Raw genomic sequence first — 65,412 nt, 5'->3', positions numbered from 1 at the left:
ATATTCTTTTGTTTCTCAGGTAAATAAGGCAATGACTATTTTAGCCATAGAAATCCATTATCAAAAGGGGCATTTTTGTCCCATTCAAGTGTTGGCAACTTTTCCCCTATGTGGGAAAGTTATTCACCCACTTAGGAGATGGGTATCACTTTTTTGGGTAAGTGATACCCAGAAAAATAAACTTTCTCTGGTCCCACATAAAGCTGAAAAAAGAGCATGAGATTCTTGATCAATGGGAACCAAAATCCCATTGACCAACTTTCCCCCTCTCCAAATCTAAAAAAAAGAATGCCCCCTTCAGGTCGAATTAGTATGATGTGGCACCTAGCATTAGGTTAACTGGAGATACAAATAAAAACATTGGGTAGGGACAGTCCATGCGAATAAATTGATTGGTACATTGACCTTTTTTTTTAAAAGACAAAACAACTATTAAACTATATTATAATAAAGAAATATCCACAAAGGTATTTACATCCGGTATTCCAGAAGGATAAGTATCAAAAAAACAAGGGTTCTTGAGGACTTTTTTTTTTTTTTTTGCAAGCTGAGAATAGCTGGTACATTAAACTTCCTATTTAGATAACAAAAAGTAGACCGAAAATGCAAAAGAAACTGCTTGGTCTTTAACAAAAGCCATTGGCATGACCAAGACAAAGATGATTTATTCTGTGACGCTTGAATCATTTCTAGAGAGACTGAACATATCAAAATATTAGGAGTCCAATTAGTAGCTTGTTGAGTCGCCCGCGAAATAGCAAACAATTCAACCTCGTCCACAGATGTTAAACTGCTGATCCTCCCTCCATAAGTACCAAAGCAATTTAAATTAATTGGTAAATAGATTACACCAAAACAAAAGGAATGATTTTGACAACTCCCGACATCTGTAAAAATAATGAAATCCATAGAAGTATCAAATTCTTAATTGAAATTTTTTCTGGCAAATGATGCGAGTGATTTGTATCCAACAAAGGATGAAACAGCTTATTGAAAATATTATTAATACACATCAAAATGCACTAGTGAGGTAAATACTGCCAATCCTTAAAACATTTTTCATTTCTAGGCTTCTAGCAAACCAAATGTAATAAAAAGCAATAACATACGAACTCAAAACCTTAGAGATTGCTTTTTAAGCAATCAACCCATATATACATGACATCCATGAGCTATGAAAAATCTTTTGTAGATTAATATTGCATGGGGTAGCAAATAAATTTGCTTGAGCAAAGTCACATTTCAGAAACGGATGATTTACAGATTCTGAAAATTGATTACACAATACACATTGGCGATCTTGGGGCGCCAAAAATAAAAGCTCCTTAACGGGCAAATAGTTATGATCCAATCTCCAGGGGAAAAGTTGGTACCTAGGGGGTATAGGAAGCTTCAAATCCAACGGATGCATTTTTTCTGATCAGTAGGAATATGATTAAGTAGAGCTGTAGAGGTCATTGCAATATGAGAAGGTTCAAAGTATCAATACAGGCTGATACGTCGCTATCGGTGCTTTTTTTGTGTTTTTTTATTTTTTTTAAATCTGGTTCAGAGGGATCGGTTTAAGGCCCGGCTACACTCCGAACCATGGTCTGGCCCTAAACACTCCCGGTAGGGGTGTATCGGGAAGGCCATGATACGATACGTATTGATGACCAATACGTAACGATATTTTGAACCTTGGCCTCATAAGCTACTTTAGCTGAAATTTTTCTTGAAAAATGTGGAAGCCAGATGGCCCAGATGGCCATATCCAATTTAAAGTGTTATATTCAGGAAAAAGTGGACTATTACAGAAATTTGTAATTTGTAATTTTCTTCATGATTTGGAAAGAGGTTAAGTAAAGTCTCATTCAAAGAATCAGAAGAAATTAAATTTGAAATAGGCATGTCCTTAAATGCAAAGAGCACCGGCTGTCCAATCATTCTAAAACCAGCATTGGATTTAATTCAAGGGGGCTATGGATTAAATCCAAAAGCCCACACTCCAACCTCAAATAACGAATTTTGGGGGCTATGGATTTTCAGAAAAAAAAAAGCTGGAATTAGTGATAGAAAAAGGAAAAACATTTTTATTTTTCAGATACTTCAATTTCCAGATTGAGCCCATAATTTATGTTTTTCATCAATAAATCTCCAAGCTTTTTCAAAATAACTAAATTAACTTATTTCAAATCCTTAAAACCTAAAGCCCCATTAATTTTTGGCTGAGTAATTTTATGCCAAGCAAACCAATGAAAAGGATTCTTATTGAATTCTGATTTTCCCCACCAGAAACTTTTTATGTTTTTTTCAATATTTTGGACTATTTTTTTTTTAGGAATTGAATAACACTCATAGAATGAAGAGGTATTGCTTGAAGAACTGATTGAATGAGGACACGTTTCCCAGGTTGACTGATTGCAAAAGCTTTCCATCTATTTAATTTGGATTTAATATTATCCATGACATAAGAAAGGTTGGAATGTTTATTCCTGAACCAGAGGAAGACCTAAATATCTAGTTTGGGGATTCAACATTTTTTTTTTTTTTGTCTTGGGTGAATATTTTTGCTGAAAAAGATACCTGACTTATCAATGTTAGCTAGTTGACCAAAACAATTATGAAACTGACAGAAAATGTTTTCTAAATTATCAAGATCTTCTCTATGAACCCTAAGGAATAATATGATGTCATTAGCAAAGAATAAATGAGATAAAGAAATAGAAGTATTAGAAAGTTGGATACCTTGCAAACTTCCCTCTTGCTCAGCTTTTAACAAAAGACGAGAAAAACCTTCTATTGCTATAATAAACAGATAGGGCGACAAGGGATTTCCTTGCCTCAGTCTGAAGTGACTTTCAAAAGTATCATTGATTAAAACCAATAATGAAATAGAGGAAATACACTCTTGAATAAGTTGACAGAACTCCTCAAAAAAGACCAGAACTTGCAACATTTTTAGCAAAAAAGACTATTCAAACCTATTGTAGGCTTTAGACATTCAAACCTGTGCCCCTTTTATGATGTTTAAGAAAGTGAAACAATTCATGGATGATAATAGAAATATCCAACATCTACCGCCTGGGCATAAAAGCACCTTGGGTTAGAGCAATACATTAATTTAGGACCGTACGAAGCCTATTGGCCAAAATTTTTGCAAGAATTTTATACAATCTACTTTCTTGGGCAGAAGGCAAATGAAAATATGATTTAATTTTTGGAGAAGATGTTTGTTTTCAAAAAGTTCTTGAACAAACAGAACAATTTCCTGGCCCATCATGCCCCAACATTCCTTATAGATTAAGGCTGACATATTATGGTATAGGTGATTTGAGACTTCCTATGCTAAAAATAGCATTTTTAAACTCTTCCTTAGAAGGGATAGCTGATAAAAAAGATTGTCTTCTTTCGTAACAATAGGATTTATAAGTTCAGATAACAAATTTAAGCCCTTGAACCTTGAGAGGTAAACAACTTGGAGAAATATGAGATGAGAACATTTTCTATACCTTTATGGTCTAACACCCAATCCCCTTGATCATTTTTGACACCTTCTATAGAATTTCCTTTTTGCCTAAACCAGGTGCTTTTGTGGAAATAATTGGTAGTTTTATCTTCTAAGCATAGCCATAATTATCTTGATTTTTGTTTTCAAAAACTTTCAACCTAGGTGGAAAGTTCTTTAAATTGCTTGTAAAGATCATTAATCCTGTTATTATCCCTGGGATAAGATTGTTCTACAACAACAATTTGTCTCTCTAAACTCCTTAACTTCTCATTTGGATATATAAAATTAGATTTCCTCCATTTAATTAGATAGGATTTTACACAGTCAATTTTTATAGTTAATCTATAAGCCATATACCCAATAATCTGACGGCTCCAACCATTAGCTATAACTTCCTTGCAAGAACCATTGGACAACCACATTTCATAAAACCTAAAAGGCTTGGGATATTATTGCCTCTTGGGACTTATATAAAAACAAGAGGGTGGGGATCCGAGCCCCAACAAGTTCCTAGAAAGAGAGAAGCATTGGGAAAAATGAGCTATCCAATCAAGAGAAACTAAAACCTTATCTAAAGTTCTACGCAAGCAAGGTCCAAAAGTTCTTTTATTGGACCAAGATAATCCACCCCATATAATACCTATTTCCAAGGGATTCAAAAAATTTGCGATACTACCGAGAAGTGGTGTTGGATGAGAAAGAAGAAGTGTTTGGATCCATGATTTCAACTGAAACTGCTTCATTAAAATCACCTATTAAAACAAAAAAGTAAATTGATTTCCTCCAACCAAGTTTTTAAATTACCCCAAAATTGATTTCGATGAGCTTTAGTTGATGGTCCATACAAAAAGCCAATAAGCCATTAATCTAATAAAGGAGAGGAAGATATTTTAAGAAAGCATACCTCGTACTAAGTACCATATGCAAAGAAACTTGTATACCAAATTTACAAAAAAATTGCTAGTCCTCTAGCATGTGCTTTGTGAGGAATAAATCCCAATTTTAATAAGTTATAGGGAGATGTTCCCAATCATATTGTGAGGGAATCGGGATTTGCTCCTCACACCAACCTCACCGAACATCCCACCGTGCATAGAGAATATCGAGATTTTCGTGCGATTGAGACATAAAGCTAGCCTCGATGATCGGTGTTCCCATTGGAATGGGATCTGCACCTCACACAGGGGCGCCTCACAGGCACATCCACCGTGCATTGAGAACATCTCCCGTGAATAACAACTTATAGGTACGGAAAATGTTACCGATGCATGGTAGGATGTGCAAGTTCCCATTAAACTTCCATCTGCCAAACGCTGACTATTGACTCCTTTCCTCTCACTTCCTTTCACTCCCTTGCCGAGCTTTCAACCTGAATACTGCCGCTAGTTCGAATTGGGATCTGCTCCTTCGAGATCGCTCCTCACTTCAACATCACAGCCACATCTCACCGTGTATTGTGAACATCTCTAAGGAGCATCATGTCAGGTTGGTGTGAGGAGCAGATCCGGACTCCGCTGTTTTATCTTTAAAACAGTAAGCAAGAGGGAGAAAGACAGAGAGAGGCCATGGCCAAAGTATCGAAGAAGGTCGAAAATGGAGAAAAAGCTGAGCAAAATCCAGAAACCCAAGAACGGAAAAGACTTAAAAAGCTTGCATTATCTGAAAAGTTGCTCTCCCAGACTCCTTCTAGAGCCATTTCTTCTCTCAGCCCCTCGAAAACTGTTCTCAAGCACCATGGCAAAGACATACTGAAGAAATCTCAGAGGAAGAACAGATTCCTTTTCTCTTTCCCTGGCCTTCTCGCTCCCATTACAGGCGGAAGAATTGGCGAGCTGAAGGATTTGGGAACTAAGAATCCAATACTCTACCTCGATTTTCCTCAGGTTTGATATTACTTCTCCTGAAACACTACTTTTACTTCTGAATTCTGGGGTTTTTGAAGGGTAGATTTTTTTATATGTTGACCTTGTGAGTTTTAGGGCCAGATGAAGTTGTTTGGTACGATTGTTTACCCAAAGAACAGATATTTGACCTTACAGTTCTCGAAAGGAGGGAAGAATGTCATTTGCGAGGATTATTTTGATAACATGGTTAGTTACTCTTTTTGTTTATTCCTTCATTCATTCTGCTGTTGAATGATTTACATAACATAATCTTCTTACTGTAACCGAGTCTAATTCATTGTTAGGATTATGTTTGATTCTTAAACCTCTCCACAATAAATGAATCCTTTTTTTTGTTAGACAACCAGCTCCTAAGCAGCTCAATAGTCTTGTTAATGACCTCAGCTTCAGTAGAAGCTTTGTGATCAAAAGTCAACCTGTTCCTTTCAGTCCATACTGCCCACAAAATGAATCATAATTCAGTATGAAGAATGTATTGGTCCTCAAACGGCCAACTTAAAATTCCCATGGATTAAGTGTTATCTAAATGGATTAGTAACACTGATAGAAATCACTGCAAGTATATGATTCAAAAAACCTATTATAACCCTAGAATTGGGTAACTGGCAAGACAAGGAAAATGTTTTCACCATTGAGAATTACATAGTTGTCAAGGCATCCAAGTGATTCTAGGTTTTTGAGGACTGATCCAATTCCAAACCTCCTAAAACCAACCCTCTTGAAGACAGCTTCAAAAACTTTCCCACCACTTTGATCCTAAATAGAACCTCCAACCCCCCAATAACCTGCAAACCTACTCCAAATTTGTAAACTCCAAATGTCTTTTGCCCTCTTTCCTCCCAATTCCTGAATATTTTTCTTGCATTATCCATGGCTATTGAGAGCTCGTAAATGGTGATCTAATTGAAGTGTTTGAGGAATTTCTGAAGGGATGAGAGATCCATTGTATGGGCGCCCAAATCTTGCGGAATAAGGTGGGCGAATTTCAAAAAATTCTCTCATTTTCAATTGGAAATCGCATTCCCTATTTAGAAAATTATATTTTCAAGGATCAATCTTGAACCATAAACTGAACCAGATTTGAACCAAAAAGAGTAGGAGAGAGGTATACTTGATACAAAGAAATATTATCTCTCAATGGAGGTGTTTACTTCCAAGAAAGGATCCAAAGACTGCTCCCATTGAAGATGGTGCAGTGCAGGATGGAGCAGAATCAACAGCGTTCTCCAAGAACTTGATCCTTCGTAAGAATAGCTGGATGGCACGTGAGCACTGCTTCCAATCGGTCCTTTCACAAAGGGCTGCTATCAAGATCGAATCTTAATTTCTCCTACAAAGTTGGAGATCAAATTAGAGGTCTGGTGGCGGCAGGAAGGAGGCGGCAAGAAAGAATTTGGTAGAGATTGCAGAAATCTTTCTTCTGTGATTTCAGCTCTGAAGACTAGAGAACTTGATGATGTGTTTTCTGTTGTTTTTTTCTAAAGGCTGCCGCCCCCTCTTTTCTTGTAACCCTAAAGGATCAGCTCCTAATCCAATTAGGAGTTGTTGGTCCAAATCACATTTGAATCAGACATCTCTTTAGGTGATAAGGATAAACCCTTATCTTATTTCTGGATTAGATCAGTCATCTCCTAATCCTATTAGGAGGCTCAAAGATCTAAATCTTATTTAGATCTTGGACTCTCTGAGTGGATAGGGTCAAGGCCCAATCCTATTAACTGATTTAATCTTAGATCCGCCCCTTATTTAAACTGATCAAATAAACCCAATTTGAAATGGGCTTCAGGCCCATTAAGGTTGTGTGCTCACTAAGCCTTCCAAACTACTGCCCAATTGGGCTTTCTTGTATGGCGTTGGACCCAAACATTGATTTACACATCAGCCACATGGGTTCGGCCCAACCTTTGTTACAAGGCCTGGCTGAATACACTGCTATGGACAGTGCACCACCTGAAACCCATTAGATGGGCTCTATGGGCCCAACACTTACCCTAAGTGGTCCCTGGGCCTAGCCACCTTGTAACACCCAGGGACTGTGGGCAGATGCAAGATTAGCCCATCAAGTATTACCCTCAATGGTCTTACACTCAACCTCTCAGCTCGTAATGATCAAACACTGCTCGACAAGAGAGGACCTCTCCCTCGGCTGCAAGGAACAGTGTTGCACTCTCTGCTTATATGGATCCCGGGAATTAAAACCTATTGTAAACATTTTAGAAATTCATCTGAGATATACACTTTTATATCTCATATAAAATATATTTTGCAAGACAAATCTCAACGATTAAAATCGGCGATCGACAGTCTTGGTTTCCATCAGAGAGAGTGCATCCCCGATCATTACCTTTGTCCGACAAAGGGGCTGATCCTGTCACTATGATAACCCACTTAGATGAATTCTCAGACTGTCCCAACATACCCAGGTTTTGACCCCGGCTAAGGATCTCACTGATTGGTACATCAAAGATAGCCCAATCCGACACCTAGTGCAGTATCATAATCGAGTAGTCTAGGGGTCGGGTGTAACTTTCCAGTTTTACCCATTAATCTCTAAGGTCCAGGGCAATACTGGAAATCTGGTCCGGTTCAAAGATTCAATTGATCTTACACTGTATGTGCCTAGGGTCTCACCCTAGCAGCTGAGACAGGCCACCCCAACCGACTTGGTGGCACATTAGTGTCAGCCTTATCAGGATAGGTCTCCCCAGACCGACCCACTGGCTGTGAACATTCTAAACTAATACGAGTCTCATTATGTGTTCAGTTTAAGGGTATTACCTAGAAACATACCAAGGGAACATGAATCAAATATGCACTTTTATTCATTTACAATAAACTCATAATGTACATCATTTTGATTGAAGCTAAGGGCATACAAAACTATCTAACAATTTCATCACAGAGGTAGAATCAATATTGGGATGAATGCAACATTTGTTCCTATGATAACTAAAAAAAGATGAAGCTTTAACCCTAATGATTTTAAGTTGATTAACTTGGTAGGGAGCCTCTACAACTTGGCATGAGCTTCATGCATCGTGTTCAAGACCCCCGGGAGGATGAGACTTACCAGTCCAAAGTCCTCAGAGGTAGTTTCGCATGCGGACTGGGATTCCGTGCCTTATCTAGTTGCCTCTAGAATGACTGGTGCAAGAGTTGACTTCCGAAGGACCCGAGAGTGATAAGACGCATGAGAGGAGGTCGGCGAGCATGTCTCGTAGGTCACCACTTGGACCTTAGTCAGATCGGTAAGTCCTTTGGGGGAGGTTGCTCCTCACGTTTAGGTCCCTTGGATCGGTATTGACGAGGTACCACAGGGCGGCCTTGGACGAGGTGTTGCTAGCCGTTCTCCCGAGGTGCCCGAGCTGTATATGAGGTGCTTGGACTGGTTCTGGGGTGCGCTTCATTGACTTAGTGAGATCCGTAGCTGTTTGTGTAGCGCTGAGGTGTCATGCAGCGGTCCTGTCGTGCCACGTATTGCGATGTCATTGGAGGGCCAAATCACCCTTCATCAATTACCCCCCACTCCTGAGACGAGATTGGTTCAGCGAAGGGAGTATCTCGTTGTGGGTCCTTGGCCCGAAATGACTAGTACGATCAGTTCGTACTTCGTAGCCATCGGTCCAATTTGCTCCCCAAGTCAAAAGAGTTTAAGGGTTGAATGCAGCATTACAGAAGACTTCACTATCTTGATTATCAGGGCACAAGAGCGAACTCATCTTTTCGAGGAGAGGCGGAGCAGGCACTTTGAGGACATCTATTGTACTATGGATGTAACCATCAAGGAGTTCTGCAATTCGGTCGAACACCTCAGGAGCAGAGTTCGTCTTGCCATCCTCAAGAGGGGTTTCAAATTGTGCGACTGCCTCCTCAAGTCGCTCCACTTTCGTAGACTTCAACACAATGTCCCTCAAACCGGTACCATAGCCGCCCTTGGCTGGGCACCTTGTCCAAACGCCTTGACTTTTAGCAACTAGGCGCCTGCCTAGGTGATTAAGTGCCTGCCTATGCGACAAAAATGATAGGGCGGGCGCCTTTTATAATATCATTTATATTGCTGTATCTTATTAATGTATGTGTAAGTACATTTTATTATATGCTATATATATCAATTATATTTTGTTCTAATGTTTTACTATTGAAATTTAAAAGACCAATGGGTTTTGAGAAGAGAAAAAGAAAGAAAGAAAGATAAGAAAAGAAAGGGGAAAGTAACAATAGAATAATAAAATTTTTTTTTCTATTCTCTCTCTAATTAAATAAAACAGAAACTCAATCCTTGTTTTATTTTTTCTATTTTACTTTCCATCTTGAATATTTATCATATAAAGTTAATAACCTTCTTTAGCTGCTAATTAATATGAATCTGCTCTATTAAATACTTATAGTAGTATTATTTTTGAAAATAATGAAATTAATATATGTAAAAGATTTTTATCTTTTAGATGTGATGATTTGCCACATTTTTAGAGGAAATTTAATGTTCTTAATAAAGAGAATTGCTATTTTTCAATTAACATAAATGCTGAATGGTATATAAAACTAGGAAATTAGCTAAGAGACAGTTTTTCATATTATAAAATTTTTATCGCCTAGGCGAATAGGCGCCCCAACGTTGCCCAGAATCGCCTAGATGCCTTGAAAGCTATGGCCGGTCCTCGAAGGAGTAGCCAACAAGGTCGATGTGGAGCCTGAAACCGAGGTGGAGGATGGCTGTGAAGAAGTGTGGAGGACGACTGTGAAGAAATCTGTCAAGTTTGCATGTTTGTTGAGGTGTTGAAAGCAAACTGGTCTTCCTTTTAACCTAAGTACACTTAGGTTGCGGTGCCAAAAAGCAGACCGACCAATTAGGGTAGCGGCAAAGTCAAAATGCTATCGAGCTAGTTAGATGGGGGCCGACCTGCATAGATCAGTTGACGTGTCTTGAGGTTGGCTTGAGGGGGCCTTAAAGTTGAAATCGGTTTAGCTTCGCCTTTTTAATTTTTCTAGCCTAGGTGCTTATAGCGTACATCAACTTTATCTTGGTTGTCGAAGTGGGGTTTGCGCTTTTCGTAGGTCGAGGCTGCACTTGAGCCTTAGATATAGTATCTTCACAATTGTCGATGTTCCATGCATGGGGTACCTGCCTCCCCTCTATGGTTTCGAGCTCGTACCTGCCTGCCCAGTTTGGACCCAACTTTCCCTCGCCGGGCTCAGGTACTATAACTTTCCTGAGTACCAGGTTGCCAACTTGAAATTGGCGTCTCCTAAATCGGGCATTATAGTACCGATCTATCCGCTACTAGTATGTTGCAGTCTGGATGTAGGCCAAGTTGTGAACTTCCTCCACTAAGTCGAGGTTAGTCCGCAACTTGTCCTCGTTGGCCTCTTTGTCGTACATCTTAGATAGTAAGGTCGACACTTCGATCTCGGCTGGGATGACAGCCTCTGTCCCATACGTCAAGTTGAAGGGAGTCTCACTAGTTGTTGTTTTGTTCCTAGTTCGGTAGGCCCACAAAACACTAGGTAGCTCATCCACCCATAGACCCTTAGCTTGAGAGAGTCGAGCTTTGAGGCCTCGCAAGATGATTCTATTGGTCACTTTGGCCTGCCCATTGGCTTGAGGGTGAGCTACGTAGGTGAAATTTTGCTGAATCCCCATCTCGGCGCACCAATTCCGGAACTTGATGTCTTCGAATTGCTTTCCGTTGTTTGAGATCAACAGGTGTGGTAGTCCGAAACGACATATGATATTTCTCCAGAAGAAGTTTTGCATGTTCCGAGCTATGACAGAGACTAGTGGCTCGACCTCTACCCACTTGGTGAAGTAGTCTACTATAATGACCAAGAACCTTTTCTGCTTGATTACCGGCGGAAAGGGACCGAGTATGTTAATCCCCCATTGCGCAAACAACCACGGGTTGGTTAGGTACCTTAGGTTGGCAGCGGGCTGCTAGGGTATGTTGGCATGCTGTTGACACCTATCACATTTCTACACAACTTGGGTGGCATTTGCCTTCATCGTCGGTTGGTAATATCCTTGCTGCAACGCTTTTTGGGCTAGTGCTCTTCCCCCAGGTGTCCTCTGTAGAGACCTCCGTGGATCTCGCATAACACTTGACTCGTTTCAGTTAAGCACAAGTAGCGCAAGTAGGGGAGCGTGAACGACCTGTGATATGATTGCTTGCCTAGGATTACATAGCGAGTTGACTGTTCCTCTACCCTTCAAGTTGCATTACGATCTTTAGGGAGGGTCCCGTGGCCAAATAGTCGACGAGCGGATCTATCTAGCTCGGCTCTGCGGCCATGATGGGAGTGACCTCTTTTGCCACTCTTTTGATGCTTGGTCGTGGCAGGTCCTCGATGTAGAGAATTCTCTTCGTGATGTGTGTTCACCAACCAACTTCGAGAGCCATTGGCCTTGGTGTTCTCGGACCTCAAGATCTGTTGGATGTACCAAGAGTGGAAGTTGGGCAGGAGCTCTCTAACCTCGGCCAGGTAGGCCAACATGGTGGGCACTTGGGCCTCATACTTCCCATTCACTTGGTTGACGATCAACTGCGAGTTGCTGCAAACGACAAGGTGTTTTGTGCCGACCTCCTTTGCCAGGGATAGCCCGGCTATAAGCGCCTCGTACTCGGCTTCGTTGTTCGAGGCTCGAAACGCGAATTAGAGAGCGTACTCTAGTTTCACTTAGCTAGGTTCATAGAGGATCGGCCAAACTCCGCTTTCGCGCTGGTTGGACGAGCCGTCCACATGGAGGATCTAGGGCTCCTCGTCCCAAGCCGGGTTGGGTGCCGCATTGGTTGATGCCTCTGAGGTGGTCGGGCTTGGCAACTTCAGGGGTTGGCGTGCTGAACGTGCACTCGGCGATGAAGTCAGCCAAGACTTGTGCCTTGATCACTAGGCGCAGTTCAAACTGGATGTCGTTGAAGGGATGAGAGATCCATCATATGGATAGCCGAACCCTGCAGGTAGGTAGGGCGAAATTTCAAAAATTTCTCTGTCTCCCATCTGGGAATCACATTCCCTGTTTTAGAAAATATGCATTTTCAATGATCAATCTTGAACCTAAACCGGACTAGATCTGAAACCAAAAGGTAGGAGAGGGATATACCTAATACGGAGTAACAGTAACTCCCAACGAAGGTTTTCACGCCCAAGGAAATCACCAAAGACTGCTCCTACTGAAGATGACACAATGTAGGGTGGAGCAGAATTAGCAGGTGGTTCTTCAGCAAGAACCGAATCCTTCAGCAAGAATTCGATGGAGGGTGAGTGAGCATGACTTCAGATAAGTTTTTCACCAAAAACTGATATCAAGAACCCTTCTTGATCGCTCTTACAGTGGAGAACGAACTGGCAATGGTGGCAGCAGGAGGAGGGCGCAAGAGCAGAATATGGCGCAGTCTTACTGTTGTTGTCTTTTCTCTTTCTGTGATCCGAGATCTGATTGAGTTATGTCTAGAGGTTCGCCGTCCTCCTCCTTTTATAGCCTTAAATAGATCAGCTCCTAATCCTATTAGGAGTTTCCTAATTCAAATCATTATTTGAATCTGGACTCTCTTTAAGAGATAAGGATAAGCCCTTATCTTATTTGCAGATTAGATTAGACCTCCTTGTCTTATTAGGAGCTTCCTGATCCAAATCTCTATTTGGATCTGGACTCTCTAAGTGGATAGGGATAACTCCCTATCCTATCTGCTGATCCAAATCCCAGAACCGCCCCTCTTTAATTAATCTAATTAAACTAGTTCGAATTGGGCTTTAGGCCCATTAGGTCCATGTGCTCAATAACCTTCCAAACTGTTGTCTAGTTTGGTTTTCTTGTATGGCGTGGGACCCAAACATTGATCTACACATCAGCCACATGGGTTCAGCCTAGCCTCTATTACAAGGTCTGGCTGAATTCACTATAATGGACAGTGAACTCCTGAGCCCATCACCATGGGCTCTTAATGGGCCCAACACTTACACTTAGTGGTCCCTGGGCCAAGCCACCTTATAAAAACCTAGGGACTGTGAGCAAATGCAAGATTAGGCCATCAAGTATTATCCTTAATGGTCTTACACTTAACCTCTCAGCCCATAATGATCAAACACTGCCTGACAAGAGAGGACCTCTCCCTCGGCTGCAAGGAACAGTGCTGCACTCTCTACTCACATGGATCCCGGGAATTAAAACCTTTTGCAAACATTTTGAAATCATAATATATATAAATATATATATATATATATATGTGTGTGTGTGTGTGTGTGTGTGTATCCGTATGTAAATATATTTTGCAAAACAAATTTCAACGGTTGAAATCGGTTGTCGGCAGCTTTGGTTTCCATCAGAGAGTGCACCATCAATCATTCACTTTGTCCGACAAAGGGGCTGATCCTGTCACTATGATCACCCACTCAGATGAATTCTCGGACTGTCCCAACATACCCAGGTTTTGACCCCTTCTAAGGATCTCACTGATTTGCATATCAAAGACAGCCCAATCCGACACCTAGTGCAATATCATAATCGAGTCTGGGGTCAGGTGTAACATTCCAGTTTTGCCCATCAATCTCCAAGGTCCAGGGCAATACTGGAATTCTGGTTCGGTTCAGGGTTTCAAGAAAACCCACACTCCATGTACCTCAAGTCTCACCCTGGCAGTTGAGACAAGCCACCCCAACCAACTTGGCGGCACATCAGTGTCAGCCTTAGCAGGATAAATCTCCCCAGATCTATCCAATGGCTGTGAAGATTCTAAACTAACACGAGTCTCATATGTGTTCAGTTTAAGGGTATTACACAGAAACACACCACAATAACATGAATCAAATATGTACTTTATTCATTTACAATAAATGTCATAAGGTACATCATTCTGATTGGAGCTAAGGGCATACACTGTCTAACAGTCATACTCATTGAGCTCGATTGCTCATTTCGTTACCTTCCTGAGACCTCGGGCTTTTGAAGAACTTGCCTCAGAGGTCGATTGGTTAAGACTACAGCGGTTTGGGCCTGAAAGTAAGGGTGTAGCTTCCGGGCTGCCAATACCAAGGCGAAGGCCAGCTTTTCTATACTGGGATATCTGGTCTCGACGGTGTGCTTCCTTACATATTAGATAGGTTGCTGCACTCTGTACACCTCGTTAATTAAGACTGAATTGACTACCTCGTCACTCGCAGAGAGGTAGAGTTTTAGCTCGTCTCCAGGTTCCAACCTGGTTTGCAAGGGTGGCTAACTTAGGTACCTTTTCAGCTTGTGAAATGCGAGCTAACAATCTTCAGTCCATTCAAACTCTTGGTTCTTCTTGATGGCTTTAAAGAACGGAAGGCACCGCCCAGCCGACTTAGACATGAACTGGTTCAGGTGGCTATCCGACCTGCTAGCCTTTGTACTTCGTTTATTGTTCTAGGAGGTCGCATATCTAAGATGGCTTGAATTTTATCTGGATTGGCTTCGATGCCTCGTTGGTTCACTATGTACCTAAGGAACTTTCCCAACGTGACGCCGAAGACGCAATTATTTGGATTGAGCTTTAGATTAAATTTTCTATGTACGTTGAAGACATCAATCAGGTTGGCAATTAGAATTTCATGGGATTGCTCTTTGCGACCATGTCATCTACGCACACCTCTACTTTGTTGCCAAGCGGCGGAAATTTTATTCACAAGGCACTGATAGGTCGCCACAATGTTCTTTAGGCCGAAAGGCATGACCTTGTAACAATAAAGGCCGGTCTCAATCACGAAGGCCGTTTTCTCTTGGTCGGTAGGATCCATCTGGATCTGGTTATAACCGGAGTATGCATCCATGAAGGTTAATAACTCAAACCCCAAGGTTGCATCGGTCTATCCTAGGGAGTGGGAAGCTATCCTTTGGGCAGGCTCTATAGAGGTTGGTATAGTCGATGCACATGCGCCACTTCCCGTTGGCCTTCTTCATGAGAACTGAGTTGGCAATCCAGCTCGGATATTCAACCTGCCTCATGAAGTTTTCTGCGAGGAGCTTCTTGACCTTCTCGTCTATTATTCTCCACCTCTCATGGGCGGACTTGTAGAGGCGACCTCGCGATCAGGGCTGATGAGGCTCGTCTGGGTTGGTTGTTCTGATTCTGCCTCCCTATGGGGGTTCCTTTGATCCTGTTGCTGTTGTTACTAGTTGAGGATGCCGTTACTTGAGGCTCAGAGAATGGGTGAGAACTTAGCTTCTGTGTAGCGTCTTTCCATAGACGGTGTCAATTGATGGTGCGCGATTTGGTGCTCCCTATTGGCAGACAGCTCGAATGTTGGACTAAGTAGGTCACCTGGTCGAGCTGCAAGAAAGTGATGATTAGAGTGTTTGGGTTGCTTTACCTGGGGTGGGCACTTTGATGCTTAAGTTAGTGAAGAGCTTTGAGGGAGCTGAAAGCGAGAGAACTAGCTAGTGAACTGTGAGAGCTAAATCGTGTGTCCCTTTCTTAGAAAATGGGGGCACCTTTACATAGGCGTCGGTTGGCGTGAGCTTCATGCACCGCGTCCGAAACCCCTGGGAGGATGTGACTTACCGGTCTGAAGTCCTTGGAGGTAGTTTCACATGTGGACTAGGCTTCCGTGCCTTATCCAGCCTCTGGAACAATTGGTGCGGGAGCTGACTTCCGGAGGACCCGGGAGTGATAAGACGCACGCAGAGAAGGTCGGCGAGCACGTCTCGTAGGTCGCCACCTGGACCTCAGTTAGATCGGTAAGTCTTTCAGGGGAGGTTGCTCCTCACGCCGAGCTCCCTTGGACTGGTATTGACGAGGTTCTACAGGTTGGCCCTCCCGAGTTTGTTTTTTGAAATATTTTTCAAATCTGATTCCTTACTTGCTTATTACAATAAATGATTAATTTTTATATTGATTTTGTTACGTGTGAGTGTGATGGTGTGAGCCATGGAGTGGATATCGATACCAAGAGGTAAGTGTCTTTTTTAAGTGTTGACTTCATTAATGCTGATTATTTAATGTTGTATAGGTTGTGCTCATATGTCATATTCTTTAATTCTTTTATATTTATATTTTATATTTTTATATTGAATCATTGAATTTGAATGTGTTAAACTGTTCTGTTATTATTATTATTTTTTTTTGTAGTCTAGTCTCCTTTAATTATTTAATGCTGATTTCTTAATTCTGTACTTATTGCATATTTTCCTGATTAACCAATTGGATCATTGCTGATTGCATATTCTTTAATTCTTTTATATTTAATGCTGTTTGCATATTCTATAATTCTTTTATATTTAATGTTGATTTCTTAATTTTCATATTGAATCATTGCTGATTTCATACTTTATCAGTTTATCTCTAATTTTTATTTCTGTAGATTCAAGATTGATCATTGATGATTGCATATTTTCCTGATCGACTTTAGATTGCTGATAAGCTGATTACATTACCTCTAATGAGTAGTGTCTAATAATCTAACTTCTAACCAATTGAGCTAATAATTAAGTAATTGACTTTGTTTTTTGAAAATTTCCTGATTTCTTAGAATTTCTACATGTTTTTTTTTTTCTATTTTTAGTTTTTTTTTAATTTTGTGCACCTTTTTTAAAAATCGATGATAGAATTCAGGTCTGCCTTAGAGTTCAGCCTGACTGAGTTCAGTTATGTAGAAGAAGAAAAGGTGAGAGAGAGAGAGAGAGAGAGAGAGAAAAGAGAGAGAGAGGAGAGAGAGGAGAGAATACTGGTTCGAACTGAAAGAGTCAACTTGACTTCTCCCAGTCGGCTAGTAAGTATTTATATTATTATTAAAACATAACTGAAAAGACCTATGTGCCCTTACTTAAGTTAAGAGCACTTGTTCCAACACAACCTTACAGATCAGCAACATTAATCAAGGTATAAAGACAACAACATTAATCAAGGTATAAGAGCCCTCCACCAGTCTTCATCCCTGTCTTGAGATCCTGAAAAACACACATAAAAGGATAAAAGGTAATGGAGCAATTAAAGTGATTTGGTCAGCTTATTAACAGACATAAGGTTAAAAGGCAATTTAGGAACATACAGAACTGAAGAGAGGGATACAGGATTTAGGTCAACATTACCAACACCACAAATTGAGGATGTGGAACCATTAGCAAGGGTGATAGATTGTGATGTTGAGCAATGAGATAAGGAGGAAAACACACCTGGAGTTCCAGTCATGTGATCGGAGGCTCCAGAGTCAATGATTCAAGGATTGGGGTGTAGATGCCAGACAAGCCATAACTGAGTGAGCAAAAGTCGCCGTGTTCTGCTATGATTGGATAAACCTCTCATATTCATCACGGGGAACACTCACCATCTCCTTCATGGGACCATCTGTGGATGTAGGAGGCATCTGGTCAGATGAATGATTCTCCTGTCTAAAGCCGGAACTTGAGTCATCGGTTGCGGCATGATTGGCCCAGGTTGAGGGAGGACCATGTAGATCATAACAATAGTTGATGGTATGTCCATCCATACCACAATGAGTGCACTTCCTCGGGCCTGAGCTACGTCCTCTACCACGAGCTCCCCCTGAATCTCTGTTCCCAGTACGACCACCACCACGATTATGAGTAGACCCACCATTGCCACTTCGGCCATATGCAGAACCACTACCACCACCATGGCCAGACTGAGCTCCCCGAGCTCCACCTCTAACACCACAGCCTCTCGATGCAGCAAAGGCAGATCTATCTGAGATGTTAGAGTTCTCAGTAGATCCGATAGAAATCCTCCGGAGTCGAACAAATACCTCTTCTAGGGACGGAAGAGCTGATCCCCCTAATATCTGAACTCATACTGGTTCATATTCAGACTTTAGTCCCACAAAAAATCTAGTCACATCAAGCTGCTCTCTCTCTTGTTGCTGAATCTTGACATCAGAAGTGAGAGGATGATAGAGATTCAACTCATTACGTATGTTCCTCATGCTGGCATAGTACTCCTCACGACTTTGATTGCCCTGTTGCAGGTTAAAGTACTCTTGATAAAGCTGATAAACTTTGGTTGTATTGTCCTGCCCCGAATACAATTTCTTCGCATGGTCCACACATATTTGGTAGTATCAAGGAACATGAAGTTCACACTAATCCTGGGTTCCATACTGTTCCACAACCATGTGATGATCTGAGCATCCTTTTGCTCCCGGTCTTCATACTCGTGAGAGTCAGAGGAGGGTTTCTTTTCTTTGATGTGTTTTACCTTCTTCTTTGCCTACAGAAAGACTTCAATGGATTTAGCCCAAGGCACATAATTCTCTCCATTTAATTTAATGGAGGTCATCTGAACATTCAGGTAGTCTGTAGGCACCATCACACTAGGTTTATAATCATTATTGTCTCCCATTATGTTATCACCGATTCTGCACACTTGCTGAATTCTATTATCACTGAGATCTGCACACTACACACCACTAGGTCACACCTATCACACTGATTGCAGCACTTATTGTTGCTGGAATGTGTGCTCTTTACACCACAAACCCTAGATCACACCTGTCACATTGATTTCAGCACTTGTTGTTGCTGAAAAGTGTGCTCACACCACAAACCCTACTCCTACAACTACCTGAAATCTCACCACTATATGATCATATCTGTTCCTTCAAAATGCACAAAGAAACCAGCATAAACCCTAGCATATGGTCTGAAACACACCTCCTATTTAATCCATAACAGATATCATGCACTGAAATCTCTTACCTTATCGCTGAAGTAACACCCATACGAGCAGGAAAGCAGTCCACACACGACAGCTGCTGCACACACAACAGCCACTGCCCACACAGTTCGGCCCTCTATTCTTCCTTTACTAGGAGAGGGCGATCTCAGAAATCACAGCAACCGACCACATATGACCTGACTGGAGGCATAGAGACCTCCAAGGGAAGAGGGCGATCACTCCTTTTCAGCTCTTTCCCTTATCTCCAATCGAACACAAAAAAAAAAAAGGAAAACCCTAGATAGGGTGCACAGAGAATGAACCCTAGGCAAGTAGAAATCTAGGCAGATTCAAGAAGCTCTGATACCATGATAGAATTTAGGTCTGCCTTAGAGTTCGGCTTGACTGAGTTCAGTTATGTAGAAGAAAAGGTGATAGAGAGAGAGAGAGAGAGAGAGAAAGAGAGAAGAGAGAATACTGGTTCAAACTGAAAGAGTCAACTTGACTTCTCCCAGTCGGCCAGTAAGTATTTATATTATTATTAAAACATAACTGAAAAGACCTATGTGCCCTTACTTAAGTTAAGAGCACTTGTTCCAACACAACCTTACAGATCAGCAACATTAATCAAGGTATAAAGACAGAAATACCCCTACGCTAACAATCGCCTTGCGCCTCAGGCGCATTTGGAACCTGTCACTTTTAAAACATTGCTTGATAGAAAGCCATGGTGAACCATCCGGTCCAGGTGCTTTACATTTGTCATTTGTCAATGGAAAAGATAGCCTCCCTAACCTCCTCTTGCTCAAAACTCCTCTCCAACCACTCCTTTAGGTCATTTGACAAACTTGGCCACTCAAGACCCTCAAGCCACACTCTATCGTTTAGGGGTCCCCTAAAAATGGACCTAAAGTGTTATTTGAAAGCCCCGACAATCTCATTTGGTTGTGTTAGTCACACCATTCCACCGCTAACCTTGAGATTTGAGTTTTCCTTTTCCTGCCATTAACTAGAGCATGAAAGAATTTAGTATTCCTGTCTCCCTCCTTAATCCATTTGTGCCTAGACTTTTATCACCAACTGATTTCCTCTTTAAAAAGTCGATCCTCTAGTTGCTTTCTCAGATTCCACCTTACTTCCTTGTCCCCTTCCCCAAAAGTTCCCTGTTCCTCCTTATCTAGATCCTCTATTTGATTAATCAAAGTTTGTTTCCTCTCTTCAATCCTCCCGAAATGCTCATCATTCCAAACCTTAATCTTGGATTTCAGGTATTGAAATTTCCAAAGGAAACTCATTCCTTTTCAATTGACACTTGAGTTTTTCTCCTCCCACCACTCCTTGATCCTTTTCTACAAATCTCAGATGGTATAGCCACATATTCTCAAACCTAAAAAGGGAAGGGCCTCCCTCCCTTAACTCCTTGCAAATGGAAACTGGACAATGATCTGAAGTTACCCTAGGTAGAGTTCTAGATACTAACCCTCCCCAATGCTCCTCCCAATGGTGACAGGGGATCTCCTTGCCTCAACCCTCTTTTAGTTGGAAAGAAATCCCTGACCTCCCCATTTGCCAAGACAAAGTAATTAACAGTTTGAATGTATCCATTTATCCAAAGTTGCTTCCAATTTTACCATGGTGATCTGGAGATTTAGATTATCATCAAGGTTACCCATTACTCCTGTGCTTATGCCAGTGGATTTAGCTGTTTTTAACAAAGATATCCTAAGTGGCACTAAACAGAGTGGGTGGTGCAGCAGGGGGTTCATTTAGGTGGCACCATATAGTTGGACAATTCTTAGTTGAATTGAGTTGGGTAACATAGAGCTAAATCAGCAGCACAAAAACAAATAGATGATGGGAAAAACAGGCATGTGCAAAAATAATTAGCACATTCAATAGTCAATAATGTTCAGAGAGGATCTAAGCACCTCAAACACAGTTACAAGAGATTAATCATGCCTTGTAGTTGAGAGCTTCAGTGAACATAATTGACTACCAAATATATATGGTACTGTCATTTTTATGGTAACAGCTCCAAAAAACACACCAAGTAGGAAGAAGAAAATATGGCTAAGAGAAACATCAGTTGGTAAGGTCTCTGGCTGGTTGTAGCAGAGACATGGGATCAAATCTCACTGTTACCAGGGTTGGGTGGGGGGGTATGGGTATGTAGGATGGGCTACTCCCCGTTATGCAGCATTCAAATCATAGAAACTGGATGTTTTTCTTATTTTGTGATAAAACTTTCTTAAAAAAGTTATCTATTGTTGCTGAGCTGCATCCGGACTGCTCTTAAAATAAGCTAGAACCCATTCTGTATTAGAATCTAGTTTTTCCTTGTTTGGAAAAGATTTCCACTCAGTACCCTTCTGGCATCAGCAGTTGCTTCATGGCTCTGACCTTCTGGGATCAGCGAGCAGGATTCCTCTGTTACCAACATGTGACCAGTTACCTGCTGCAATAATTAGAATAAGAGAAACTAGAAGAAACAGAAAAAAGAAGATAATAGAAATTATAGATAAGAAGAGAAAGAGAAGAAAGGCTTAAGAGTAGGGATGCAAACGGATCAGATTGGATTTGAATCAGGGTATATCCGAATCTGATATGATAACACATATCCAAGATCTGATTGGATCTCACAAGTGGTTATTTGAATCTGAATCTGTTAAGGATGGCAGATATCCGAATATGATCCGATCTGATTCAAATTATGAAGAAAATTAATAATAATAAATTATTAAAAGAAAAAACGTAAATACTTATATAAAGAAAACAAAAATATAAGTATTTACAAAAAATGCAATATAAACATATTTATAAATGAATATATTAATATAGGCATGTCTTTTTATAAGTATATATATAGGTCGGATCGGAATAGATAGGGAGGGGATCCGAATCCGGTCTAATCCGACCTGGAAATCTGACAGAGGTTGACCCGAATCCGACAAAAAATAGGATCAGATCCTGATCCAATCCATTTGCACCCCTACATGAGAGTTTTGGCTAGGCTGTGCCAGTTTAGTACCTATGAGTCCTGCTAGGGCCATAGCCCAGGCCTGAAATATGAGTCCTGCTAAGCCAGACTTCTGAGTATCAAACATTAAATATATATCGTTTATATTATATGATAGTGGGCAAGAGATGTTAATTTGAATGGATTAATCAAAGTTTAGATGTCTGACCAGAAATATTGAATCGAAAATACAATCAATACAAAGGTCACCCAATTGTATGGATGATGCACTAGCTAAACAAGAGGTGGTTAGAAATCAGTTGTTTTGAGCATAATTATAAGTAAAATGCAATAGGAGAGTTTAATGGGATGGCAGATTCATTGGCAAAACTAGGGGTTACTAGGGACCTATTTTATTAGGCAAAACTGTAATGTAATTGTTATGTTTGTATTGGGCTCAAATCTTCTTTATTATATGGGGTCAAATCCACATCTGGTCCTATTATTAATTGGATGCAGGTTCTATGTTCTGAATCTGAAATAATTGGGTTTGATGTTGGATTGGGTTTCAGACTTTTGGAGTTCATTAACTTTTCTACCTCTAATTCCGATCCAGTCATTATACTTAATAGTAATATATGCCCAATGATGCAACAATACTATTGGTAATTTATATTTCTATATTAGTATAATTTTTTAAGTGGACATTTTGTCTTTTCCTTTCCCTATAACCTCCTAGGAAATTCATTATTTATTTCTTTATTTAGACTGACTTCTTGCTTTTCTAGATTGTTTTTTCTGATGCATGGTGGATTGGAAAAAAAGATGAGAATCCAGGGGAGGCCCGGCTTGAATTTCCTAAGGAATTGAACCAGAATGAGGTTAACTTTCCTAAAATTCACTTTATTAACTTTCCATTGAAAGATTGTTGTTCAAATTCTGATATGTTTCTTGGACAACTAATTGGTTTCAGGGACAAGGAGACCATGATTTTAAAGGTGGTGCAGGTGTCATATCTGAAGAAAAACCAGGTGTTAACAAACTTGTAAAGGACTATGAATGCCACTCCCCTAGAGACGTGCCAGAAGATGATGCATCTGAGGGTTCTGATCATTTGCTTGCTGATGATCTGAAAGATATGATGGACATGACACCAGTTCGGCATTCAGCAAGAACAGCTGGGAAAACGTTCAAGTATTAGCCTACTTATTTCATCTGACATACTTGTTAATTTTAGATAGCAACTGGAGGAACTCCCTAACAGTTCAACATCAACTTTATCCTGACAAATCCAAAAACTATCAAAGTCTCTCCCCGAACAGATCAACAACAACCTTAGAATCAGAAACTATTATAATTTATTTCCATCCCTGCTCCAAAGCAAAAAACAGAGATTTAAAGATCACCCACAGCTCCACTTCCAACGGGTCACCAATCATCCCTAGACTTCCTCCTGTGTCCACAACAAGAGATTTATGTATTTTTTCTATCTAGGATTGGACAAGAAAGGAAGTTAAAAAGAAAGTGCATTAATCTAAATGTAAGGCATATGACAACCTCTATCATATACTAGGCATTAAAGAGGGAGAAAGTGGTATTATAAATTGTTGAAAGATCAATTTAGATTATTTTTGTTATTTATTCTCTTATTTTTAATTGTTATTATTAGTCTCATAGTTTTTTTGGTTTTCATATTGCTGTCATAGTGCCATAGTGTTTATTCTTTGATTTGGGTGGCTAGGGGTATTATGGTCATTGTACCTGTATCTTTTAATATAGGGGCAACAACTAGAATTTTTGCTTCTTCTAAATTTCTGTATTCTTCCTTTCTTCTTCGCCATGCTTCTTTTTTACAATTCTTCAGATTTTACCATTCTTTTATTACCTATTGGTTTTTTACAAGTATTAGAGCATACAAGGTAGTTCTACGATGAAGCCCATGCAGCTGCAAGACCAAAAAATTGCATAGAGATTTGAAGAGAGACTGGTGGTGTGTCCGGAAGTGCGTCCTTAAACACCCCGGAACACCAGTTTAAACATTTATAATTTTTACCGTTTCTCAAACAACTAATGTAGTGAATGGGTGAGAACATGTCGTATCCATAGGGGAGCAAGTGAAAAATTAATATATACTTAGATCCGGACAAGAGAATACAATCGAGAATTGCAGAAAATAAGAAAATAGAATCCATTATTGCTGAAATTAAATGTTTCGAATTTAAACATGACAATAAATAAAAATAAAAATTTAATAAAGTATGGGAATCAACAAAGGTAATAAAAGAAATAAATAAAAAAAAATGATCTAGAATCCGGATCCGGTGGCGGTAGCTGCAGATCGGCCAGACAGCTTACAGAAACCCCTCCTGACAAGAACCGGACGTCTGTCCTTTCTACAACCCTCGAACCCCTTGAGACACCTTAGCCTTGAACCAAACGAATTTAGATCTGCAAAACAGAGAAACGAAAAAATAATTAAATCTAAAAGATTGCAGAAATAAACATAACAGAAAAGAAAAGAATGCTTGATCAGATCCAGTGGCGGAGTTGCAAAATGGTTGAACAACTTGCAGGAACCCCTCCTGACAAGATCTGGGCGTCCTCCCATTCTACAACCCTTGAACTCCTTAAGAAACCTTAGCCTTGTAACTGGGTAATTGACCAACCCCTTCTATAAGGCCCCTGGGGTCCTTTTTATAGAGAAGGGTGGACACAACTGGGAATAGAGAGAAAGAGGGGGGCGGCAGTTGGGTTTTAGTTAAAATATGGGTGCCCTAGGGTTTAGAATGAAGGGTTAGGATGGTTCTAGGGTGATCTTAAGGCTGAGAAGAAATGGAGAAGGCAACCAATATTATGTAAGGCTGAGATTTAATGGCTAAAGGCTGAATGGTGAAGATTAGAAGTTAGGTGGCTCATAGGGTTAGAATGCTAGAAAGAGAGTGCCCTAGAATGGATGGTGGAGATTAAAAGGGATGGAAGGTGAGGGTTTAGCAGTTAGGGGTGGCTAGGGTTTGTTTAGAGTGAAAAGAATGGGTTAAAAGGCGCCCTAGGGTTTGCTAAGGCGTGGGGAGCATGCTAATAAAGTAGGAGGGGTTTCAAACTGGGTTTAGTAGCTTAGGAGGTTCCCTCCTGCTTTCAGTTTTTCAGAAAAAACCTCCTCTCTCAGCTGGACTTCACACCAGCTTACCAAAATCTGCATTTCAGCCATGAAAACTTTTCAGTTTTCCCCAAAATTTGCAGAGACCCTTAGAGGCCACAACATTGCATTTAATTGGGAAAATGGCACATCTTGACTATTCTAAGGCCGAAAATACCCCTGAATTGATGCCCTTAAGGCATCAAAATGCATGGTTATCAACTGGTCAATCTAGATTAGCTCACCTTGTTCTAGAAGTTTTTTGGAGTCTCTATTGAGTAATTATTATACAAGAAAGATCCTTGGAGTTTCCTAAAAGTCATGAACAAGATAAAACCTGGAATAACCTTATGGAGATTGAAAGGTCACCTTTTGTGGTGGTGTTTGGGTTTTAGATGATTGCCTATAGTTTGTTTAAGTGGATGGTTATTACAGTGATTTAAAAGGCGTGCCTAGGCACATAGGCAAGGTGCATTTCAGGGTATGCGCCTCACCTAGGTCCTAGGCGTGCCCTTTCAAAAGGCGCACGCCTGGTGTGCCTAGGCATGCGCCTCGTGCGCCTTGTATCTCAGCCCAGGCGTGTGCCTTTTGAAAATTTGACGTTTTTTTGCTTTTTTGAGTGTAGCCGCTCGAGGCAAGCCCAAACAAGTCTGCTCCAATCTGCTCGCTCATTGAATCTCTGAGAACCCCCCAATTTGGTAATGTTGCTCATTCATTCATCCTAATAAAATGTCTTCTTAAAAAGCAATTAAAACTATAAAATCATTATTTTTTGTGTGAAAACAAAAAATTTAAGACCTAACATGGAGTTGTTTGGGCTTGCCTCGAGGGGCGTGGCACAAAGGCGGCTTGTAGAATCAGGAACGTAATATGTTTTACATTACATTAGCAACTTGAAGTAATGCAATTGAGTAAAAAAAGAGATTAGAGGTTTTACATGCTTGAAAATGTTTTATATGTTTGATTTTATTTTTAAATTCTCATTTGAATATGCTTTACATCTTATGTTTATGTATTTTAATTTTAGATAATAAGTTTTTTAAAACGTTTATTTTAAAATTTAAGTTTATATTTTTATTAATATTATGATCAATATTTTTTGAATTTTTTGACATTTTTTGATTCTTGACTTTTTTTTTTTTTTTTTGTATTTTTGTGCCTTGCCTCAAAAAGGCACACGCCTCGCCTTGCGCCTCAGGCGCAAATTGACCCCTGTGCCTTCTTTGCCCCTTGTGCTTTTAAAACACTAGGCTATTCTTAAGAAGTGATCTGGGGACTCTGGAGTTAGTGCCCCATTCTCTCCCTTTTCTTGGAGGCAGCTATGGTGATTTCTACCCTAGGATTGATGTGGTTGAGACCATAGTATATTTAGCAAAGTGACATTGTTTATGTGTTTCTAGGAGGACAAGGTTGATCGTTTGTGGGATTGTGGATCCTATAGGGATGGATTACAAGTTTGGAATGGAGGTAGGGATGACTATAAGTGGTGTTGGGAGAATCCTAATATAAACCATTGTAAAGCTAGGTGGTATGAATTATTTGGAATAATCACTGTTTGTATGCATGTACATAGGAGGGCATGCCAAACTAGTGTAAGGGCATGTGCTATGCATGTGTGCAAGTAGAGGGTAAAGATATATGTTGATCAATAACAGAATCATTTTAGTAAATTTGATTAAAGAAGGTACAAGAGAAAAGGGGAGGGACAAGCTCCCTTAACCCTCCCCACAATGTTTACTCAATCTTATATGAAAGCGAAACTGGGGTATATTATAGGTGCTTTGAAGGAATTAGATCCTACAGGCCTTGTACATGCCAAATGGATCTAGGAGAATTTCATGGTTATGTCTTGGTTGTGTGGATCTATGCTTCCACATTAGCAGAAAACATTTGTGGATGAGAACAGCCAAGGAAATTTGGGATGACCTAGCAGATTCTTGTTCTTAGGCTTTAGATGCTATAGGCTTATAGCATATTGGTTACTTTGGTGAAATTAACAGTTTTAAGTAGAGGGGGAATACTTTGGTAGTATGCTTAAGACACTTTGCTAGGAGATAGATCATCTTGAGGCAGTACAGACTGCAGGGGAAAGTCTTAAAGATGCAGCTACACATCAAAAGATGGTTGAGTGAAATAGGGTTTTGTGATTTTCTAGCTAGTCTCAACCTTGAGTATGGCATTGTGAGGAAGAATATAGTTACACATGAGAGAATTACACTCTAACAAGCCTATTCATCGATCCGTGGAGAGGAAAGTAGGAGAGGTGTGATTCTGAAGCTTTCATTGTATTGATTCTACATCATTAGTGCCAGCTAAGCCCATATCAGTAGGAGACAGGTGGAGTAGTGGTGATAGATTGATAGTGAAAAGGAGGACAAGTAGGGGTTGGTATGTTATTATTGTAAAACGGCCAAACATATCAGGGAAACTTGTTGGAAGCTTCATGCTAATCTAATTGCTTGCTTGTCTAAGAAGCAAGAGGGGAAATGCATATAAGGTAACTCGTCATGAGAACAATAATATACAACCTAGAGAATCTGAAAAAGTCATCAACAAATAACAAGAAATATTTGTGCCCTCCATAGCAAGAATATGGTATGGTCTCTTCACATTTTTTTTATCAATAACAAGATTTATGTTAAAGATTTAAAAGATAGATACGTGATGTACAATATACAGACAGACATTGAGAGGCAAACAGATTTGTCTCTCCCCGACAACCTATAAGTATTACAACATTGCCCAGAACATATTCTCCCTTTCCACTCTTTGCTTGGCTAAACTATCTGCCATAGAGTTAGCAGACCGCTTAACCCATTGAACCTTTACTTCCATATCTTTTCTTAACCATTTGAATTTCTTCTTTGGAGAGTTAAAAATCCACATCCTTTGATCATTGCACCGCAACCAGCTCACCACCAGTTTAAAATCTCCCTCAATTACTAATTTTCTGATGTTCAACAAAGCTGTTCTTTGTATTCCTTCCATTGCAGCCAGCACCTTTGCTCTGAGGGAATCTCCTTCCCCTACTGTTCCTGAGTTAAGTGCTATAACAATACCTTTCTCATCTCTGAATACACCTCCTATTTCTGATGGTCCAGGATTACCCGTACATCTCCCATCAAAGTTGAGTTTTGTGAATCCCCTATCTGGCGGGCACCATAGTGGATTAATTACTGATCTATTGGGTGGTGATTCAGTCACTGCCTTCCAACTCCTAAGAAGATCATCTATAGACACATTAGAGAACTTGTCCATGGATTTTAACCAAACTGCTGTTCTAATCAAGATAGTTTCAAATATAACCTCCTTGAAGCTTTCCTTATTTTGAAACAATCTTGCATTCCTCTCTTCTCAAATAGTCCAAACAAGTGCTGCCCTTGTACATTTCCACATAATCCTACCTCTTTTGTTTGGCCATTCAAAGAATGTTGAGGCAAATAAGCACCCAAATAAAGAGAAACACCATTCCCAAATACAAGTGGTAAAGGAGCAAGAAATTAGCAAGCGATGACAGTTCTCACCATTGGCCTTACACAAGAAACATCTATGAGGGGACAAACGCCACTATGATCTCTTTTTTTGAAGTAAATCACAGGTATTAATCTTTCCATGAACAACTTCCCAACAATAAACACTAACCTTGGGTGGAATAGGCTTGCACCAGACCTCCTTAACTGGGAAAGGATGCGAGGAAGACAAATCAGAAGTAGACAAAGCATGGAAAAAAGAAGCACAAGTAAAGGAACCAGAGGGGGAGCAAGTCCAAATTCGGCCATCAGGTTTGGAAGGGTCCATAAAAACATCTTTTAGAAGTTGTAACAGATTAGAGACACGAGGAGTTTCTGAATCCCTTAAACCCCTATGGAATCCCAGATCCCAACCAATACCATTAACAGAACTAGAAGGAACAAGGAAATTAGAAACTAGTTTGTTCTTGAAGCGGCTGAGAGCAAAAAGAGACGGGAGTTGGTCTTTTAGTGGGGAGGAACCCAGCCACACATGTTCCCAGAATTTTATACGATGTTCACTACACAGATCATACTTGACCAAGGGAAGGAAGGAAGGTAAGATACCATTAATAGCCTTCCAAGGAGATGCATGAGTTTCCCTATTTTGTGGTCCACTGTCCCATCCATCAGCTGAGAGCCCATGTATACTTAAAACCACTCTTGTCCAAAGCTTATTTATCTCTTCAGGTAGTCTCCAAAGCCACTTCCCTAACAAAGCTAGTTTCTTCTTTGTAAACACCCTAAGCTTAGCCCACCTTCCTCCTTAGACTTACTCACCACATCCCACCTAACTCTATGATCCCTTTTACCTTCCTCCAGATCCCATAAAAAATCTCTCATCAACTTCTCGATCTTCTTGCACATTGCACACTGACTAGTGCCTTGAAGATTGAAAAGTAATAGATTGGCAAATTAGCTAGGGTCGACCAGATTAGGGTGATTCTACCTCCCAAAGAAAGATACCCCTTTTTCCAACAACAAGGCTCTTCGAAATCTACCATTCCTTCACCTTGTGGACTATCCTTGGATGGCTCAACCACATATTTTCAAACCTAAAAGGGGTGGGACCTCCACCCTGAATCTCTTCTTAATAAAGAGTAATAGGCCAGTGATCATATGTTACCCTAGGTAAAGCCCTCGATACGACATTGTTCCAATGCTCCTCCAAATCCACATAGAAAATAGGGATGGCAATTTTCCCCATCCCTGACGAGGACCCAACTACCACGACTCGATGGGGTCGGGGTGGGGATTGTTTTGGCAGGGTGGGGACGGGGACAGGGATTAATAGGAATCCCTGGTCGGGGTTGGGGTCGAGGATGGGGATTGAGGTCCCCGCCTTGCCTCATCCCCGATTATATATATTAAATGTTACTTATATATTAAATTATACTATTATATTATTTATATTATATTCTATTATATATATCAAAACATTTTTAAAACATTATTTATAATTAAAATTTTTTATTTATTTTAAGTAAATTTATTTAAAAAAATTTTGTTATCTGAAAACATTTCGGGGATTCGGGTCCCCACAGGGAACCCATTCCCATTGGGGATCGAGGATGGAGAACAATTTTTATCCCCAACGGGGATTGGGGACGGGAATGGGGGTTTATTTCAGAATTGGGGTCGGGGACGGTGAATATGATCCCTGCCCCGAACCCACCCCGTTGCCATTCCTAATAGAAAAGAAATCTATCCAGTCTAGAGCAGCTGGGGTTGGGTTGGAGATTTGACTAAGTGAATTTATGATGGAGAGGTAAATCCTTGAGTTCATGGGAATTAATGAATTCATTGATTTTTTTTTTTTCATTTTGGTACTAATCCTCTGTCTTGGATTGTTGGACTCTTCAGTAAATCTTATAGCATTAAATTCACCCCCAATGCACCATGGTTCCTTCAAAAGTCCTCTAATGTCACTCAATTCTTTCCATAACTCATTTCTCTCCCTATAATCATTGGGTCCATACACATTGGTCAAAACCCATTCAAATCCGTCCTCCTCCTGTTTAAACTTGATTGATATTGTTAACTTTCCCACCAACTCTTCAGCCCCTTCCAGAGTTTCATTATTCCACAAAGTTAAAATACCCCCGAGGCACCCCAAGAGGGGGCTGAGGCCCAACTTATTCCTCTAGCCTTCCATATGCTCTTGGTCCACCTTCTATCGAAATCTTCCACCTTGGATTCTTAAATTATAACTATATCCCTTTTTAGCACCTCCTTAATCACACTGCTCTCTTCCTATCTCTTTCCAATTCTTTTACATTCCAAATTCGAATCACAACCTGTTTCAAATGCCCCTTTCTTTATTAACCTTACCTAGAGCTTCTTTATCCTTCCCCTCTCCCATTAAATTCCTTGTTCCCCTCAATATCCTTTTTTGTCTTTCCACTTCACTTAACTTTCTCTTTCTATCTTTTCCCCCACCTTCTTTACCTCCTAGAAAGGCTTTCAAGTCATTTGGGTCTTTTATTTTGCAGCCTAGTTTCTCAATGAATTCAGCAACAGAATCCTCTACCTCTTTCCTAGCCCCACCAACAAGCTCCTTTCTGGCTGCACCTAGAATAGTTCCTTGCCCCTCCCCATTTTCTTGGAAGCTTGCCATTTCTTTGGCTTTTAAATCCTCAAATAAAGAACTGATTAGCTCCCAAATCTTTTCTCCTTTTTCTTTTTACTATTCCTCTACTCTCATCCCCTCAATCTCCACTACCTTCTTAAAACAACCACTTTCACCACATTCAGTACCAGGGGCTCTAATCTTAATGGAGTGGTTCAACCTTGGAGCACCTGTTTCAGGCAGAGAAGAAGGATTAGTACCACAAATTGAAATTACTAGTGTAAGTACATGCAGTCTACCATCATTGGGATTATGATGAGGACGTCGAAGGAAAGCCATGTGGAGAAATCCCAACCGGAACACCCCTACAATGGTACAGAAATATTTCATCAAAGCAACGGAAGGCTCATGCACTCGCGATGAGCACAAAGAGCTACCCAAAGTATGTGATGGGCATAAAATGCCTTCTGGGACTTGTGATGAACGTAGAGAAGCTTTGGAGATTTGCGATGAACAATGAACGTCATTGTAGACTACTAATGGACACAAGATGACATCACATGCCCACAATTAGCCCAACACGACAGCAGTATCCTGCGATGGGCATAAGAATGACAATTCATTCCATGACAAGCGGTAGAGGAAGTCCAAAACCAACAATACTCGCTTGCGGGTAATCCACGTCACAACAAACTGTGATGAGGCGTCTTGAGGGTGACCGATGAGAGACTCAAACACGTCATCTGAGCCAAGATCTCATCCTGGACACGTGGCCACAAGAGAACCCCCAAGGGATGTAGCCAATACGTACCATGTGAGAATCCTCAGAAGAAAGGAAACTTTATTTCTAGAGGATCTCGCTGGACACGTGGCGGTCCTCCGATTACCGACATAAAGACAAAAAGTTCCCTTTCCTAATAGGAAAGGTCTTCTTTATGATCCTTCTCCCAATAGCTTCGAGATCCTCCCTATAAAAAGGGACAGAGCACAACCCCCAGACATTACCGTCATCATTATCCGAGACTTCCTAGATCTCCTTAGGGACCTTGGCATACCCATAACTTTGACTCGCAACCTTGACCCAAGCCCTACTCCATCTTCGTCTTTCAAGGAGACCATCAACACTGCCTTACCACCGTACTTACAACTGGCATACCTGAAATTGAGGGGGAGAGACGTGGATCTGCCAATAGAACAGTCTTTGAATTCACAATCAATTTAGGGTGAGGGGTGCAGCCTTCCAGATCATCTCATGCGCTGATAGGGGAAGTGGACATGTCCTTAAACAACCTTTGCTCACTTCCAGACCTCTCGTGTTCAGTCCCAAATAGATGATCTGCATTTGGCCTCTGGTTGACAATAGCTATCTCTTCACCAAATTCTGAACACTGCTGTAGCATGGGTCCGGTCACCTCTTCATCCAGAGCCGAGCGGTCCTCCTCTGAAACCATCCTTAACACTATTGTATCCCCATTCTCTTTCTTGTCGGAAACAGCAGGGGTAGGGGTTGGAATAGCTTCACTCTCTTCTTGCCCGAACAATGAACCAGTATCTATATCGTGAATCTCTACCATAGTCACAATTTTTTTTCCTCCAGTGCTGCCAATGGAAGACCCTTCATCTGAAAAGGTATCTTCTGTATCTGAATCATTGCAACTTTTTCTCTTCTGGTGCTGCCAATGGAAGACCCTTTGTCTGAAAAGGTATCCTCAAAGTCATATCCAAGACATAATCCCAATCATAGCTCAAAATGATATGTTCTGAGAGTGGCACTAATATTGGAGTAGAGACTATAGTGCCAACATTCAAAATTGTAGAGAACACTAATGTCAACCCCACTAAGGTGGTCCCCACTGTTCGTATGTCAGCAATAAGTTATGATTAGGATTAGTTCTTTATGGTAAGATTATGACTAGTCTTTTATAAGATTAGGATAAGATTAGGATTAGTCTTTTTTCAGCTTTATCTTATCTTGTTATCTTATCTTACCATGTAAGCAATTCAGTCCTTTTACAAGTATGATACTATGTATATAAATTTAAGAGGGGTGCGGCTGTTTAAACACATCAACCCAACTCTCTTTTATCAAAATCTCTCTCTCTCTCTCTCTTTCTCTCTCTCTCTCTTTCTCCCTCTTCTTTTCTTATTTTTTTCTTCTCCTTTTGAGTGTCTGTTCAATCTTGATCGACTACTTGGTATCAGAGCATTCGATCTAGGGTTTCTCATGTGGAATTAATTCAGCCGACCACATGAGAATTATTTAGGTCTGAGTTTTTTTTTTTTTTTTTCATTCGACTGATTCTTGGAGATTAACAGAAGTCTTCAACAACTATCCAAGGATTGGAAAGTGCTACTTGTAATCAGGAAGAATCAGAGAAGAATTAAGTGATCAAGGTTAGGTCTTTGGTCAAGATTGGAGGTGCCAATCAGATTTTTTGGTTCTCTCATCAAGATTGAAGTTGGCGATCAAGAAGATTTTTCTCCGAGATCAGTTCTGTTTCAGAAGTTTCTCGGGTTGATCAGAATCAAGATCAGTTTTGAGCAAACTAAAGTTGGCGATCAGAATTTCAGCATGTATTTTTTGAATCAAGATCAGTTTTTTTTTTTCTCAGAAATTCCTGGGTAAGGTCTTATTCCTTCTTGAGGGCAGCAACAAGGATAGTTTAATTTGTGAGGTACGGTTATATAGAATTTTTTTTCTTTTTCTCTTCTAGGGTTTTAAGAGAAAACCTTGAAATCCAGGACTGTTCTCTGATCTTTGTTTTCGGAGTTCTGTACCCAGGCCAACTGCTATTAGTTCTCAGATTTAGTAGGCTGATTGATACAGTGATACAGTGAATTGGAATTTTTTTTTCTTTCTTTGAATCTGATTTCTGCTTCTAGACCTACTGTCGTTAGTTTTTTTTTTTTTTCAAACCTAGTAGGATTATTGTTACAGTAAATAGAAGGTGTTTTTTGCTTAACCTCTAACCAAGAATGGAGTTCAAGCACCAAGGGGAGGGTGGTTTTGGGACTGGTTTAGGTGGCATGACTGAAAACACCTTCCAAATTACAATTGTAAAGTTTGATGGTTCAAACTACTTAGAGTGGGCCCGATCAGCCATGATGGCCATTGGGGGAAGAGGAAAACTGAACTATTTGTTGGGAGATGTGAAGGAACCAAATAAGGAGGATCCCACTTATGCTAAGTGGATTCAGGAAAATTATTTGGTGATGACATGGCTGTGCAATTCCATGCAGCCACACATCAGTTGAAATTGCTTGTGGGCAAAAACAGCCAAAGAAATATGGAATGTTGTAAAAGAAACCTACTCTCAGCCCCTTAATGTTGCTAGGGCTTATGAGCTGAAATGTGAGGTTAAAAATCTCAAGCAAGGTGAGAAACAAGTTTCTGTTTATTTTTCAATCTTGAAATCCCTGTGGCATGAAATTGACCACCTTGAATCAATTGAATGGGAAAGTCAGAAGGATGCACAGATTTACAGAAAGTAGATTGAAACTAATAGAGTGTTTGAGTTCCTGGTTGGTCTAAATTCGGAATATGATATTGTGAGGTAGCAACTATTGGCAAGATACAGTGTAACTCCGTCCCAGGCCTATTCATTAGTGCACAACGAAGAGACTAGGAGAAAAGTTATGCTACAGCAACAACCTTTTGAATTAGCTCTGGCAGTAGTTAAGCCCAAATTTGGGAGTGATAAGAAAAGAGACATGAAGAAGGAAGCTAAGAAGGACCTAGTATGTGAGCATTGCAAGAAACCTGAACATACTAAAGAGACCTATTGGAAGTTACATCCACATTTAGTTCCAACAAAACTCAGAAACAAAAAGAGGAATGCAAATATGGTTGTTAACACTGATAGTACAACTTCATCTGGCACAAGAGGTAATCCTCTAGATACTCTAGCTGTTGTCCGAGCTGCTCTAGTTCAGCTGGAAAATGAAGTTGGTAATTCAGCTCCACCTCCTAAAACACCATTAGCACCCCATACTTCAGCTTTTGCTCATTTAGGTAATCGAGCCTCAGCTCACCATGCCTTAGTCATAGGTAATACAGATCATTCATGGATAATAAATTCTGGAGCATCTGACCATATGACTGGTTTGTCGTTATTATTTACTACCTATCACTTATCTTCAGGCAGAGACAAAGTATCCATTGCTGATGGCTCCCTCGTTCCTATTTCTAGCAAGGGAGACATCTAATGCTATTTCCTTATCTTTGGTTTTGCATGTTCCTAAGCTTAGTACTAACTTGCTTTCAGTTAATAGCATTACAAAAAACCAGAATTGTTTAGTAATTTTTTTTTCCGGATCGATGTGTTTTTCAGGATCTGGAGACAAGGAAGGTGATTGGGACTGGCCGTGAGGCAAATTGAGTCTATCTGCTTGGAGGGAGTCCTCATTGGGAAGACAGTGAGACTGAGAGGTCTTGTGTTTCTCAGTCTGTTGATCAGGCTATGCTTTGGCATAATAGGATGGGTCATTTATCTTTTCGGGCTTTGAAGAGTTTGTTTCCTAGTTTGTTTGAATCTATCCAGATGCCTAGTTTGAAATGTGAGAGTTGTGAACTTGCAAAGTTCACCTTCATTAGATGATCTTGATCTTCCCATAGCAGTTCGTAAGAGCAAGCGTCGTTGCACCACATCCACAACTCACAGCATTTCTCAGTTCTTGTCCTACGATCATTTGTCTCCCTCCTATAAGTCTTTTCTCGCATCCATTGCCGATGTTCCCATTCCCAAAACAATACAGGAAGCATTGGAAGTACCAGAATGGAAAGATGCAATAAAAGCAGAAATGAATGCCCTCATCGGAAACAATACTTGGGAGATAGTTGATCAGCCTAAAGGTAAGAAACTGGTTGGATGTAGATGGGTATTCACTATGAAACATAATGCCGATGGTTCTATTGAAAGGTATAAGGCCCGGTTAGTTGCAAAAGGATTTACTCAGACATATGGTATTGACTACTTGGAAACTTTTGCACCAGTAGCAAAGATTACCACAATCAGAGTCTTATTATCTCTTGCAGCCAGCTACTCTTGGCCATTGTATCAGATGGATGTTAAAAATGCCTTCCTCAATGGAGACTTGCAAGAAGAGGTTTACATGTAGTTGCCTCCTGGATTTTATGGTACAGAGACAGGAAAGAAGGTTTTTCGGTTGAATAAAGCCTTGTATGGACTAAAACAGTCCCCTAGAGCTTGGTTTGATAGATTTAGACAAGCCCTTGAAAGGTTCGGATATGTACAGGCCCAGTCAGACCACACCTTGTTTATTAAGAGAGTGGATTCTTCCTTAACCTTGCTTTTTGTATATGTGGATGATATTGTAGTAACAAGAAATGATAATACTAGGATTGAGTCCCTTAAGCAACTTCTTCATCAAGAGTTTGATGTAAAAGATATGGGAGAACTACGATACTTCTTGGGCATTGAGGTAGCCAGATCCAAGCATGGGATTTTTGTTTCTCAAAGAAAGTATGTTCTTGACTTGTTGGAAGAAACAGGAAAGTTGGGTGTTAAGCCTGCTGACACACCCATTGAACAAAATCACAAGATTAGTGTAGAGGGTGGAGAAACCCTTGAAGATAAAGCTATGTTCCAACGATTAGTTGGAAAACTTCTCTATCTTTGTCTGACTCGACCCGACATTAGTTATACAGTCATTGTGGTTAGTCAGTATATGCACTCTCCTAGGACTACTCACCTCCTTACAGTTGAGAGGATACTATCATATTTGAAGAGGTGCCCAGGTAGAGGTATTTTATTCAAGAATAATGATCACATGAAGATAGAAGTTTTCACAGATGCTGATTGGGTTAGGTGTGTTGATGATCAAAGATCTACCTCTGGATATTGTGCTTTTATAGGAGGTAACCTTGTCTCTTGGAGGAGTAAGAAACAAAATGTTGTTTCTCGTTCCAGTGCTGAAGCTGAATATAGGTCCATGGCAAATGGTGTAGCTGAGATCCTATGGTTGAGATCATTATTTGAGGAGTTAGGTATTGTTTATGAGAAAGCCTTGATGTTGTACTGTGATAATCAAGCTATCATCAATATAGCCCATAATCCGGTACAATATGACAAAACTAAGCATATTGAAGTGGATCGGCATTTTATCAGAGAAAGGGTTACATCTCAAGAAGTATGTCTTCCATACATCACCTTCGACATGCAGCTGGCAAACCTTCTCACCAAGGCGGTTTCAAGGAAGAAGTTAGAAGCAGATTTGTGCAAGTTGGGAATGACAAACATCTATTCCCAACTTGAGGGGGAGTGTAGAGAACACTAATGTGGACCCCACTAAGGTGGTCCCCACTGTTTGTATGTCAGCAATAAGTTATGATTAGGATTAGTTCTTTATGATAAGATTAGGACTAGTCTTTTATAAGATTAGGATAAGATTAGGATTAGTCTTTTTTCAGCTTTATCTTATCTTATCTTGTTATCTTATCTTACCATGTAAGCAATTCAGTCCTTTTACAAGTATGATACTAGCATATAAATTTAAGAGGGGGGCGGCTGTTTAAACACATCAACCCAACTCTCTTTTATCAAAATCTCTCTCTCTCTCTCTCTTTTCTCCCTCTTCTTTTCTTATTTTTTTCTTCTCCTTTTGAGTGTCTGTTCAATCTTGAGCGACTACTAAAATAACTCAAAAAATAATGTTAACACTTCTGGTACATTCATATGGATCAAATATGAGTGGTCAAACTTGCAAAAGAATGGCTTGATGGATTACATGAAACAAATTTGGAAGATCTGTATTTTCTCAAATTTTCACACGAGGAATTTTTGAAAATTCAAAAGTGGAGTGAAACTGCATTTGTTTCTTGCTTCAAAATTCTTCTAAAACCATACATTGTGCAATGGTATGGATTTCAGACTTTGAGGCTCCTATGGTCTGTATGACCTGCTTACATCATCTGACAACAATACAACATTATGACATCAGCAGGTTGCTCTGCAATGAATGATGAAGAGAGTGAGATGCTCTGGCTGGATAGCCAAGTTTATCTACAGCACTTGTTGTACATTCTATTAATAAAATTAGTAAATTACTTCTTCATGGAAGTGGCAGTGTTGCACTTCCAAACCATGTTAATCGTAGGTACTATTTCTCCCTTTTTTTCCTGTGCCTCCTGAATCCTCCTTCATGTTCTCTGGTCAGCAGCTAAAGGGCCATACTCAATTCTGGTCCTAGCTATCTGGGTCTTGGGAGTATTTGACCTAACCTCTGACACTTTTTTTTGCATGAAGTGGTTACTTTCCAATTTGAATCCACATCATCATTCTTGTCAACCGGGGTTTTTACTATTGCACCAAGCACTGACCCCTTTCCCTGGTCAGCAGTTGCCAAAAAAATTATAAGTTCCATTTATTGAAATTTATTAGTTCTCTTTTTGTACTTCAAACATTAAAGCATCTAGTTGGTTTCATTTTTTCTTTTTCTGCTGATGCAGTTTTGCAGAAACTTCTTCTGGAGATGGTTCTGCTGGTACTGATTCTGATGAATCCGAAGTGAAGGAAATGAAAGTTCGTGGGGAGCATAATGATGCAGTTAAGAGGCGCTCATTTAGAAATATCCACATTATACATGATTATTTTGTATATTTTTGTGTTAAATCAAAATTCGTTTTTCAGCATTGATGCACATTCAACCAAATAGCCTTTCCAAGAGTTTGTTGGTTCCCTTAAATGATAGCACAGGCTGAAGATTCTAGCTTGGTGGTCCACACCACTGATGAGAATGTGACAACAAAGACAAATTTCTCAGACAAAATTCAAGAGCATTCCTTGTCAGTTAAGAAGTCCAAAGAACATACTCTTAGTAAATCTGGTCCATTACTTCAAACTACTATATCCACCTTGTTTGAGAAAATGGAGGGAAAGGTAAGGCTTTAGAGCACTTCTCAAATTAGTAGAACTCTGAATGTATTTTAGCATGGATTCAATGGTTCTTTTTTTTTTTTTTTTGATCAGTGATGGATTCAATGGTTCTTAACAAAAGATATTCCTTATATTGAAAGTTTTTTTTTTTTTTTATGGTATTTTTTCATCAATAACAAATAGCTTTTCATTAACAGAATTAAGGATTCAGTACATGAAAAGGGAGATAATCTTTCTTAAATCTCCCAACCAAGAAGTCCACCCAACAGGTGGGAAAAACAATTACAATTACAATTGATCCCAGAGAAGAGAAACCCTATTAACCCCTTGTTTAGCTAATCCATCCACAAAAGAATTAGCAAATCTTTTAATCCATGAGAATTTTACATCAATATCCTTTGTTAGCCACTTGAACTTCTTTTCATTGCTGTATTTCTACAGTCCGTTCATTTCTTCCTTCAACCAGCCCACTACCACCTTAGAATCTCCTTCTATAATCAACTTCTGATGCCCAATTCTTTAGCTCTTTGTGCTCCTTCCAAAGCCACTAGTATCTCTACCCGAAGAGAGTCACTTGTTTCAATTGGTCCTGAAAAAAGTGCAATTACATTTCCTTCCTCATTCCTGAAATCTCCCCCAATGCCTGAAGGCTCAGGATTTCCCGCATTGCTACCATCAAAATTCGGTTTGAAAAAAGCCACTAGGAAAAGGAGACCAAATAGGACATCCTCCTTTGCCGTTGCAGAAGTTGCTGTCTCAATCCATTTCCTCTGTAACTCATCCATTGTAAATTCTTCAAACAAGTTCAAAGTCTTCAGACAATGTGTCACCCTTATTTGGTTTACTTCCAGTAAAGTTTCCAGGCTTCTCTCCTCATCTGAGAAGATCCTTGAGTTCATTTCTTCCCATATTGCCCAGCATACAGCAGCCCTTTGCGCACCTCCATATCACCCTGCCCTTTTTCTTTGGCCAACTAAAAGTTGTAGAAGCAAATAAGCTTTGCATATTAAGGGGGAGGGGGGATCCACCTGCATCCAAACAAAGAAATAAACCATTCCCAAATACTTTTAGCAAAATGGCAGGAGATAAACAGCTTTTGGGTCTTTTTCTTTGGAGCAAATCACTAGTGTTAATTCTTTCTAGGAATACTTCCCAACAGAAACACCCAACCCTTGGTGGAGTAGGCCTACACCAAATTTCTTTTACAGTGAAAGACAATCCAAGATTAAGAGTTGGTTGAGTTAAAGCACTAAAGATGGAAGTACATGTGAACAACCCAGAGGAGGAAGGTGTTCGAATCTGGCTATTAGGTTTTGTAGAATCTAGGAAATCCCCTTTTAGGATGCCCAATGGAGTCAAAGTGCTATCTAATTCTGTGTTCCTAATGGCCCATCTCAAACTCAAATTCTAACTAATGCCAGAATTAGAATTGGAAGATACCAGAAAGGAAGAAATAGGTTCATTCTTGAAATTAGACATAGCATATAAGGAGGGAAATTGCTCCTCCAAAGGAAAATCCCCAACCCAAACTTGCTCCCAGAATTTAATGAGATTATCTGAATGCAAATCATACCTGATCAAAGGAAAGAAAGAAGGTAGAGTAGCTTGGATTGCTTTCCATGGTGAGGCTCTTGTAGTCCTAGCCATATAATTCTAGCATCCCGTCCATTGCCCGCAAGCCCATGAATACTTTTTATTTATCCTAGCTCACAGCATCCCATCTATTGTCTTTAAACCCCCACACCTATCTTTTCTGATAATATGAATGTTATTCATATTGCCTCGAATCCCATCTTCCATGAACATGTAACATATCAAGGTTGACTGTCACTTCATTCATGGTCAGTATCTTTCCAGCATAACTATTATCTCTCACATAGCTTCTGATCTTCAATTAGTTGATATTTTTACTAAAGATATGACTTGCAATCACCATGACTTGCAGACAAATTGATATTGTCAGCACATCAGCTTGAGGACTATGAGCAAAGGGATAGTAGATAGGTTTTTGTCCTAACAAAATACTATATGATCTACTACACTATTATATATTGTTATTGTATTTCTTTTCATTTTCGCTTAGAGTGGCATTGTACTAGTTGTATGTATTAAGAACCACTTATAATGTATTATCCTCTAGGGATGGGGTCCATGTCTGACAACACCCCTTTATTTTTATTTATTGTTTTTATTACTGTGACCATGAAGTGTAGCGATCTCTCTAGGGTAATAGACACCTGTGTAGAGTCAACTGTTTGAGTCCATATGTTATGGTAGAATAATACTTCTTGTTAGTATATTGTTAGTTTTATATTGTTTTTTATTAGTGGTAGAGTCAACTGATTTTTATTGTTAGTTTTCTATTGAGTCACCAGGGTTATTGCTGTAATTTCATCTTTTATTTTGCCTCTCTATTATAAACAAAGAAAAGGGTCCACCAGCCCAACCTTTTTTTGAATCTTGATTCATTCTGTTCTCATTCTTCCATTCTCCACTGGTTCTTTTGTTTTTTTTTGTGTTTTTTGGACTATATAGAGGAGACAACTTGATCAAACTGGTTAGACCTACAGATTCTCCCTTCCTTTGCTTTCTCTCTTAGCCATAACACCAAGGAGAATATTCCGGTGGCAAGTGCTGTAAAGGAGTTGTGCGACTCCTAGTAGGGATGTACTGTTCCCTGTTATCCCATGAAGTGTATTGACTGTTTTATCAGTGGAGGTTGCTTAGTGGGTGTTTGAGCAAAGATTTTGTGTTCCTCCAGCAGTTCAGCTACATCTTGGTGTCCTATCTTGACGTGAGTACTGGGAGAGGTGTGCGATTAGTTTTCTTTGCCTCAGCTTTACTCCTTGGTGCTTGTAAAAGCTGTCCTAGTGGCAACTGATGAATGCACCACTTCAGGAGTTATTTTGTCACAAGGAACAGTTGGTGTTGGGGCTGAAAGTATGGTTTTCCCTATGCCAATCACACCCTTGAATGAGTTGAATAATTTGGAATGGTCTAAGGACATCAAGCTCTATGTTACAACAAGAGCAAAGTCTGGATATATTAATGGGAAGGTGAAAGAACCTAAAAGTGGGATTGATGAACATGAAGATGGGACTAGGAGAACAATATGGTGATGTCTCGGCTAGTTGTAGCTATGGAATATGAAGTGAAAAAATTTCATGTAGGCAGATGACTAATGAGATATGTGAGTAGGCAAAATCAACCTACTTTGAGAAGAGTCGTTATGCCAAAATTTATCAATTATAGGTGGAGTCCTCAACCTGTAAACAAGGGGACCGCAGTCTAGCAACCTACTATTCAGCTCTTACTTTTGTATGGAAGGAGTTGGACCATTATCAAGCCATTGAATGGAAAAATGACAAAGATGCTAAGGCATATAAGAAGTTAGTTGTTGCATTCTTGTTGGGACTGAATCCTGTGTATGAACCCCTTAGAGTTGAATTTTTGGGGAGTAGTGAGCTACCTTTTTAGTACTAGAGGTGTATGCCTTGGTTCAGTTTGAGGAGAGTAGGCAGAGTGTGATGGTTATAGCTGAGGGGGAGCAACAAATTGCTTTAGCTGCAAAAAGTGGTAACAATGTGATGAAGGGGATAACAAGAAGTATGATAAATTAACATACACATTGCCTACACCTTAGGCATACTCTTGATACTTGTTGGGACCTTGTTGGAATGACGAAGTGGGCACCAAAAAGCCAGGAACAGAACAAGATGCTGATGCAGGGACAAAAGAAGTACAGTGCAGCTAATGTATTAGCTTGGGATTCTCAAGGTAATAATGTGCCTACTAGTATTACTCAGGAGCATCATTGCTGGTTTTGACCTCAAGGAGAATATCAATAACTCCTTCCATGATCATTTGGAGTCTTATGGCAGGGCTTTGTGCTAGATGGATAGTGCAGCTATTAGTATTCCCTCTACGTCATTTGCGTCTACATTAGGTAGTGGTGCCTCTGCCATGTATCCACTGATTCCCCCCTCATGATTGGTAAGTCCAATCTTTTTCAGTCCTATTAGTCCTCTGTTTGGAAGAAATAAAGTGAGGCTTCAAATGGATTGTTCTCTTCCATTGTAGGTCACGGATCAATACTCCTTCCTCATGGCCTTGCCCTTGCTAATGTGTTGCACATTCTGAAACTTCTTTTCAATTTTCTTTCCATTAGCAGTATTACCCATTCCTTGAATTGGTAGAGGAAGCATGGTAGATAGTCTCTATATTCTTGATAATATGACTGGTTTTGTGGCATCAGCGTTAGAGTTAAGTGGTCAGTCAAGTTATTCAAATAAGAGTCAGGTGTTTTTATGGCATAACAACCATTTAGGTCATGTGTCCTTCAAGTTATTAATATTTGTTTCCTTCGTTATTTAAGTCATGTTGAATGTGTAACCTTCAATGTCAAATTTGCCAGTTAAGGAAGCAATGCAGAACATCTTTTCCTTCATGTAATAGAAGATCCAATTTTCCATTTCATATTGTGCATTCCAGTGTGTGGGGGCCCACTACTATTAACATCTGAGGGTGGCTACCGATACTTTATTAGTTTAGTTGATGGGAAAAGGGCCTTATAGTGGAGCAGTTTGATACCTTAGCATTTTTTGAAATATGTAATTGGTCTACTTTTAAATCCATATGGTATAACAATTCTTATAGTGGAGCTGTTGGGTACCTAAGCATTTTGTGAAATTTGTAAATAAATGGATGACAACTAAAGTTATACGTAAAATATTATCTTTAGTTTTAAGTGTGACTAATGAAAAGTTGTTTTGTTTTCAGAAGTCCTCAAGAAATTCAAGTAAATCCTTAAAATCACAAGGTCTATACTTCTCCTGACTTATTTCTTTTAGCTTTGAATGATCAATGTAATCTGAATGACCTGAACTACTGATGCCTTCCAGTTTCTCATCAGAAGTTGAGGCATGCTGATTCAGAACAACAGACTGGTCAAGTTAAGGTAAGATGCTGACTTAGTCCATACAATATATATCTTGTACAACTTATCTTCTGGTCTGTTAGTGATGACTGATGAAGATGAGTTTAATATGAGAGAATATCCTTTTTCCTCTTTATCTGTTATTTGTGTGTGTGTGTGTGTGTGTGTGCTGGCACTTCTTTAAGTGTTTCTCCTGCAGGATCAGGGACCAAGAAAGAAAGCGAGAATGGTCAATGAAAGAAAGCCCGGTCAGTGTTTAATTTAGTATTATAAGATTTGCTTTAATTACCTATAAACAGCTAATTAATATAGGTACTAGAAGCAATCCATGTAATGCATGGATTAGTGTCAACATGCCCCATATGATTTGGATTTGGCTTCCTGGTAAGAAAGGGCAGTAAAATGGTTTTGTTTGAGCTTCAGTAGTTACATATAGATAGATCATCCGAATAATTTGTTTTAATTTGACTCTTATATTTAAATCCATTATTTTTTAAGTTTGTCATGGTAGATGAAGTTTTCCTTGTTATTTTTCTTTATAAAATGTTTTTCTACATAACTTGATGAAATATAGTCAATGCATTAACATAATAAGCTATTGCGAAAGGATCAAACCCCCCCTCCCCCAAGGTGAATTTCAATGAATACCCACCTGATTTGTTACCACTACCAATCCAGTTGATTGCTTATAAGTCTTTCTGATATCATTGTCGATCATAGTTTTCAAGGCGCCATGGCGAGGCTAGGCAATTGGGGAGTACCTTGTTGCCTAGTTGCCTAGGCAATGGATTTTTTTTAAGCAAAAAACATATATCCTAGGGTACTTCCCTCGGTTCCATAACCATATTTCCTTAATAATTAATTATCCATAGTTTTCATAAGAAAAATATAAACTTCATGTTTAAGTATAGAAAATCAACATGTTCATAAGAAAAAGAATAAAGAAAAGAAAATTCAAAAAATATGGGGGCTGAACCCCTATTTTGTTATAGGAAAAGAAGAAGAAGAAAATGTAGCATTTAGCAATGTTTCTGTTGATTAAACCCTACCAAATAAGAAAATAATAAAAGGAAATTAGTATATAAACACATTCATTAAAAAAGAAAATAGTATATAAACACACAAAATGAATATTTTAATTTAGTACTGTCCATTTTATAATTATAACCTCAAAATTAAGAATATAGAAGTATTTTATCACACAATGTACAAAACTACTTGGCGATTAGGCAAGGTGAGCCTCCAAGGGCGCCTTGTTGCCTAGGTGTCACCTTGACAACTATGTCATCAATCATTATCTAAGCCTGGTCTCAACTATATTGTGTTGGCTACATGAATCTTTTTCTGTCTTTCCATTCTGTTCAGTGCCAAATGCATTGATCCATTGTTAAATTATGGGACTGGAATCATAACTTCCATGTTAAATAAAATATAATAAGTTATATTTATAACTAAGAATATCAACACTGAGTGCTATATAACAATTATTGTGTATATTAACTTTATCCAAAGTGGAGGAAGAGGCTTGCTTGAAATAATCATTTAAAAAGTACCATTTTTATCACTTTATAACAAATATAATTATTTAAAAGATTGTGCCATTTTATAATTCCAAAAAATGTTAAAAATGGTTTTTTGTAGATTAATATTTTGCAATAAATCTGCATGAAATTTCTGATATTTCTGACATATTTCTTATTTTTATGTGGTTGACATTTCCATTGAAATCAAATTTTTTAACTTTTTTTTAAATAATATTCATCCTTATAGGTATTGTCAAATCAAGCTCTTTCTTGTAAGAGATTTTGATTTATAAACGAGGCATGTAAACTTATGCATGTACTACCTATGCATGCTGAACCATTGGCATATTAACTCAATCTGTGTGACTTGTATGAAAGTGCAGGAACAAGAAAGATAACAATGCAAAAGAAGATTCAGGTATTGGCATTTGTGAACAAGTGTAAATTGCTTTTACTGTTTTCCTGTATATGGGAATTTCTTTTTATTTTTGATAATTAATTGCTTTGGTACTTGGTGATAAACTAATGCCATCTTCAAACTTTGTAGGTTGAAGATGATGATATAGAAGAGTTCTCGAGTGAATCACAGGTCTGGTTTCCTGCTAGCTTCATGAAGCTTAATTTAATAAGATTGTTTTTCTATCATATGTGTTATATGGCATTAGCAACGAACTGAAAACAAGAAGGCAAGGTGCACTTTGGTTCTATCATATGTGTTATATGACATCAAATTCAAAGTTAATTCATCAAGCATATTAACAATCAAGGCGAGGTGCACTTTGGTTCACATATGTCATTCATCATCATCATCGAAGCCTTATCCCGACTATATGGGGTTAGCTACATGGATTCTGTTTCGCCATTCCATTCTTTTTAATGCCATATTCATTGTTAAATTATGAGCACTTAAAACATTTCTTACTACGACCCATGTCCTTTTTGGTCTACCCCTAGCCCTTCTAGCCCCTTCAACTTGCAATAGATCACTTCTTAGGTGTGCTTTTAATGGTCTTCTATGCATGTAATCAAACCATTTTCTTCTACTTTTTGGTCTACCCCTAGCCCTTCTAGCCCCTTCAACTTGCAATAGATCACTTCTTAGGTGTGCTTTTAATGGTCTTCTATGCATGTAATCAAACCATTTTCTTCTACTTTCTCTCATTTTATCACTTATTCAAACTACCTAGGTTCCTTTGAACGACATCAATTCTGACCCTATTTAGTATTCTAGTTTTTCCACTCATCCATCCCAGTATGCACATTTCTGCTACACTTGGACCTACTCCTAGGTTCAGGCCAGGTGACCTAAAATAAGCCTCACTTATGAGACAAAACATGCCTGACATGGACCTTCGATCATGAACCATGGTGGAGTTTTTCCACTCATCCATCCCAATATATGCATTTCTGCGACACTTGGACCTACTTTTAGGTTCAGGCCAGGTGTACCTCACGAAATTAGCCTCACTTGTGAGTTGTGATAGAAAAAATGCCTGAGACCTTTAAAAATGCTGGGTGTAATAAAAACAAAAGCTACCTTTTCTTTTGGTACAAAAGATGAAAAAAAAAACAGAGGTTGCCTTTGATCTCAAACCATGCTGGGATCTGAAACCCACTGAAAGGTTTTCTGTATGTCCCAAAAACTTTAGAACAATTTGTGATCCTGAAAAACATGCAGTAATGCTGGTCTTCATCCAACTTGCACACCATACAGTCATGATTCGTGTCAATGTTTTTCATTTGCCATCTTTCCATAGGTCCTACCAAGTCTTCAGAGCATAGATGATAGAACTTGAGTGATACACCAAATGTCCCCTGTTAGAATTGCTCAATTCTGTCAATGCATTTCATGATTCATGAAATGTGTAGACTTTCATGATCATTCACTTCTTTCAGGGTACTAATGGAAGTGATGATGACTGGGAAGCTTAACAATGCAACATCTGTGAGGAAATGAACAATTGACTTTGGTTTTCAATAAACATGAAGCAAGGAGTTCTTATTTGTGGAAATATACAGTGAGGTAGTGGCTTCATGTAGTGAAGATGATAATATTCTATGCAAAAATGAAAAGAACATGTATAAATCTAATTCACTCAACAGTTGACTGATGTATACTGAGGCTTTTAGTCCAATTGAATATGCAGATTGACCATTTTACACAACTTTATTGCTTATCAGCATGCGCCATTCCTTCATATTTTGGTCTATGGGCAGGAAAAGCAATGCATCAGCTTTAAAAATACTGATTATGGTATAAAACTACTGCATGCTTACTGATGTATATGTTTGAAATTAGTAATTTTGGATGCACAAATAGTTCTTTGTTTTTATACTAGAAGTGGCCCCTGCAATGTCTACCAAAAGAAAAAAGTTTGCTATGCATAAAAAAGGATACTGAATTGGTTGTGAGCAAGTAGTCTTCCATATGATATTTTTTATTTTTTTTTTGCAAAATTTGAAAAAAATAATCACAAAATTTGGGAGTAATGAACACCGTAGAGGAGTTAATATCTAACAAAATCTGAGTTTTGATCTAAAAACTTCTTGGTTTCTAGGCCTTATTGCCTTGCTGGATCTAGACCATTTTATCCAGTAAATGTGTTTATATTAGTAGGGACCCGTGCAATGCATGAGATTTATCAAGGAAAGTGAAATAACCGAAACTTATAACTAAGGAAAGGAATCAATGTTGTTAAAATAATTAAATATTTATTTTAATAATTTGTTAAGAAAATGTTTTACTAATTAAGTAATTTAGTAATTTGGATTAATTATATTGTTAACAAAAATAATAAATTATTGCTACTTAATAAAATAAAATTTTTCATATTATTTGTTAATGTTCTATTTTATTTATTTTACTTTATTAATGATTAAATGTTTCAAGTTTTTGTAAATATCACTTAAATATTTAAAATAATTAAATATTAGAAAATATATAAAATTAGGCTATAGTCATAATTAAATTAATCTATAGTCAACTTTTTTATTCATATTTAAATTAATCTAAGCCCAAGGTTTAAAGTATCGTATACGTTTAGCGTATCAGAAAGGTTATTTTAAGATCCATACCGATATACGCTTTGGATACGCGTGTGCGTTGGAGAAAAATTAAGATACGGATAAGAACACTCTAAAAACTTCTATATAAAATAAAAATACACCAATTACATTAATTATAAGGCTTTAATAAGATATATACATTAAATTAATATATTTTAATAGAATTTATGAAGAATATACTCAACATATGTGAACATCTAAACAATGTTTATTAAAATTATAATCACATCAACACTTAATAATTCAATTCACATATGAAATCTCTCATCATACCCACCTGACCCTATGATCATTTTTCTCTTCTCTTGGTTCCCATAAGAAATGTGTCATTAATTTATCCAAAATTCTACATACTCCTTTGGGCATTTTAAATACCGAAAAAAGTACACAGACATATTTGTCATGTGGACTTAATCAGATTTATCCTACCTCCCACGAATAGGTAATTTTTCTTCCAAGATGCTAACATCTTATTGAATCTCTCAATCATTGGGTTATAGAAACTCTTTTTACTAGGGTTATCCCCTAGTGGCAACCCCAAATAGGTCAATGGCCATTGGGCAATCTCATACCCCAAAATTCGGGCTCTATTCTCCATCTCACTTTCATTCAAATTAATGCCAATCACACAACTCTTGTCTAGATTCATTTTAAGATTAGTTACCTGTTCGAAGACATTGATCACTTGCTTCAGATTATTCACCTAACTGTTAGACAATGTATGCCCTTAGCTCCAATCAGCATGATGTACATTATGACATTTATTGTAAATGAATAAAGTACATATTTGATTTATATTATGGTGGTGTGTTTCTGTGTAATACCATTAAATTGGATACATATGAGATTCATGTTAGTTTAGAATCTTTACAATCGTTGGATAGATTTGGGGAGATTTATCCTACCAAGGCTGACATTGATGTGTTGTCAAGTTGGTTGGGGTGACTTGTCTCAGCTACCAGAGTGAGACATGAGGTACATGCAGTGTGGGTTTTCTTGAAACTTTGAATCAGACCAAAATTCCAGTATTACTCTGGCCTAAAAAACAGATGGACAAAACTGGAATGTTACACTTGACCTCTAGACTCGATTATGATACTACACTATGTATCAAATTTGACTGTCTTTGATGTGTCAATCAGTGAGATCCTTAGAGGGGGTCAAAACTTGGGTATGTTGGGACAGTCCGAGAATTCATCTGAGTGGTTGATCATAGTGATAAGATCAACCCCTTTGTCGGACAAATTGAATGATCTGAAAAATACTCTCTGATGGAAACCTAAACTACCGGTAGTGGATTTCAAATGTGTTTGAAATTTGGTTTTGCAAAATATATTTATATAGAGATATACTTATATATATTATTGTTTCAAAATGTTTGCAAAATGTTTTAATTCCCGAGATCCATGTGAGCATAGAGTGCAGTACTGTACCTTGCAGTCAAGGGAGATATCATCTCTTGTCGGGTAGTGTTTAATCATTAAGGGTTGAGAGGTTAAGTTTAAGACCATTGAGGGTAATACCTGATGGGCTAATTTTACATACGCCCATAGTCCATGGACTTTCATAAGATGGTTGGAACCAATGGCTGTTTAATGTAAATGTTGAGTCCATTAAGAGTCTATAGTGATGGACTCAGGGGGTTCACTGTATTCAACAATGAATTCGGCTAGGCCTTGTAACAGAGGCTAAGCTGAACCCATGTGTCTAGTGTGTAGATCAATGGTAGGGTCCCACGCCATACAAAGAGAGCCAACCTAGCCAACATTAAAAGGAAGTGAGCTTGAAAGCTTAATGGGCTTAAAACCTATTTCGAATTAGGTTAATTGGATTAATTAAATATGGGCAAATCTAGGTTTGGATTAACAGATAAGGATAAGAGGATAATTCTTATCCACTTAAAGAGTCCAGATCCAAATAAAGATTTCATTCAGGGAATTCCTAATTTTATTAGGAATGAGCTGATATTGAGTTGCAGATAAGATAAGGCTATAAATAGAGAGCAGGGCGGACCTAAAAAAGATACATAGACATTTTAGAAGACAACTAAATTTGACCGATTTTGCCTTCAGTTCTTTTTCTCTCTACTCTTGCCACCCTACCCTGTTTGATCTTTAATTCTTGGATCTGATCAACATTTGATCTTAATATTGTTTCTTGCTAGAAGAAACAATTTTGAAGCTGTGCTCACTTCTCCATTTGATTCTTTTTGAAGAATCACAAGTTATTGGTGAAGAATTACCTGCATATCTTGCCTCATCCTAAGTTGTGTCATGTTCAGTTGAGGGAGGATTTAGTACACTCTTTGGGCGTGAATACCTACGTTGGGAGGATCTTTTTCTGTGGATTCCGTATCAGGTATATTCCTCCATAATCTTGGTTTCAGATTTGGTCCGGTTTGGTTACAAGAACGGACATTGAAAATGTAATTTTCTAAATTAGGAATAGGATTCCCGGATGGGGGTAAAGAAACTTTTAAAATTTCGCTCAACCTTCCTACAGGGTTCGGCCATCCATATGATGGATCTTGCATCCCTTCACCAACTTACCTCATCCCCACCACAGAAAAGAATTGTGTTCTCAACAAACTAAGTTTGAAGTAGGACCGATAAGAGTCTGGACTTCCTAGGCCTGATTCACACTCATAGTTACTTCCAAAGCTCTGTCATTTGTCCCACTCTGTTATACCTTTATTCGAAGTATGAGGATTGACTGATATTAATTTTAAACAAAACCATTAGTATCATAATAGACGAAACCATAAGATCCCTTAGTAATTTATTGGTTTATAAGGAGTGATCTATTGACAATTCAAACCACTTGAACATGCAAAAGAAGTTATTTGAAAATCCAAAAATGTAGATCTTATGGTTATAATGAGTCAATCCAAACAAAACTGTTGCTCTTAAAAGATAACATTATTCCTAGCCATCCAAATATAATAACATGCAATAGCCATACAAGCCATACAATTTATTTTATCATGACTAGAATTAAATAAATTTAGTATCTCCAGAATCAAACTAAAAGAATCCCCTCCAGAAAGAACCTCGGTCCAAATGCCCCAAGGAGAAGAGCACATGCATTGATTGAATATGGTAATTACATCATATTTAAGAATAAAATAGGTCAAACATGTTTAAACACAAACTCTTGGACTCTATCTAGGGCTTTATGTAGTCTATCTCAAGCCATCTCAAACTCTATCATAATATAACAAACTCAATCCATATCCTTAATATGCCCCCTCAATCATATGCGGATCAATGATTATCATGTGTTTGACCAAAACAATTGTAAATTGATGATGATAGCTTCCAACCCTTCAAGTCCTGATGTGATTCAAAAGATGTTTAAAATATGGCATTACTTCAACCTTGCTGTAATGATGATGATGCGTTCACATCTCTCAACTGTGATATGATGTGGTGAGGAGGTGATGATGTGCATATATCCAAAACTTGAAGTTGCGGTGATGACAATGTGGCAAGTGGTCCAACTGTGAAGATGGTGTGGCAAGTAATGGATGACTGGCTATGACCAAGGTTCAAAGTATCGATACGATACACCCCGTATCGTGCATATCGTATTGTATCTTTTAGTCTCAATACACCTATTTATAGGTGTTTCGAGACCCTCGCTTATTTTGGTAAAAAACCATTAAAAAACATCTTTAAAAAATCAAATTTTGAAAAAAAAAACTAAAAAAACCCATTGAACGGGTATTTTTTAGTACCGATACGCCCCTGCCAATACACAGGAGCATATCGACACTTTGAACCATGGCTATGACAATCACATATCATAATGACAAGAACCTATTGCTTCTTCAAAGACCTCATTGGGCCAACGCAAACCATATTGAAGTTAGGCCAAAATAGGCCACTAATAGATCTCATTGAGTCGGCTTTTGGAGCCTATCTAAAATGGGCCAACAATGGCCATATACTAATAGAAATAGAGGGAGACAAGTAGAAGAGAGAGAAAAGAGAGGTAAAGAGGTAAGTTGTGTAACAAGATGTCAAATAAGAGGGTAGATGAGAGGAATATATATGAGGATGAATCATTAGTGAAGATAAAGAAGGTAAATCTGTTTTTCAGGATGATATGATTAAAGATCCTAGTAGCAAGGAGTCAATGAAGGTAATCTCAAATGCAGAAAGTGTCCGAACCAATAGGATCCAAAGTTATGTTGGAATAGGGACTTGAATCTGATAGGTGAGCTTGTCTCTAGAAGTCAATAAATAGAAAGATGGGAGAAACTAAAAGTAAAACTAAAAATAAAACTAAGAAGAATAAAGATAGCAACAATATTAAGAACAAAGGAAACTAAAAAAAAAAAAACTGAATGGGAAACATAACAAGTAAACAGAGAGAGTAGCCCTGGCGGGTGGCTAAACTAGTGAAGAGAAATACATGACTAAATGGGAATCTAGTATGTAAACAGAGACAGCGGACTCGACGGGTGGCTAAGATTCCAACCACCAATCGGAAACACTAGAAACACGGTGGGAGGTCTCTAGGTTCAGACCTTTGGCTTTGATACCATGTTAGATTTCAAAGAAGGCTAGAAAGAATGCATTGATTGAGCATGGTAATTACATCATACTTGTAGAATAAAATAGATTAAACCTATTCAAACTCAAACTCAAACTCTTAGACTCTATCTAGGCAGGAATGTATTGTGTGACGTTGTGGGGGGCAATCTTGTGGGGATTAATTTGGTCTCTTGCGAGACAGATACCAATTTTTTTTAGCGATTCCAAATAAAACGCTTATCTTGGGGGTTCCTAAAAATATACATCTCACTGACTGCATGAACCCAACTTTCTCCCATAACTTGGACATTTTATCAGAACTCCAACCACTAGATTGGTCAAAGAGGTCACTGAAGCAAACATTCCTAAATTTTCGATCAACAGAGGCCCCATAGGAAACATATGCCCGGAACCAAGCATTTTCAGAAAACTAATAAAACACAAAGTGACATGTTTTGGGCCCATTTGGGTGTGTGAAAGGAGAGTCCCTCTGCCGTGTAATTCATGTGACCCATAACCCTCTTTAGCTAATCTTCAAATGTAATGTGACCAGACTGATCTGGGCATGTGATCACAGACATGCAAGCCCTTTGTCGTAAATAATAAAGTAACTCGAAAGAAAAGATAATCACATGGGAATAATAAAATAAGGCCTTTTATCAACAAGAAAGTTCTAGAACTTCTACAAATAACTCAACTAAAAAGGCATATTTATCAAATACATTTCAAATAAGACAATGAGCCTGGGTGAGAGAAAGCACTTTCAACACTCATCTCACCTTTTCGGTGCAGATTTTGAAGGAAATTCTCATTTCCTATTCTTTTTTTTTTTGAAAATATTTATTTAGGTAAATGTATTTATTTATGTTTTTTTACTTAATTTACTATTTAATTTAATTTATTCTTTATTTTTCTATGTTCTTTTACAACACCCATTTTTCTGGGTAAGTTGTTATTTTCTTCAGCTCTTGTCAATTTTATATCCTTTGGGCCCAAATCCATGTTTTTAGGGCTTTTTGTATTAGTAACACAACCTGTCCAAATAACAGGCTCAACCGCTCAACTATAACTTGTCCAAACAATAATATGTTCAATAACAAACCGAGGAAATATCAACAATAACATAGTATACAATTGTGCAAATTATAAATCTCTCTCCTACAAAGGCAGTAAATATGACTTTGCGTGGCGCCAAAAAAAGACTATTGGTGACGTAGGCGCATTCGGCTGGCTAGTACGGGGCCGACACTTGTTGGCTAGCGGGCGCCAGTAGAGGCCCATTGTGCAGCGTGCGAACTCGTTCTGTGCGGACCAGGCAGGCCCAGTCGTAGGGTGCCGCATGGCTCTGCCAGATCCTTGTGTGTAACCCTTGTACGGTTCGCATCTAGGCCATCCGAGCCTAACTACTCCCGGGCAGCTCTAGCTATAAATACAAGGAACCTCCCACAAGGTAAATCGCTCTAGAACCTTTGAGACTCTTGGTATTCTTCCTACTGAGGACTTAGTGCTTACTAGTGACCTCGTCTAGGTGCCTCTACACCGAACCTTCTACTTGCCTTGTGCGGATACTAACTTGATCATCGGAGTCCGCGCCTCGGGTCTTCACCCGAGGCCTCTAACACTTCCTTCCTTGCAGAGCAAACTCTTCGGGCCCCTTCGGACCCCTCTTACATCTAGGCAAGCATCCCAACTTCCGCACCAACTCTTTCGAGATCATCCACCTCGGCCACTAGTCCTCGGTCTCTTTAGTCCTCGAGGAGGTAGTTTGCCTCGACATCCAGTCTTCAACCTAGACACACCCCTCCAATCTTCAACCAGCCTTCAGCTTTGGCTCCCTATGGAAGCACCTCGAAGCCTTGAAGCCCTTGACCGTGTGCCAGATTTTAGGAGTGGAATTACCGTGTTGCCCTTGGCCAATCCGAGCGACAACAATTGGTGCCGTTTGTGGGAAACGTCACTAAGACACTCTCCCATTCCACTTAAATCTTCAAACTCTCTAAGTGCCGATCAACATGGTACAAAGAGCCAAGAACGCTCTGAACCTGGTCACCAAAGAGCAGTTCCAAGCGGTCCTCGATTGTCTGGACTACCTTACTCAACGCGTTGAGTAAGTATGCCCCCAGGCAGGAGGCTAACCTCGAGGGGACTGCCCCGCAGAGGGGTCGAGACTTCAGAGCCAACGCGAGTCCACAGAACCACAAGCCCTCGGCCCTATTGACCCTCGACGGGTCGAACCCTTAGAATTCGGAAACAATCATCCCGCCAGCCCGCCTCGGAGGAGTGCAAGGCCTCCTAGCAAAAGGGAGGAAGAGCTAGCGCAATCCGAAGATAGCCGCCAACCCTCTGAACAGCACCACTACCGTAGAAGGGAAAACCCCAGGGATGAAGATGGGCACTTCAACAGTCGTAGCACCCACTCAAGTGCCAAGGGCCAACGCCGCGCCTCTCCCCCACCAGTCTCGGAGTACTCCAGAGTCCATGCTTCTTAGATAGTGTATGACATTAGCTCCAAGCTTCTTAGATAGTGTATGACATTAGCTCCAATTAGATTGATGTACTTATTGACATTTATTGTAAATGAATAAATGTTTATAATTGATTCATGTTATTGTGGTATGTTTCTGTGTAATACCCATAAACTGAACACTAATGAGACTTGTGTTAGTTTAGAATCTTCACAGCTATTGGATAGACCTGGGGAGGTTTATATTGCCAAGGCTGACACTAATGTGCTGCCAAGTGGGTTGGGGTGGCTTATCTCAGCTGCTAGGGTGAGAGCTGAGGTAAATGCAGTGTGGGTTTTCTTGAAACCCTAAACCATACCAAATTTCAGTATTACCCTGGACCTTGGAGACAGATGGGCAGAACTGGAATGTTACACCTGACCCCTAGACTCGATTATGGTATTGCACTAGGTGTCGGATTGGACTATCTTTGATATGCCAATCAGTGAGATCCTTAGCGGGGGTCAAAACCTATGTATGTTGGGGCAGTCCAAGAATTCACTTGAGTGGGTGATCATAGTGACAGGATCAACCCCTTTATTGGACAAAGTGAATGAGTGGGGAATGCACTCTCTCTGATGGAAACCTAAACTGCCGGTAGTTGATTTGAAATTTATTGAAATTTGTTTTGCAAAATATATTTATATAGAGATATACGTATATATTATGGTTTCACAAAACATTTGCAAAAGGCTTTAATTCCCGGGATCCATGTGAGTAGAGAGTGTAGAACTGTTTCTTGCAGCCGAGGGAGAGGTCCTTTCTTGTCGGGCAGTGTTTGATCATTATGGGCTAAGAGGTTAAGCGTAAAACCATTTAGGGATAATAAACTTGATGGGAAAATCTCACATCTACCCACAGTCCTTGGGCCTTCATAAGATTGCCGGACCCAATGATCATTTAGTGTAAATGTTGGGCCCATTAAGAGCCCATACTGATGGACTCAGGGGTTTACTGTATTCAGTAGTGAATTCAGCCAAGCCTTGTAATAGAGGCTAGGCTGAATCCATGTGGCTGATGTGGAGATCAATGATAGGGTCCCATGCCATACAAGCCATACAAAGAGAACCAAACTGGTCAGCACTTAAAGGGAAATGAGCCTGAATGCTTAATGGGCCTAAAGCCCAATTCGAACTGGGCTTAATATGATTAAGTAAAAGGGGGCGAATCTGGGTATGGATCAGCATAATAGGATAGGAGATTAACTCTTATCAACAAAAAGAGTCCAGATCCAAATAGAGATTTAGATCAGGAAACTTCTAATTAGATTAGGAGTAGCTGATCTTGATCTACAGATAAGATAAGGGATTATTCTTATCACTTAATGAGTTCAGATCCAAATAAAGATTTAGATAAAAAAACTCCTAATTAGATTAGTGAGTTAACTCTTTAAAGATTATATATAAAGAGGAGGGTGAACTATTAAAATGTTACACAATTCATCTGCAATCTACTTCCAGTTCTCTCCTTTTGCTCTTGTCGCCCTACCTTGTTCGATCCCCACATCTTGGAGTGATCAAGATTTGATCTTGATATTGTTTATTGGTTGAAGAAACAATCTTTTAGCTCTTCCTAGTGAGTGCTTACCCAACATATTCGTGAATGCCAAGGTACCATGAGAGAGTTCCCATTTTCTGGTGAAGCCCCTCCCACATCGGTCTATGACGCCCCTATCATCTTATGAAACACTCAGACAAGCCCAATAGCAAATGGATAGCCCATTTTCTGGTGCATTTCCTCATTACTGAATGACCCATCCTCATGCTAATGATGGAAGGCCTTTATAGAGTTCATCATATGAATCTCCCTATCACATGCACTCATATTAGCTGGAGGGAACAATAATTATGCCCTAGTTTGATCTAGGTCAAACCAAAGTGGCTCCCATTGACTTTCATAAAGTCAGATTTTGGTGGGCCCAAATCAGCTAGGGTTCCGCACGTAACTTCTGCATGAGGTGTGGGGCCCACCACTAAGAGAGGTCATCCAATGACCAAAAGGGACACTATGGTAATGATGTGCGCAAGAGCCACTGCCGATTCAACATAGGCCAAGTACTTATGGCCCATGTACGTAGCACATCACACATCCATACATCATATGCAAGGATAAATTGATCAAATCAATTAAATATTTGTAAAGCCCATTTGAAGCCCATTTTTAATCCATAATATTAACCATTAATATTATCTAGGTATATGGGCTGAATTAGGGTTGATTAGTTCGGCCCAAATACCTTTATCTGCGAAGTGGGCTTTTAGCAGTTTTAACAATTTAAAATTGGGCCTTTACAGGTTGGGCCGAATTAAGCATTCAATTAATTATCAATCCTCAGGCCTATTTTGGGAAAAAAATTAGGGCTGACATTCAGCCTTGATTGAACCCTAGATTCAGTCCAAACAATTTGAACCAATCTTGGTTCGAATGGGTCTAGGGTTTGATCTTTAATTAAATCTTTAATTCAAGAAAATAATCTAAAATTAAATACTGATAAAAGAAAAACAAGAATCAGTCAAATAGGGTTGTTCGCACAATCCATCCTGCAAAGCAGAGGTTAGATCACAGGTTGTAGTTTTACAAACTGCAAATCGCAAATAACGATTCTCCCATCTACGAAATCTCCTTCTCTGTGCCGCCATTTTCGATCCAAAATAATAAAATAAATAGAAAACCTAATTTCTATTAATAATTACATCAGATCGAATGCCTATCCATTCAGTCTAAAAAATAAAAAAAAAAATTATTTTACAGACCAAATGTAATAGAATAAACATGAAACTGCAAAATCGTAGGTTCCCTATGCAAATCAAGATTTCGATCTCCTTTTGTATGAACAACTCATAAATCAAGAAAATCATAAAGAAAAATTCTAAATAATAATCAGATTTATATAAAAAAATAATTTCAGATTATTTGCCGATAATTTTGGGAACAATTTCCCAAAACCCTTATCTGCGAAAATCGGGTAGAATGCCTTCTACCCATTTGCGTAGGTTCAGATCTGAAATAAATTGGTTCAAGATTTGAACCTGTGCTTTAATACCACTAAAGGGATAAGAGATCCATCGTATGGACGCCCAAATCTTGCGAAATAAGGTGGGCGAATTTAAAAAAAAAAATCTCTCCCTTTAATTAGGAATCACATTCCCTATTTAGAAAATCATATTTTTAAGGATCAATCTGGAATCATAAACTGAATCAGATCTGAACAAAAGCAATAGGAGAGGATTATACCTGATACAGAGAAATAATATCTCCCAATGAAGGTGTTCACGTCCAATAAAGGATCCAAAGACTGCTCCCACTGAAGATGGCACAGTGTAGGATGGAGCAGAATCAGTAATGTTCTCTCCAAGAACCTAGTCCTTCGCAAGAAATAGCAGGATGGCACCTGAGCGCAGCTTCTTATCAATCCCTTCACAACAAACTGATGTCAAGATCGAATCTTGATTTCTCCCAGTGAACTGGAGATCGAACTGGCAGGGTAGGCGGCAACAGGAAGGAGGTGGCAAGAAAGAATTCCGTGGGGTTGCTTAATTCTTCCTTCTTTTGTAACATTAAAGGATCAGCTCCCAATCCCATTAGGAGTTGCTTATCCAAATCATATTTGGATCAGACATCCCTTTAGGTGATAAGGATAAACCCTTATCTTATCAACAGATTAGATCAGCCTTCTCCTAATCTTATTAGGAGGTTTTCAGATCTGAATCACATTCAGATTTGGACTCTCTGAGTGGATAGGGTTAAGACCCTATCCTATCTACTAATCTATTCCAGAATTTGCCCCATATTTAACTAATTAAATTAGCCCAGTTTGAAATGGGCTTCAGGCCCATTTAAGGTTATGTGCTCACTTAGCCTTCCTAACTACTGCCCAGTTGGGCTTCCTTGTATGGCGTGGGACCCAAGCATTGATCTACACATCAGCCACATGGGTTCAACCCAACCTTTGTTACAAGGCCTAGCCAAATACACTGTTATGGGCAGTGCACCCCCTAAAACCCATCACATGGGCTCTATGGGCCCAACACTTACCCTAGGCCAAGCCACCTTGTAACACCCATGGACTGTGGGCAGATGCAAAATTAGCCCATCAGGTATTATTCTCAATGGTCTTACACTTAACCTCTCAACCCATAATGATCAAAATACTGCCCGATGAGAGAGGACCTCTCCCTAGGCTACAAGGAACAATGTTGCATTCTCTGCTTATATGGATCTCGGGAATTAAAACATTTGCAAATATTTCAGAAACCATAATATTTATATACTTTTATATCTCGTATAAAATATGTTTCGCAAAACAAATCTCAACGATTGAAATTAGCTACCGGTAGTCGTGGTTTCCATCAGAGAGAGTGCATTCCCGATCATTACCTTTGTTTGACAAAGGGGCTGATCCTATCACTATGATCACCCACTCAGATGAATTCTCAAACTGTCCCAACATACCCAGGTTTTGACCCCTGCTAAGGATCTCACTGATTGGTACATCAAAGATAGCCCAATCTGACACCTAGTGCAGTATCATAATGGAGTCTAGGGGTCGGGTGTAACTTTTCAGTTTTGCTCATTAATCTCTAAGGTCCAGGGCAATACTAGGAATCTAGTCCGGTTCAGAGATTCAATTAATCCTACACTACATGTGCCTTGGGTCTCACCCTGGCGGCTAAGACAGGCCACCCCAACTGACTTGGTGGCACATCAGTGTCAGCCTTATCAGGATAGGTCTCCCCAGACCGACCCACTGGCTGTGAACAATCTAAACTAGCACGAGTCTCATTAAGTGTCCAGTTTAAGGGTATTACACAGAGACATACCAAAGGAACATGAATCAAATATGTACTTTTATTCATTTACAATAAACTCATAATGTACATCATTCTGATTGAAGCTAAGGGCATACAAAAACTGCCTAACATGCTGTATGTGTGATGGAGATCGAAATCTTTAATGGTGCCAAGATTTACGCACCCAACAATTTTCTATTCTATTATTTTGGTCTGTAAATATATATATATATATATATATATATATATATATATATATATATATATATATTTTAGTCAAAATTTATAGGATTTGATCTGAATTGCCTTTTGCAATTCAGCCCGTATTCCTAGATAATGTTATATGATAATGTTATGGGCTTTAATGGGTTGGTACTGATTTAACCTAATTAATTTAGGGTTCTACAGATGTTTTAATTGATTGGATCAATTTGTTTCATGCATGTGGTGTATAGATGTATGATGTGCTACGTACATGGGCCGTAAGCACTTGGCCCATGTTAATTCGATAGTGACTCTTTCGCACACCGTGGCTGAATGTACATCATTGCCATGGTGCTCATAAGATCATTGGATGATCTCCCTTCTTGATGGGCCCCACATTAGCTTCCTCTCCAAGAGGAACCATTTGAATTTGACTTTGAGAAAGTCAGTGGAAGCCACTTTGGTTTGACCTAAATCAGAACAAGGGCGTAACAATTTGTAACCCCCAACAAAATATAAGTGCATGTGGTAGGGAGATTCATATGATGAACTCTCTAAAGGCCTTTGATCTTTAGCATGAAGATGGGTCCATTAGTAATGAGGAGATGTGCCACAAAATTGGGCTATCAATTTGTTGTTGGGTCTGTCTGATTGTTTCATAAGATGATAGGGGCGTCATAGACCGATGTGGGAGGGGCTTATCCTAAAATGGAAGACTCTCTCACAGTACATTGGCCTTCACGAATATGATGTGTTAGCACTTACTGGACAGAAAGGTTTAACCAAAAATGACAATGAACGTTGCCTGACTGAGTTCAAAGGGAAAGCTCATAAGATGAGTTAAAATGATCATTCATAGAAGGTGGTGGGGTTATGCAGCTAAAACAGTTGGCTCCATGCACTATATGTGATTTCCCACATTTCCATAGACATACATCGCAGTCTCCTGTTAGATAGTGTATGCCCTTAGCCCCAATCAGCATGATGTACATTATGACATTTATTGTAAATGAATAAAATACATATTTGATTCATGTTATTGTGGTGTGTTTCTATGTAATAACTTTAAACTGGACACATATGAGACTCGTGTTAGTTTAGAATCTTCACAGTCGTTGGTTTAGATTGCCATAAGAAGCAACCATAAAATTGAAACTATCTAGTCCTATATCACCCAACTCCACAAAAGATTTTTCTGTAACTAACAATATCCACTAGAATTTGTCTCCCTCCTAGATGTTCCAAATAAAAAAAAAAAAACATAGAACATATCATAAAAGATTTATCAATTATTGGAGCTATTCCTAGGTTCCTTCAAATTATTTCAGTTCTAACCTTAAATTTTCTGGTTTCTTCAGAGCAAAAACACTGCATGCCAATCTTGTTAGCATATGGTTTGGGCAAAGTGACTGGTTTGGTAGTAGAGAAGTGCTTTGAGATTTTGTGGGTTGAAGAGAGACTTGACTAAGATTGGGGCCATGAAAGTTAGCCTAGTGAGGTGGTAATGTAGTTGAAAGAGATTTTTGAAGCTGATTTGTCCTTCAAAGTTGTGGATCTTGGGGTTGCACCAGCCAATGAATTAAGCTAGCCTAGTGAGGTGGTAATGTAGTTGAAAGAGATTTTTGAAGCTGATTTGTCCTTCAAAGTTGTGGATCCGGGGGTTGCACCAGCCAATGAATTAAGTTAGCCTAGTGAGGTGGTAATGTAGTTGAAAGAGATTTTTGAAGTTGATTTGTCCTTCAAAGTTGTGGATCCTGGGGTTGCACCAGCCAATGAATTAAGTTAGCCTAGTGAGGTAATAATTTAGATATTGTTTATGTTTCTCCTCTTGGCATTACAGTCACTCCTTGATACTTTTAATAGTGATCCTGTTGGTTTCCTCACTAGGAGGATCAAATTGGAAGGTGTTGTATTACTCCATATTAAGCTGCTACACCTCAAGTCATGTAAACAAATTTAAGTGAAATCAAATGTTGACAATTTACAAGATATATACTATCCAACATGGGGATCATGATCCACAGTAATGTGTACTAGTATATACTAGGGTGGAAGGAAAATAAATTTCCATACTATTTTATAATCATGATATGCCTTAGATTTTTTCCTCTATGATCAATAATCATGTGCCTTGACGAACACAATAAGCATGGACATCACATAAAATGACTTGGTGTCAATGCTATGTGCAAGATTTTAAATTTCATTCATGTGTACTTTTTTAACCCAACTCCAAATGAAAAAATAAAAGCCAAAGTTCAGTGTGGATTTTCATAATGGAGACAAAATTTAAGAAAAATATTTGAAATAGGGTTTTTGTCTACTATTTAATTTCTATTTTTCCTATTTTTTCATTATCCCTTTACAAATGTTATTTGCATTATCCCTCTTGAGGAACTCCACCTTGGAATTAGGCAGGGTCTTGTCTATCGAGCTTTTTAGAGCTGAGCCGGGGAGGAAGCCGTTGATGGTGGTGTGCATGCAGACCATTGGGTCCAGGTCTCGGACCTTGAGTTCTTCCTTCTTGAATCGGTCGATGTAAGAACGCAGACTCTCTTTCCACTTTTGGTTGATGGACATCAATAAGATGACGATCTTCTGGCATTGCCTGCTGCTAATGAAGTGGGTGAGGAACAAGTTGGCAAACTACTCCCACGAACTAATAGAGCGAGGTGGGAGGCCGGAGAAACATCGCTGAGCTGCTCCCTGAAGTTTGCTTGGAAAGTCCGACACGCCAGCATGTCGAAGTACCCATAGAGGAGCATGAGTGCCTTGAAACATTCCAAGTGGTTGTTGGGGTCTGATGTCCTGCCGTACACCTCTAGTGTGGGAGCTTTGATGTCCGAGGTGAAAGCATTCATCCTTCCAGAGGGATGGCTTTGGCTGGCCGAGGCTTTGGCTTGGCTTTCTCTAACATGACGGAGTTAGTCCTTGACAGCTCCAAGTTGAGCTTGCAATTCCATGAATCGGGGGTCAAGGGGGACCTGTGCTCCTTCCCTATCCTCGTAGACCTGGTGGGTGTCATCCCAAATCCTCGAGTACTCGGATGTAGGACCATGTTCGTTCCTTCTGGCATGACGGTTGTTAGGAAGGTTGCGGAGGTCGGAGACCTGAGAGGTAGAGATGCAGCATCAGCCCTCGGCCTTGGAGTGGGGGCTGTAGTGGCCGTGTCGTCCACCTTCATCCCGGGAGGCCTCTCATCTTCGGCGGTGGTGGTGCCTTTTGGAGTCCTAGCGGTTGTCGCCAGACTAAGCTGATTCTTCCCTCCTTCAGCTAGAAGGTCTTGGGTTCCGAGGCGGTTGGCTGGAATGTCAGCAGCTACTAGATTAGGAGGGCTTGGGTTGGTGGGAGTTGGCAGAGCCGAGGGCTAGTAGGTCCATAGACTCGCACTGCCCCTGATGGCCCGCCACCCTGGCGGGGCGGCTACCCTGAGGGTTGCCTCCTGCCTGGGGACACACCGGGTGAGGTGGTCCAAATGGTCGATGACTGCTTGAAGTTGTTTGTTGGTGACCAGGTTTTGGTTATTTGATATAATCTCCTCCATGTTATCCGATTTTTGGGAATTCACCTTTGAAAATTAATGTACGTCTGGTATTGATTATCAAGAGTGGCTATTTTTCACTAAAATTATTATTTCATGCACTACACTACCATTATAATAGGCATGCCCCTTGTATTATTGGATGATTGCAAGAAATTAAAGTGCTGCAACCAATATATATATATGTTTTCTCGAAGTGATGTATGGTAGGCTCAGTTCACCCCTAGGAAATCCTAGCTCCACCTAGGGGTGGATTGAATCCTGCCTGTGGATTGATGTTAAATTCACGGACAGGATGTGATTTAGAGAGGGGGGGGGGGGCTACTAATAGAATAGGAAGGGGCTGAAAAAAAGATTATTTCTGAGGAGTGCAGTCCAAACATCCCTAAAATATAAGGTTTTGTTCTCTACTTATTTGTATTTGTATTTGTACTCCTTCCAAATCAAGCCTTAATGACAATTGTAAGCTTATCGATGAGGATATCTAGATATGTTGTCCAAAAATTCCCTAGTATTTGAACTTTTTATTAGTAACGGATCAATGATAGTTTATTAATAAAAACGGAAGCAGAAAGTCGTAATATGAGAATTCCACATCTGTCTTGAGCACTTCCCTGGAGTCACCCAATAAAACATAGTCACACTAACGATTAAGGTGATGTTTGGCATTGATGATGATTTTCCACACCTGATTTTCTAAAATGTACCATTTTTTGTTATTTGGTATCATTTTCTCCATGTCATTCGATTTTTGGGAATTCACCTTTGAGAATTAATGTTTGATATAGATTATCAAGAGTAATTATTTTTCATTGAAATTATTATTTCATGTACTATACTACCATTATGACAGGCATGCCCCTTGTACTATATATTGGATGATTTATGCAAGAAATTAAAGTGCTACAACCAGCATATATATGTTTTCTCCAAGTGATGTATGGTGGGTTGCCGGCCTTTTTGGTAAATGCCGAAAGTGTGGAATTGCTATATAAAAAGAAAGGAGAAAAAGGAAAGCCTTGTTAAATTGCACCTTCTGATTTGGAAGAGCTTTCGAGTAGCAGATTATGGCTTTATTAAGGCTGCATTTGTCATTTCTTATTTTAAAGATTTATCTTTTCTTTACCGTTAATTAAAATGTCCCTACAAATATTGTCTTTTTAATTAAAAAAAGAGATAAGTCCTTAAAATAAAGAATGCCAAATACAGCTTAAGTGAGCCCCAACTGG

General features: G+C 39.3%; 1 protein-coding gene across 6 annotated transcripts; it reads left to right on the top strand.

Moving 5' to 3' along the window:
• The first annotated feature begins 5,010 nt into the window (after window positions 1–5,010).
• Window positions 5,011–47,705, top strand: RHL1 (root hair initiation protein root hairless 1 (RHL1)). 6 transcript variants are annotated; one of them, XM_088941972.1, is made up of 12 exons: window positions 5,011–5,373; window positions 5,470–5,580; window positions 22,761–22,853; window positions 22,946–23,166; window positions 38,655–38,774; window positions 38,901–39,084; window positions 43,864–43,900; window positions 43,983–44,038; window positions 44,223–44,265; window positions 45,924–45,958; window positions 46,088–46,129; window positions 47,437–47,705. In XM_088941972.1, the coding sequence occupies exons 1-12, from the start codon at window positions 5,056–5,058 to the stop codon at window positions 47,470–47,472; spliced, it is 1,296 nt and encodes a 431-aa protein (XP_088798098.1). In that variant the 5' UTR covers window positions 5,011–5,055; the 3' UTR covers window positions 47,473–47,705. The 6 variants fall into 6 exon arrangements, with proteins under 6 accessions (XP_088798098.1, XP_088798095.1, XP_088798094.1 ...); XM_088941969.1 differs by having other exon boundaries at window positions 5,020–5,373; window positions 5,476–5,580; window positions 43,861–43,900; window positions 44,217–44,265; XM_088941968.1 differs by having other exon boundaries at window positions 5,021–5,373; window positions 44,217–44,265.
• The last annotated feature ends 17,707 nt before the right edge of the window (window positions 47,706–65,412 follow it).

The sequence above is a fragment of the Nelumbo lutea genome, chromosome 4 (genome assembly GCF_056320005.1).
Source record: "Nelumbo lutea isolate HS-2025 chromosome 4, American lotus-T2T, whole genome shotgun sequence".
In the NCBI taxonomy this organism is placed as follows: domain Eukaryota; kingdom Viridiplantae; phylum Streptophyta; class Magnoliopsida; order Proteales; family Nelumbonaceae; genus Nelumbo; species Nelumbo lutea.
Note: the sequence above shows the minus strand (reverse complement) of the source record. Positions and strands in the feature narration are given on the sequence as shown.

Bases quoted from the DNA above. Each gene is read 5' to 3' on its own strand.
- RHL1 (XM_088941967.1), top strand. From the start codon at position 5,056: ATGGCCAAAGTATCGAAGAAGGTCGAAAATGGAGAAAAAGCTGAGCAA. The intron at 5,374-5,469 runs GTTTGATATTAC...TGTGAGTTTTAG, and splicing joins TCTACCTCGATTTTCCTCAG to GGCCAGATGAAGTTGTTTGG. The intron at 39,085-43,860 runs GTAAGGCTTTAG...TTTTGTTTTCAG, and splicing joins TTGAGAAAATGGAGGGAAAG to AAGTCCTCAAGAAATTCAAG.